Raw genomic sequence first — 71,703 nt, 5'->3', positions numbered from 1 at the left:
AGGTTTTGAAGCTCAGCGCGACGTCTCCAGCCGTCGACGTCTTGGTGTCAAACTCATTTTAGTTTCTCTGTCTTTGTCCAGTTCAATTTGATCTCAAGGAGGCTGGACCAGTAACATCCTAACGTAACCTATAGATGTCAATCTACACCATTCGCTTTAGTGTCAGCATCAGTTTCCTCTGGTGTCAGTCAGAGCTTCATCCTACAGCAAGATAATGAACCAAAACTTAAGTCCAAGCTCTACCAGAACTACCTCAGGATAAAAACAGGATGCAAAGCTTGAGAACATGGAGTGGACCAGGTTTTTTTTAAAGAAAAATATTGCTGCAATCTGACGCTCAGTATCATGTTACTTCTGCAACTCCTAGAGGACAAATAGGTGTAAATTTTACTGAAAAGTCAAAGGTTTCTATGTAATTTTTGTAGATTCATCCCATGGGTCAGATCGGATTATCTGGTGGCCCAGTTTTGGCCCGTGGGCCATACGTTTGTCACCCCTATAAAAGCTATAATAAAGTAGTATAAGCTATAGAATAAAAACTTTTCGTATCAGTCATGTGAATGGATGAAAGAAGATTGCGGTTGTGTCTGTGAATGTCCTCTGTGATGTTGCGCTATGTTTCCTGAAGGGTTTGAAGCTCAGAGACTGACTGCACCCGACTCCCGGCTACGATGAAAATGGAAAAAAAAAGAAGCAGAGGTAACTTTTAAGGATACCCTGCTGCCACTTACTGCAGTCAGACTGTAAAAATATTTATTTCTGCAGTAAAGTTGGGAATGAGTGGGTGGTGATTTACTTTTAGAGCCAGCCTGAAGCAGCTCTGTTTATTTCTGTCGTATACGTGGACGTTTTAACATGGAGCTCTGTGAGGATTGACTCATAGCCTCAAGTGGACATTTAGGGAACTGCAGGAAGCTGTTGTTTGTCTTCTTCTTTCCAGGGATTAGTAGTAGCACTGGCGTTTGGTGCATCAATGAAATATGAAACCGAGACGACGTGCTGCTGGGGAGAGCCCAGAGGAAAGCTGCTGATGTAAATCTGCTCTGAATTTCTGGAGCTGACAATCATCTACTGCAGGGGGCCTTTCTGGGCTCCTTCTGCCGCCTCTTATCTGTCCGCCCGAGGAAACCCAGGAGACAGACACGCATCACAAATGTGAGTGCTTTGTGTGTGTGCGTGTTTGTGTGTGTCTTCGGGGACAGTTTCTATGCAGCGGCACAACAAAGACGTCCTCGGATGCTGCAAAAAGAGTTTAAAAAGATGAATGATGACAGTAAAACCAAGGATACCGTCACTGTGGGCCCTTAATCATGTGCTGCCTTTTGTTTTTTGACGTAATTTAGTGCCTGATACAGAACCGTGCCCAGCCTCTGGTTTTACATACTTCTCTTATTAACTCATTGCTGATTCAGGTCTGTTTTCTTTCCAGGTGTAAATGCAAAAACCAATCAGATGTCACCAGGCCGACGGGTCAGAAGAAAAGTCCTGTTTGTTTCCTTGTGTCTTCAGAAGGGACACGGGTGCAAGTGAACACATCGTCTCCATGGTGAGACTTTTGCTCCTGGACTTCTTTAGTTCTAAAAAGTCTGGTGGAGAGTTTGGTGCTTTTATTGTCTGTCCTCAGATGAGTTTATGTCCCCAGGTCACTACTCGCAGAGGTTATTAGAAGTTCAAGAAACGGACTCTGCTCCAAAATTGAGCCACTGACAAGATTACAATTTACAGAAGTGGTTCCACCCTAATGTAGAGACAATGAATTTTCTGGGAAGTCATTTCTGCAGAATTGTCTGTGATTCAAAGCGGCTTTAATCTGTCCGTGCAAACAAAACTATTTTGGTTCTGCTGCAGTGCCTCCAACCCTCCAACAGTAAGTAGCTGGTTGTTATCGAACCTTAGTGGTGATTTGAGTTTCATGTGTGCACCACCCACAGAATAAAACTACCAAACTCCCCTCTAGTCCTTTTAGAACTGAAGAAGCTACGTGGATGAAACGAGAAACTCAAGAAGAGCAGATGTTTTGGCTTCAGCTTTGTTTTTGTTTTAATCTACTTTCATCCATCCATCGTTCTTGAAACAGTTTGATTGAAATCCATAGATTTCATTCTGCATAAACTGGATGTGACATTAAGACAAACCCCACAGTGGACTCTGAACAGCTTCTCTGATGGGAGCACATTTTTAAACTATGTGTAAAGTCAACTCTGCAGCTCCCTTGTTGCTCCATCAGCACACAAAGCCCCACATAAATGACTTGATCGTTGCCAGAGTAGAATCAGTTCCCAACAGAGAGACTCCAGATAAACTTTACTCCACAAGTAAATGAATTTGTTGGCTGTGTAAAAAAAAAAAAAAAAAAAAAAAAAAAAACAGTATCACTTTCACATCAAAAATACCAGGTTGACACAGGATTTTCAGACCTGGGTCGACAACATCATCATTACACATTTAGGTGCACTGGAACACTGTGAGGTAAACAATGGGCAGCACGATGCCGTCCTGCTCATCCTGTCATTTATCAGGAGGTAAATGCTTTCAGTTTGTTGTCGATACAAGCTGCATACAAACACAGCCACACATGCATGGCTAATTCACCTAGGCTTCCATTAATGATCATGTAACAACACATTTGATATGTTGATTGAAAAAAATAGACAAAAATCATCTCTGTCCTTCAGAGGTCGGGCTTTATAGGAGTAGACCAACACTTTGCTCTGTTTTGAGCTCAAAAACGAAGCAAAGATACATCAGCGTCATGTTGTAACTTAGCGGGTAGACGCAGGATGTCTGTTCACACTAGGGTTCACACTACATCCATAATTATTATAATGGCTCATTAAAAAATACTAATTTTAACACTTGCATATCCTAAATTACAAGTGTAACTCAAACAAAATGGATTTTTACACCTATTTTGAATTTTATACAAATACAAATTCTGGATGCTTTGCACACCTGTAGTGCAGATGCATCCAGAATTATTAGAATGGATAATTGACGAACACTTATTTTTAAACTTACATTTACAAGTAAAAAAAACACCTATTTTGACTTTTATTTTAATACTTTTCTACCTTCAACAAATACAAATACTGGATGCTTTGCACACCGGTAGTTCACACTGCAGCCGATAAAAACCCAGGTCACAGTGCCGTGTGACGCAGTTTTTCATGCAGTGTGAAAAGAGCACAGGCTTTCCTATCGGGGTACAAGATCGAGTTCAACAGATTGTCTGACCTTGCTCTCGAACACATCTCCACATTCAGACCCAAGGAGTTAAAAAAAAAAAAAACTAATTTTAATATATCTGCAGGTTGACACTTCACCAGTCTGGGCTTCATCTCCAAATCATTCAATTAGCTAGTGACGGCGGTTGGGCTCAGAGGAGAAAAGGCTCGAGGAGAGATTATTTATCTGCTGTCAGGACGGCTGTCAGGTGGCGCTGTGTACTCTGGACGTCCAGCGGAGCCTGCTGGTTTGTCGGAGACACGCTCAGGAGGGGAAAAAGGTTAATAAGGACGTCTCCTCTTTGCTGAGGAGACAGCGCCGTCACTTTGCCTGCGAGGGAGCCTCGAAACAAGTCTCTGCCACATGCAGCGCAGGAATATTTTAGAATATTAATTGCACACTTAGTATGCTGTTGTCATATTGCTTTTATTAGTATTCCATCAACTCAATGAGGCGTGAGAGGGCCAGATGCTGCGTCCTCATCTATCCTACACTTACTCTCGTCTTTTGTCGGTTATTAGTGCAGCGAGTGTCAGTCTGCTCGTCACTCCAGGGATCTGATGTCATGTATTTATTAATTGGACCAGTGCGTTTAAAAGTGGATTAATAACAGTCAGGTCTGATCTGCATTATCTAAGTGGAGGCTGCGTCTCATGTAGCGTACGAGGGGTGACGGTTTATACTTGTTAGTCTCGGTGTATCTGTGCTTGTGAAGGCCGCGTTGACCTTAAATTAATCATCAGGAGGCTCGTCCTTACATCGTCTGCACATTTGTGCAACCCAGATTCTTCTTTTTCCTTTTAAATGCAATAAATAATGGCAGGTAAATAATATGCATAAGTAATAATCCTGCAGCACTCCTCATATTTTGCATCTCAGTTCTGGGTCAGAATGAATTTCTACTTCAACCAAATCAAAACTCTGCCTTGCAGAGTTAAAAAAAATCCACCTGAACCTTTTAAAAGGTCTAACTCTAGGTATTTTTAAATTTGTCCTCCATGTGCTTGTTTGTGCGTCGACATCCCTAAGCTGAGTGACAGACAGACAGACTGACGTTCTGGAGAAAGACAAAGAGCCTCTCGTCCACAAAGTTTTGTCCACCTCAGCTCCGCAGTGATTTACCTCGTCGCGAGTCACTTTTTACGACCGCGTTGGAGGTGAGAGTCAATGAAGCACATGAGCGGAGGTCTTCAACAACATTATAACTCTCTTTTAGTGCACTCCAGAGCTGCGAGCGAGTGGCTGAGAGCCAGGCAGAAGAAGCAGCGTCTGCATTTTCTCTCGCTTTCTTATCTGATGCCTCCCCTCTGATTTCCTCTGTTAACGTTAGAAAATCTGCCTTTTCGTTAAAGCCGCGTGTGTTGCATTGTTGTACCTTCTATGATGAAGTTTGACTGCTCTGGTGACAGTGATGTCCACCACTTTTGTCCAGACTGAAATCAAGGACCCCTCAGGATAAACTTTGATGATCTATGGTTTTAAGTCATCATCAGTTCAAGGTCCCAAGTCGTCAGGTCTTTTGGTTTATGTCCAATCACCCACAGCTGAGCTGTGTGTTTAGTGCCTCCTGGAGAAAATAAATAAGTAGGGTCCATAACTTCCCAATGAACCCTCCTTTCGGTTTTATCTTTGTCTTTGGAAACGCCAATGAAGGTCAACCCTGAAAGTTCTCGATGCCCTGATACAGTCCAGCTGCACCCTCCTGCCCTACCCAGCTTTAACGTAACTGTTCTTTTTTCTTTAATCTGCAGAAGATCTTTGATCACAACTGCATTAAATGCATTAAAGACAGAGTTTGTATCTATATTGCACTCAAACAAAATCTGCTTTCATTTTCCCTGAGCAGGAATTCAGACACAGCAGGACGTAAACCTCTCCAGCAAGACATTAATGTACCACAAAATGCAATGAAGTAAGGACCTGAAACCATGTTTTAGCAAAAAAAAAGGAGCAAAAATGAGTCATTTGGCGTGTTTTTCATCAGATATGCGCCTGCTCTTCATTTATGGCATTTGCTGCATGATTTAAACAATTAAAGTGGTCTGAAGACAACACCTTTTCTTTTATCGACTACACAAGTAAAACAAAAGATGCGCATAAATTCAAAAGACAGAAACAGAAAAAGGAATCTGTTCTTCTTTTGACAAATTTACATCTCAGCGTCCTTGCAGAAAAGTCCCTCAGTTCGTTAGAGTCTGGATTGGAATCTGTGACCGGCTGCTTGTGGCGGCTGTACTTCGTCCCCTCTAGGATTGAAGAGGAGGAAAATTGAAACCGCAACCTTTAGACAAGCAGACATTTAAGGTCTTGTCAGAGGGAGATAGGAACCCTGACTCCCATCACTCTCGGTATCCTCCCTCTGCCTCGCTGCAGCATCCCCGCAAAAGGAAAAAGGAGACGTGGGGAACTGATAGCGTTTCTACAAACGATGCCTTCCTTCTCTTTTTCAGGCTCGGAAATAAATATGTGCTTATCAAAAAATAGGAAGAAATAATGACTTTCCCCAAATGTAATGTAAAGGATTGTGTTCAGTCGAGACAGGGAGGTGGTCAGGGTGGATGGTGGGCGCATAAACGGCTCACATCCTTATATGATTATATTTGGGCAACAAAGAGACATTACCCATAGATGTTACATTTAACCTCCTGAGACCCGGCATCCTCATGTGGGGACATTAAGCTTTAGGTTTGTGGTACAAAGTACAAAACCTCATCAAGTTTTACAGTTGAAACTTGTTTATTTATACTTATTAATGTTTCTAGTTTGATATGATGTGTAAATTAAATTCTACCGTTAGAAACAAGCTACGCTAATTATCAAGTACTCGTTTAAGGACGCTGGAAGTTCATTTTTTGGATTTCTGGTTCTGCTCAGCCACATTCAGGTTTTGAAATAAATGCTTTTATTATTTGTTTAACATGTTATTGTATTATACAGTGAAATAATTATTTTATTTTCTCAAAAACTACTTTCTATTCAAAGTTGATGCTTAGTTTTTAAACGTCTTGGATCCTACTGATCCCAAATACCTTAATACTAAAAGCTCAGGTCTCAGGATTCTATACTTCAACTCCCTATCAGACCTTTAGAGCTGAAGACTTGTCTTCACAATGTCTTCTAGGAACTCTACAAGCCCAGATTCCCTTGTTTCAGCTTTGTTTTTTTGGACCATGACCTGAATCGAGCCGATGGGATCAGATTTGTCCTTCACCGTTGCCACTAACTGAACCACCGTGCGTTGGCTTTTTGTCTTCATCTCTTCTGAACATTCAAGCACACAACGTACACAACTTTGGCATGATACTGGGTTGCAACAGGACGCACCATGCAAAGACAACTCATCGGCGGATGCATCAAATTAAGATGTTAATGGTTGTCGGGTAGATCGTTGCCATTTATGGCTCTGGCTCCAACGTGGAGGAACGGATCCAGTTTTCCTGCTCACAAGGTCAGTGACAGTTTGGTGCAGGCTGCCAGTTATTTTCATCACTGCCACTGTAATAAAATTAAACCATGGTGGTTGCTGTGAGTACATCCCCATTACATGAACATCATTTTTTACCTTCTTGACATCCTGTTCACTGCATGTTTCAGCTCCTCCCATGTTCACCCTCCCTGTAAATGGCAGGAGATGAATTGAAGCGTCCACGAGAAGGACGCTCGCCGCTCACCTCCAGGGAACCCGATCTGAAAGACGCCACAGGAAGGGTCAGACGTCCGTCCACATAAATATAAACTGCTGTGAGATTAATCCGTCGCAGTCACTTCGGTTACACAACGACTGCGCAAACAGTGGCTGATGAATGTCATCATTACGGAGGAAAGGCTGGAGCCACATTATGAACATTAAACCATCCTGATCTTATTGTAACTGGAAATGTCACTTTCCAGGTTCCTGTTATTTTCCAAGATGAAGCAAAGTCAACTGGACTTGTAGAGTTTCCTGAAGACGTAAGTAGCTTCCTCACTTCTAAAAAAAATACTGTCAGAACCCAGAACTGAAGAAGCTTCTCAGATAAAATGTCCATAAAAAGTCTTTTTTTTTTATGACTGAGAACCTTCAGTGAGACTCTCAACTAATGATAATGATAAAGAGACCTATGGTTTGGGTAAAGTGGGTGGAAGCATCATGTTGTGCATGTTGTTCAGGTTGGTACACACAAGAAGCCTAAAGTTGAAACTGAACTTTTGTTTCTTGAGGATGTTTCCAATGGATCCAAAACGGTGTTTTATTTTTTTCAGATACAATAACTTTGTGCTTATTTTAATAATTTCTTATTTTAACATTTTTGTCAAGAAAAAAAAGCTTAACCCATTGGCAAATTAATCTTAATACAAGAGGGTCTCTGCAGAATTTTGTTATGTTCTCATAATGACAATGAAGACTCTTGAATCTTGAAGATGATTTGACTGAATATAAGAGTATTTTGCTGTTATTGCAGTGTAGATGCCTAAGAACCGTCTCGTCTTGAAACATGTATTCTAGGGTTTATCGTGAGTCAGGTTTACGTTGGGCTTCAGAAATGACGAGTAAAAACTAGTGCAAACACCAGACGAGCCGTCGTTCCTCTGAGTCGGTCGACCAACAATTCTGCACTTATGTTCTATGCAGCGTTGAAAAAGCTTCTCCACTTCTGCAGGAACAGCGAGAAGAATCAAAGGACTCTGGGTGCACATTTTAATTTATCATCTTGAGATTATTTTGTTAAATTACGGTCAGATTTTCTTACTAGATTCACTCACAGCTCTCACAGTAAACAGACCAGGTACCAAAGCTGTATCGGAGATGTGACATAATCAGTTCCCAACAGATCAGCTCCAGTCCAGGTAACACTCAATACACCCAAGTACCGTTCAAATACCACCTGACCAAGGAAGATTCACCAAGGACACACTGGTGGTTAACTTGTGTATCTGTGTGTGGCTTTTCCTCCCTGCCTGTTGTTCCCAGAGCCCGTAAACAAAAATTCATTAATTGCACCATTGTGTGAAAGGGACTTCTCCCAACACTGGCAGCGAGTTAGAGCTGCTGAGAGTATCACCTCTGTGATTCAGCTGGGAGAAGACCTCAGTCTAAATGCACTGAGCGGGAATCTCCCTCTGTAACTAAACGGGGCCGGTCCTGTCTGTGCAAGCCCCCGTCTCCTCCAGCTCACCATTTGTGATAATTAAATTTTCAGATAGCAGATTTAGTCTCTCTGACACATCTGGGGGGGGGGGGAGCTGCGAAAAGACCATTTTCCCAGAGAGGACGTCGGAGGAGGGAGAAGCAGCAGAAACAAATGTGTTTCATCAGGGAGAAGACAGCCTGGAGAGGCTATTCAAAACAATCCCATTTGCCAGAGGATTCCATTATCACATCTGTGATGGAGGACACCAGCAGGGGAGGGAAGACCACAAAACAAATCCCTCGGAAAGCAATAAACCCATGATTTTTAAAAGTGCACACTAGCTTTTTTTCTGACATTTTTCCCAGACTTTATTTCTTTCTTAATTTGATATTTTTAAAAGCAGGTTCTAACCCCGACTTGAGGACAGAAATTATGATTAAAAAAAGCTTTCATTCACAGGCAACGAGTGAACGAGTGAACGAGTGAACCAGCTCAGCCGTCACCGGTGATGTCAGGGAAACCCCCTGCAACACGATTCGGACGCAGCGGCAGACGAGAGGCCGACTGCTTAATGATTCATGACGGAGGCGACTGACGAGTGACTTTGCTGAGCGGCGCTGGGACGGGTACCCTTGGAGCCCACAGGAAAGGAGAGCGCACGAGGGGAATGCGTTAATGTGGTATCGATCACGGTGACATTACTATCAGCTGAGAGGAACCGAAAGGTCGCATTCAGTCACACGGATTTTACCTGCACCTCTAAGAACACGTAAAAAAAAACAACAGCCAAAAGTACAAAGCACCAACCTGCAACAAAAAGCAGTAAAGCAATATAGGTTTTTTTTTATCACATGAACCAACGAGCTTCCATAGAAGTTGAACAATGCTCAGTGAGAGTCAATTAATACAAGTGCAAAAACACGTTTTCATGATTTATAGCAGCTCGTTATCTGGAGAAATTAGCTGCACCTCATACATTACATCCGATCTTTAGTGTCGCTGCAGGAAACAGAGTGTGACCGCCATCTTTCCCGAATCCCAGCTCGACCTCGTCCACCCCAGAGATCCCAGACACATCTGCACGTTTTCATAAAAATACATTTTCCGTGGATTGTTGTCTTTTAGAGATAAAGTTTCAATTCAGTTCTTTATTTCAAAGGGAACAGTGCACATTAATCAGCATTTTGACAACGTAAATGCGGCTAAGTTAGCTGGAAGGCTAAGTTACATCAGCGATCCTTTTGCCAGGTGTTTTCTGCTCAGTTTTCTGCTTTAGTCATGGCAGTCTACCTTTGTGGATTACAGTTTGTTCGATTAATCTACTATTCTTAATCAAGTCAAAGTGTGTGAGTTAAGTTTCTTCAGGTTTTGTTTTTGTGTGTCTAAAATCATGACGTTTTTCGGATTTTTTCAGAGACGCACTTATCTTTTTTCTAGTTGCCTTTTTTGTCCTGAAAGTCGTAAATGAACCAGTTTATTTGGTTTAAAGGAATTTTTCCCTCATTAGATTATATACTGATACATTATCTTCACACAGACTTCATCCAATCAAAATAAGTTTTTTAAGTTGGTCCAACAGTTTTCTCAATCAGTGCTCACATATATGGGCGCTAACCAGCCTTTCTGTTGCATTAACTTTAAAGGAGCAACATGATGGAGACTCTGAGCTGAATTCCAATGATGTGATGCTCTGTATGAGAATACAGCCTGAATACAGTCGCTTTTTGTTGTAGCTTCTTGGAACAAACTAAATTCATCCCGCAGATCGCCTACACCGGCCACTTTATTAGGTACACCTCGCTAGTCAAAGGTTGGACCCTTTTACCTTCAGAACTGCCTTAATTCTTGGTGTCATACTTTCAACATTCCTCAGAGATTTTGGTCCATATTGACCTGATAACATCACACTGTTGCTGCAGATTTGTCGGCTGCACATCTGTGATGAGAATCTCCCGTTCCACCACATCCCAAAGGTTCCTCTATCTATTGGATTGAGATCTGGTGACTGTGGAGACCATTGGAGAACAGGGAACTCATCGTCATGTTCCAGAAACCAGTTTGAGATGATATGAGCTTTGTGACATGGTGCATTATCCTGCTGGAAGTAGCCATCAGAAGATGGTCCACTGTGGTCATAAAGGGATGGACATGGTCAGCAACAATACTCAGGTAGACTGTGGCATTTAAACCATGACCCCCCCACCATTACACCACCACCAGCAGCCTGAACCGTTGATACAAGGCAGGATGGATCCATGCTTTCATGTAGTTTAAGTTCTGACCCTGACATCTGAATGTAGCAGCTGAAATCGAGACGCATCAGACCAGACAACGTTTTTCCTTCTTCTATTGTCCAGTGTTGGTGAGCCTGTGTGAATTGTAGTCTTAGTTTCCTTGTTCTTAGCTGACAGGAGTGGCCCCCGGTGTGGTCTTCTGCTGCTGTAGTCCATCTTCTTCAAGGTTGGACGTGTTGTGTGTTCAGAGATGGTATTCTGCATTCCTTGGTTGGAACCAGTGGTTATTTGAGTCACTGTTGCCTTTCTATCATCTCCAACCAGTCTGTTCATTCTCCTCTGACCTCTCACATCATTAACTGCTGCTCACTGGACATTTTCTCTTTTTTGGACCATTCTCTGTTAAACCCTAGAGATGGCTGAACAGGAAAATCCCAGTAGATCATCAGTTTCTTCTCTTTCTTCCCTTTAAAATCTCATCGTGAGACATTATGTTTTGTTAGTGACACTAGATGAGGTTAAAGCATCTCTGAGTGAAGGTATCTGCTTCAGGATGCATTCAACTTTATTCTGCTCATTTTATACTTCCCACCGTCTTTGCTTTCTGTTAAGCTCGAAGAGTCTCATCCTGTCTACTCCTGAAACAACAATCAGTCAAAAACAGAAGGAGCTATGACTCAGTTATTAAACAGAAGTGGTTTTGGCTCATTAAGCCTGCTGTGAGGAACTCCCTGTGCCAGATGTGTCGTGCCTCTGGTTCAGCTGTGGGACAGACGCATCCGAACGTTATAACTCAGCACTGACACCTCCGAGCTTTTATTGCTCGTCACAGAGAGTAATTAGCTCAGCTGTCCAGGGAAAAAAAAAAACAACGGGTGAATCCCCATTAAAGTTTAGGTTCCTGATGTTTTGTTAAAGTGTTGGGAACATTTCCTGCATCCTTAAGTCCCTCCGATGGAAACATATAACACCAAAACCCTTCTGTTCGTCAGGCTTAGATTCTTTAGGCCGATCATCAGCTAAAAACACACTCTTAACTTGTTTAGTTTTCTTTCTCATTTGAAAGCAACAAATATCTGTTTTGTTCACTTACAAAAAGCAGCTGAGCTCATGTTAGCTCCTTTGATTACTGACAGCAGGCCAGCAGAGAGCGCTAGCCTTCGCAATGAAACCAAAATAGAGTGGTTGAAATTTAGCTACGACAAGAATCTGAGAAAAAATGTATAATCCTAAATAAACAGATAAATTTAACAAATTAAATTGAGCTAAAGCTAGCTAGGCTAAATTTAACACATTTTTTCCCACTGCTTCCTGGAATTACTTAGTATTACAGCCGATAAAGATGCTATCAATCTGTGATAAAGAACTGACTTTACTCAAAAAAAAAGAATTAGCTTCTGTTAGCATAGCAGTAGCTGCTAACACAGTTAACCACAGTTTAGCTACTTTAAATTTATCGCATTGAGGTGTAAATTAACTAAGTGGAACGATATTAAATGAAGATATGAATTGCAACGAATAACACTTTGACCATTCAGCTACTTTCTGCTTTCAAAGGTTGATATTGGAAACATGTAGACTTTGCAATTTTTGGCATATTACCTGAACAAAAAGCCCAGAAAGAACAGATTTTTTGTGCATCCAAAACGCTATAAATGTTTGATTTTTCCTGTCATTCATCCAGATTTCATCCCACTTTTAAATCCTGAATAACTCACATGAAATTATCTAATATATTCCCACATTTTATATCGTCCTATCTGTATCCTGGCTCTGAAGTTGGGAGAATGCAAAGTGACTCGGTTTAAGGTTGAGTTCCTCCCATATCACAGCAAAGATCGTAAACGTTTTCATCTCATCCCTCTGGGGCTGCAGCCGCTGCAGCCGGCGTGAGGTCGAAGGTGTTTGCAGCGATACGGAGGTTCAAAGTTGAACATGGTGTCAGCCTTTAGCCAATGTCAGCTGGTCCTTGCACATAAAAAAGTAAAAAAAAAAAAAAAAGCAGTCGCCCTCAGCAGGACAGAGAAACACGTGAAATGCATCTCAGCCCGAACTGAGCAAACAGCCCAAAAAACATGCACAATTCACTTCCAAAAATGCATGTTCATCTATCTCTTTTTTCCCATTTGGAATATTAAGATCAAACGGGTGAGGCCATTTTTTAAGATTAATCTCCTGCTGAACGGGGCTGTGAGATTAATGTAATGGGGATAGCCTCTATTTGTCATATCAGATGAGGATGATGATCCAGGAAGCTAAATCCAGATTTTCTGTCACCTGTTAACATTCAGAGCTGGCGAATATAAGTCTGGATATAAACTAAACTTTGAAAAAAAGGAATAATTAATCATTTTTGTTGAGGAGCCAAAGACCTAATTTCACCAGACAAGCGTGGCGTATGTTAGGACCACTGTTCATTTATTTAATTATTCTTTTAATGACTGTACGGTTTATTCTCTGTTGAGCTTCAGAAAGAAATAAAGTGGGTCATTGTAAAAAAAATCAGGGCAACAGTCTCCTCTGCAAACGGGAACAACAACAAGAAAGAGACTGCATTTTTATATTAACTAGAGATGGCATTTCCTGTTGATAACAGGTATGTTTTGAAGGATTCTTTTTTCTAAAGTGAACATGCATACATACACTTTTTATCAGCCGTTTGCTTTTTACTTGCACGTATGACTCCAGTCATGTTTACATTTTATTTTCCAGCTCCATTTTATGCAGAAGTTGAATGAAAAAGAAAAAAGGTTGTTGCTCATCAGGCTGGAAAAGATTCCAAAAATCTCTCACATTGGCTGATGTTAATGTTGATGAATCCACTCAACAGTCATGGTGAGATGGACAAAGAACATTACTACAAGACCATTGGGACAATGTTTAGTGGACAGATGAGACCAGAGTAGAATAGTTTGGTTTAAATGTTTGGGCATCGTCATGTTTGGAGATGAACCAACACTGCATTCCAGCATCAGAACCTCATCGCTAATGTCCTGGTTTGGGCCTGTTCTGCTGCATCTGCTCATCATTGATGGACCAATGAACTGTGAATTCTACCAGTGAACTCTGAAAGAAAATGTCAGGACATGAGTCCATGAGCTGATTGTGAAGAGAAACTGGGTCATGGAGGAAGACAAGGAGCCCAAGAACACCAGTGGTTCTCCAGAAGAACCAGATGAAGGTTTAGGAACAAGTCAAAGTCTTGACCTTCATCCAATAAAAATGTTGTGAAAGGACCTGAAGCATCAGTTCATGAGATGAGAGGAAACCACCGACATCCCAGAACTGAAGTGGTTCCAGCTAAATAATGGGATCAGACTCTTCTGACTGATCAGCAGAAACGTTTAGTTTCAATGAACAGACAATGAGCAGATACTGGAAACAAGGCTTCACTGAAAGCCGAACTACGAAAACACACAATTTTATAAAATTCTGCTTTGTTTTTTGTGTGTCCGTGCATTTCTCTGGTCAAATTACAGCACGGTCAGGACACCAGTGTCCCTTTGACCTACAGTTAGAAGAGGATACTGTGGGTCTGATAGAGGGCTTCAAAATACACCGAGCCCATTTCATTTCACTGGTGGAAAATCAATATTGCTGCGTGTCCTAGTTACCTGCAGAATATCCAGCGAGGAATGAGGGAGTAGATGAAGGTTGACCTCTTCCTGACATGATTACACAGATATCCTGCAAGTGCCTCTGGAGTGCATGAGCTACAAGAGCGCTTCTAAAACGAATCTCTGCCAGGATGCAAGAATCATCTCAAAGTTTAGATGGTTTGAAATTGAGATTGGTAACAAGCTTGGTTATTGCTGCATAAATAAAGTCTCTTTTTGTGCCTCTGTAATACTTTCATCTTTGTAGTTATTCTGGATTCTTTTCAACTTGTAGAAATAATACTCATTGCAACTACTCCCGCGGAAGCATGTCCTGGTCTTCTGATGCTTAATCGCTTTTGAGATATTTCACTTTTGGATATTTCTGTCATAACTTTCAGTTTTTAAGTTTAATGTTTAAGCGAAACATAACCTAGAGATAAGTCTATTGTGAAAAGTGTTAATTTGCACTGTTCCCTTCTAGTCTGAGAGGTCTCAGAGGAACCCAGGGATGAATCCATGGTGTGATGGACAAAGACGGGTGGTGTAAGTACAAGATGTAATATTTTATTTATATATTTTGATGCTGCACAGCAAGAAGGTTCTGGGTTCTAACCTGCCGGGGCCCCATGTGAAGCTGGCTCCAAATGTGAGTTATTCCCTTTAGACTCACATTTTAAAATGTCCAACTCTACAGCAGAAACAAACCTTTAAATCCTACACCTCTGTTAAACCATTTGTGAATTAGCTGAGTTCAGGCGCTGCCAAGATGGCGACGCCAAACTGAGCTTCAAAATTGATCTCAATGCTCTAGTTTTCCTCATATGTTACAACTAATTGTTGGCTTGACATGGTTACACCCGGTTCTTAAAAGTCTAGGAGTCAGGTAACGCACCTTTTTGAGTAAATGTGGTGTTAGCAATACAGAGAAACAAAATACGTCTGCAGGCAAACAGCTTTGGCCCCGATCAGCAAATCGTGATAAGCTCTGGCTGCACAAGTCAGCACAATTTACACCTTGAAATGTACGTCCTGTTCAGTTCTCTTTAGTCAAGAGCAAATGAATCCAACGATATTTTACCTCCATGTTATGGAATTATTGAAATGCCTCAAACAGCAGACCTGCCGAGGCCATAAGACGTTCATTTAACGGGAAGTGTCACGGAAAAGGGCAGAAGGTTGTGGATAAGGATCATGGCCTGCACATCGAAGAGCGAACCCACTTTCTGCAGCTCAGCTCAGCTAAGTGCTGCCGAGGATTAGGATCTGACACCAGAGAGAAAAGCGAGAGTGACCTTGGTGGTTTTAGGGAGAGAAGATTTTTTTTTTTATTAATACGAGCGGGGACGTGAGGATGACGGGTGACGAGTGACACAAGAGAGCTTAATTCAGCCTGCAGGACGTAGGGAGGGAGGGGGAGGAAAGGATGAGGTGGAATCGAGCATTTGTCTGGCTCGGGTCATATCTGATTAAAGTATACGAGTCCGGTATGAGGGGGTAATTTTCATCAGGCCGCCAGATAAGCCCGGAGCAGCACAGGCTCAGATTCTGTGTCATTCGACAGGACTCGATCACAGTCGTCCTCCGCTCCCGTCACAATCCCCACTGATTAACACAGGAATGAAGAGGACGCTCTCTTAACATTTCTCTCTTTCCACACCTCCTTGTCCTTTTCCGTCCCTCTTGGCCTCTGTCGTGTGTCTCTTTTGTCCCTCAGAGCCTCATAGGAGTCGGGAGGAAATTCTTAAATTAAGGAAATGAATAATATATTCTGTGCTCAGTTTGTCGGATCAGTTCCAGATCTGTCAATCTAACATTTTTTTTCAACATGGCAACCGCAGGCTCCGCCTACTTCATTTCATTTTAGCTTCATTTTCAAGGTTCAGGAACCAGTTGGTGATGTCACGATAGATTTGTCCGTAGTATATATAGTCAGTTGTTTCAGCTCAATCTTTGAGTAGCTGTCATGGCCACCACTTTTTGTGCGGTCTGTGATTCCACTGCATCGAGGACTGAAGTCTCAGTTTCTGCAACCTTGTTGATTATACAGACAAAAATGATTTAAACTAATTTTCAGCCGATTTGATGAATGAAATATGAGCCAGAAGTGTTTTATCTTTCTGTGCTAAAAAAAATTGAAAAGGATGAAGTACTTGTCATGGTATTAACACTAAGGTCAAACCACTTAATGCCTGTGTTGACACTTTTTTCAGATTCATAAATCATTTAGTTAATAAAATATGATAAGGTGATTTGTGAGTCTCGTTCTGATCGTCTGATCTCATGTGTTGACAAGTGCTAACGTTTATTCTTAATCTGGGTTCATACCATTATGGATGTTTTTTTTGAATTCGTCCTTGGTCTAAGAAAGTTCACCTCTATCTCATTTATAATTGTTCACCTGCGAGCAAGTACGCTGTCCATTCCGGGACCAGCGATGTTTAAAATCTTGAAAAATGACCTCTTCAGCTGGAACCCTGAAGGCCGCGGTGACTCACAGGAGGCTGTGATTGATTTAAGGGTCGGCGAGTCCGATACGTTTCCTCCGAGCCGATCTTCAAGCTGCTGATGTGATCTTAATTGAGTCTGGTTCAGGAAAAAGAGAAGGAAGGGACCGACGCAGGCGCCAGACGTACAGGGAACATCCCGGAGATTAGGTGGAAGCACTCAGATCAAAAACACGCATGTGGTCCGATAGTTTTCTACAAGGTTGAGCGTCTGTATTGTTTTTTATGTGGTAACATGATGGAACAAGCACCAAGACTCAGTTTTAAACGCAACTGCCTTGTTACAAATATGTTGAACGGTTCAAACAGGTTCAAAAAGTAGTACAAACATCTGCAGGACTGAAAATAAAAATAAAAGTAACTTGAGGCTCCAAATACAAGTCAACGGCCCATTGACCTCCATGTTAAAACTTCACAGAGAGTTAATGTTGACTGTCTGCCTCAAACTTTACTTTAGCTCCACCTCTTCAACCATTTTTTAGTCATTCACACAGAGACAAAATGGAGGAGACACCACAATGTAATGTAGTTCTCAAGTGCAAGTCACATTATATTATATTATATTATATTATATTATATTATATTATATTATATTATATTATATTATATTAGTGTAATATTTGGTTTCCTAAGAGCAGTTCTCCCACTATTCAACCACTTCTACACTTTAAGTTGGTTGTATTCTTTTGTCAAACTGTAATTAATTCCTGAAGCTTTTTGCAGCGACAGTAAATATTTCTTCTCTGGATCTACTTTTCTCTGTTACTTTTGTTCCCTAATTCATCTTATCCGATGATATTTCTGTTGTCGAGTTAATCAGCGTCTGAGCATCTGGGCTTTGATTCTTTTCATTGTGTCTCTGGACTCTTCTGTCTTTATTTTGACTCACTATCGTAGGTGTGTTTAATGAAGCTGCTTCACGTCACCAATGACCTTTCCTCTGTTGCTGCCTTAGACCCTGTTGCTTCTCCTGATTGAACTACGAGGTGGATTATCAAGGACTGTTCCCACATTCTGAATAATGCTCAGAATGAATCATCGGGCCAATGTTTCAATTCATTTACGATTATCTGCAAACCGATAAAACTTCAGATGCGTTTATTGTTTTGTGCTAAGGGTGAATGAATATTAGAACTGACGTGCAGTTCGGGGAAATGTCAATTCACATTCACCCTTGACCTCGAAAAGATGACAGACGTTTCATTTCTGGTCACCACTTTCTTCTGACTCGGTGCAGCTAAAAAAAAAATTGCGACGATGGAGCTTTTCCATTTTAAGATGTGAATACATTTTATTCTTACATCCTTTTTCTTTAAATGCATTTTAATGGTTATAAGATTTGTATTCCCTACGATTTTTTGAGTCTAGTTTCAGACTCTCTCTATATGTTTTGTTGTATTTTATATAAATGGACCTGATTTAAATTTATCTCGTTTAACCACAAATCACATCCCGCATTTACTCCACTTTGGCTCATTTTAAATCCGATTCACTGGTTTGTTCACTACAGTCAGCGCGGTCTGAAGTTGAAGAAAGAGAAACTGGCATGAACTCACCTCTGACTGCGGCTCCTGCAGAGCGTCGCCCCATCTGGAGTCCACAGGAAAGGGGCGAACCGGCGGCTCAGCAGCCGTGCATTTCAGATCCGAGAGCAGTGGAGGAGGTCTCGTTACTCCTGCAGGTTCTCCGGACCGTCTGCACCGCACCGCATCCTGCAGGCACAGGACGAGCTGGAAATTGTACATCCTCGGATTCTTTGCTGCTCCATCCAAAAGTGACGCGTTTTTCTGTTTGTTTTTCGGTCATGAGTAGAGTGGAGACACGTTTTCTGACGCGTTTCTTCCTGTGTTGATGAGAATGTAGCATGTTGCACTGCTGTCACCGCATTGTTGTTATTATTATTATTTTTTTTAATCTCACTTTTGGGATTGAACCAAAGATTTTAAGGCGCTGAAATCCTCCTTTTTATTCGTGCGTAAAAGCCGCGTCGCCCGTCAATGAATGACGCGTTGTGCCTTGCATCAGTGAAAGAGAGCTTAACATTTCACAGGCACTGATGAGCTCCTGTCGGACAGAGTCTGTGTCATCTGGGGGAACCTGTTGGATTAAAAAAATACCATTATTTCAAGGACGCCAAGTTTGGTGCGTCTTGGGTGGATTTCTGCGCCCTCGGATTGAAAATTAAATCCTTCCTGAGGCGGCTGGTGGGTAGAAACTATGTTTTTATGCAACACGAGTAACATAAAGGACTGGAGCTACTTCCTGTCTCAGATCTTGCCTCTCATGAATAAAACTACGGGCTTGGTGAACATCGACAAAGCGGAGACCGCGACGACCACTGTGGTGACATCCCTGCAGCCGGACGGCGCCATGAGCGCGAGTAACCCGCCTCTCAACTCCAACCACACCTCGGGCACGGAGCACGTCTTCCAGTACTCTTACTCGGAGAGTGACCTGCTGTACACGGACTACCGGACGCCCGCCAGAGACCCCATCCCGCTGCCCAAGGCGGTCCTCTACCTGGTCATGGCGGCGCTGGTGGTGGTGGCGGTGGCGTACGCGATAGTTGGACACCTGGTCAAAGACGTGGTTAATGACTTTGTAGGTATGTGACCCCCTGGCGCGCGTGCCTGCGTGTGTGTCTGTCTGTGTGCGCGCGCGCGCTTGAGTGTGTGTTGATGCAGTGCAAGGAAACAAGAAGGAACCAAGGCTACGTGGTAAAAGATGTAAGAGATGCATCTTTAAGTTGCAGAACGTAAAGGTAAAAAATAAGCGAGACTGGACTTTGCCCACTTTTAATCTGAGCCAGAAAACACTCTTAAACACTTCAAACAGGCAACAATTAGAAGAAGAATCCAAACATCTTAACTAATTTAGGAGTGAGGTGTCTTGGCTTCCCCTTGAAATAGCAGCAGACAGATTGTTCATTAATTGAGTATGTGGGACAGGTGACATGGGAATACAGTGAGTAAACAGCGGGGAGCGTTTTGGAGAAGATAAATCTCAGGTGTGCAGTAGCTCCGGTGTCCATATCAGCCGATGACCTTGCGAGGGAGACGTTCTGACAAACTACACTATCAGCCAGAGTCCGTGTGAGAAATGGAAGAAGTCTGCTGCTGCTGTTTTTCTATTTTTGAAGAGCTGATGCATAATAAATGAAAGTAGGAAACAATGAGGCTATCTTTAGGCTACAGTCAGTGCTCTCACTTGACCTGGTGGTCTGCACATGAAATCTGGAGATTTTAAAGCAAAATGCAGGATGTGACTCAGTGATCGGGACAGAGGAGGAGCTGCAGCAGGGCCTGAACCACCAAGTTCAGTCAATTATTCAGTATTTTATTTGTTTTATTCATCAGATGCTGTAGTGCTCCAACATTCACAAAAGCGTTGAAAATGGGGAAATGTAAATTTAGCACAGATTTGGTTGATGCACTTTGGATTTACATGGCATTTTGGGAAATGTTTTAATTTTGGAGCATTTTAGACAATAAATGTGGTTTATGTGAGATTTAAAAGTTTTATAGCAAATATTAGTCTTTTTTTGAAACATCAAATCCCCAGATGTTGTTAAATTTTCACATTATTACCACAATATTAGGCGTGATGTTACTAAAAAGATGATAATTGAGGGATTGTGAGAATAAGTTAGTGCGACATTTTAACAAATCTGGAACCTCTACAGTTAAATTTAGCAACAAGTGCCTAAAACGTTTGGGATTAATATTATATTATTCATTTATTTTGGATTTCTGTGATTTGATTTATTGAGAAATAGCCAGAAGAATTTGGGGCGCCCAAAACAAGAGCTTTCGAGAGCTGGGCTGCAACTTGAGCTGAAGACGAGTCACAAAGAAAGATTCATTATGATGAACTGCATGAAATAAACAAAAACAGGCGTTAATAAGTGTTGAGTTCTTCATCCTCTGCCACAGAGGGATTGTCTTCAGCCATGTCTTTTATCCACACCTTCACAGGTGTGACTCCTGCCCTCTTCATTTGTCTTCATCATTTAATTAGATGCTGAGTTTCTTCTTCTTTTTTTTCCCTGCAGGTGGCGGCAGGTCGATCGTCACTGAAGGTGACGGTGGTGAAACCGGTGAACCAGGTAAAAAAAACAAACAAACAAAAAAAACACAAGCTCACATGGGTCACAGTATGCAGCACTTAGTTTGGCCACAGAGACATGCTGACCCTCCTCCTCCTCCTCCTGCTGTAAGAGCGTATCTTGTCATCCTTCTTCACTTCACCTGACCTTCCTCCCTTCACACGAAAGCTCACACGTACACACAAACACACACATGGGTGACGCTGCGTTCGGTTCCCTCCTGGTCGTGTCGCTGAGGTGTAAATGTGGAGGATCCTTCTTCCTTCTCACCAGAGGAAAGGTTAAAAAAGACTCCGTCAAGTCTCCCAGTCCCAGAGATGTTTCTGTCCGCCGACATCTAAAAGCAACAGAACCTGTTGTTGTTGCAGCACTTAAGATGTGCACGCTAGTAGATATAGAGTGGGTATATTTTACAAAAGGCTTCTAAACATCCATCACAGTTTATGGACTGGTTTCCTGCTTCTGCCCTGACTATCACCTAATTTATACTGAAAAGATTTATAATAAAAAAAAAAGGACAGTCTCAATTATAATCTACATTCAGTTAAAAAAAAAACGATTCTCCAACGGAGAAACACAAAATTCTAAAACAAACATTTTGCATCTGTGAATTTCGTCTAATCAGCATCAAACCGTGATCTAATATCTGTCCAATTAAGGAAGTTAAGGAATTTTTTTAAACCCTGGATCCAGAAGGACTCATACTAAGGTGCTTTCATCAAAAGTAAAGTTGTTTATTTTCCATCACTGGCGCAGCTAGTGGGCCATGTTTTCTATGGTACATTTGATTTCAACGAGTGGGTAGGAGATCATTTAGTGCAGTGGTTCACGTACAAAAATGCGTGCAGCCATCTAGTGGTTACTAATGGTATTGCATCTGCAGTCAAATCAATTTCTTTGTGCAACTTGACGATGTTTAATTAACTGTTAATTTACCCTCTGAATGAGTCACCTTAGAGCTATCACCTATCACTGCAACATTTTACATCCTGAGAGGAGACATCATGCACCAAATTAAATATAATAATAAAAATATTATATAATAAATAAAAACAATTTACAGTAAACCTGCTCAAACAAGCTGCAGAAATCTCACGACTCAGCAGATTAAGCCTTATTGATGACAGTGCATGTAAAAAGTGAACCACTCTTCCCCAACTTTAACATGGCTCCATTTTAGTGATTAACGCACCCACTACAGTTGTTAATTAGCGCTGCTCCTTTGTATTTAAACCCACAGCACTCACCCTTTAATTGCACCAGACAGACATTAACCAACTTGTTTTATGAGGTACTTGATTTCCTCAAGCCTTAAATTAAGTTTCACTGTAAAACTAAAGGCCAGACTTGACTCGGTGCTGCCCAGAATTGTTATTAACTCCTTAGTCAGCTCAACATTTTACTCCATGAGGTTGTATGGAAGTGCAAACAGAAATTGAGACACCTAAACTGCACAAATTTACCCTTGAAACTCTATATTTTTCTGCAAATTTGAAAATAAAAACTGGTTTCAGATTAATCTTAAACTGTCAGTTAATTTTCTCACTTTAGTCACTTTAGTTTAAATTTGCTGCAGAGACTTGAATGCACCGTTTAAGAGGGGGCTCTCTGGGCTGAGGAATCCCGTCCTGCCTTCCGTCTGCTCTTCACCCTCTCCACCATCATCCTCAATCTCCTCATCTGACACAACGATGATTGATGTGTCCCAGTTCAAAAAGCTCCACCGCACATGACGGGAGCCGCCGTTCGCTGGACGTCTCCCCCCAGAAACAATTTTATGGTGCTTTGCCTCTAATGGAATTACAGAGGCCGAACCCATCATCGCTCTCCATCAGACAGACCAGGTTGTGCGTCCTTGTTCTCTGGCATGTTCTGGAGACTCGGCTTGTTTGTTTTTTTTGCCCCGAGCGTGAACATTTCAGAGCGTATCTGGTCCCTGAAGGCCCGCTGATAAAACCGGAGTCAGTTACTTTACTTTAAGGTTTAAAGAGGAAATCGAAATCCAGAAAGTAGAGAGAATATAGATCAAATATAAAGAGAAACTCATCGTATCTCTGGGTTTTGGGAGGATTTCATGGTGTTAGACCAAAAAAGGATGAAAGCAGAGAAGAATAAGTTCTGAGGTCTGGTCACAGCACGGGAAAAAAAGTAATAAAAAGTAATAAAGAGATGTTGTTGCTCATCAGGACAGAAAAGGTTTCAAAACCAAGTCACAAATAATCCACAGACGACTGTTCCCCTCCACAGGAGTGGTCCACCAACAAACATCACTCCATCATAGTGGGAGAGCAACCAGAGGAACCCAGGGGAACTTCTAAGCAGCTAATGTTGGCTGATGTTAACTGGTATTACACCAAATGTAAAAAGTTTTAAAGGAGGAAAAAATGGTAATTTTTACTGTTTGTTTTGTTGCAGAGAATGTAAAGTGCATAGGTGTGTCCAGCCCAGTTTTAGGGGGTTGCTCAAAAAAAAAGAAATCAGCACAATAGTACAAAGTATGTAGTTTAAACATAGAGGGTTGTAGAGTCTGTTCAGTCTGAAAGGTGCCGAGTATAAAGTGACGTCTTTATTAACTTAGACTTTGAACCACAACGGAAATTAATTGGTGAAAGTAGCTTAATTGTTAGAAAAAGATGAGCTGTTACACGGCTGGATAGAATAGAGAACCCGAACCCTTTAAGTTTGCTTTGCACTTATTGTTCCTTGTCTTCTCATTTAAATGCAGCTTCTTTTCTTAACTTGTTAAATCTAATGATAGCTCTGACCTTAGATTCGTCCCTGGTAAAGTATTATGCACCGAGAATAAACAGGCTTTAAAGCCAGAAACTAAAAGAGATTTAAAAGGTTTGTCAGCAACAATGTTAAAACAAAAAACTAGTTATTAATGGAGTTCTAGCTGCAGCTGTTAATTGCTCCCTGTCTCTCCTCAGACTGGACCTTTGGGTCGCGTCGAGCCCCCGACCGCAACAAGACCGAGATCAACTGCATCACCAGCAGCATGAACGAGATGACGGAGCTGAGCGAGAGGCCCCGGCTCCTGGAGATGAGCTACATCTCCCTGAACCACACCAGCTGCCTGGGACCCAGCCGGGCGGAGGAGGTCGTGGTCACCGTGGACGAGACGCTGCTGCAGCGACCCCCGGACACTCACTCTGGGACCTAACTGCGACCGCCCCCCCTCCTCCACCTTCCCTGAGAGAAACGAAGCAGCGAAACGAGCTCGCTTTTATTGGTAAACGTGGATTTCAAAGTCTGTTTTGAAGCGGATTGAAGCTTTATCCACTGGTTCCCTCCCCCTGCAGGGGGCGCTGTGACAGTTATTGGCGCAGGAGGGGCTCAGATGCTGATGTTTTGTGTCTGCTGAGATGACTGGAAAACGTCCTGACCGAGCTGACCCCGTCTCCAAGTGATCCCCGAAGCTTTTAATGTGAAAATATGACATCCAGTTCGCTGTAAACGGTATTTAATCACCTTCAATATAAAACTCACACTGGTCAGTGCTTATTGTAATATTGCTGGTAGCAGAGTTCATGAGAATATTTGCAGTTAAGTGTCCTCCAGGCTTAGACATGCTAGTTTTTTTTCTGTAAATTTGTGTAAAGCACCTTAAATGGCACCTCCTGCTAATATTTTTGTGTAATAATCCTGTAATTACTGAAGAAGGAAAAAAATAGTTCCACATTTTTAGCATATGTGATGAAGTGCACCTTTAAGAGCTGTGATTACACCTGAAGGCAAAAAAGAAAAAATGAAATGGTGAAAGCCATCATCAGTGTTCACGTTTCCCTCTTCTGAAGCAAAAAAAAAAACAAAAAAACAAAATCAGCGTTTATTTATTCCCCTTTTTAATGTGTGACCCGTCACGTGAAAGGCTTTTGTCAAAGTGTTTACCTTTTTATTACCTCACCGTTAAGGGCTACGCTCTGTTGCTGCTGCTGAGTCACTCAGAGATAATGGGACTTTTTCTTTTTTCCCTGTGCATTTGGGACAATATGTGGAACTGAAGGGGAAACTGGAGAGGAAGACGTTTTTGTCTCACACTTACAGAGAGCAGACGAGTCCCAGTGCACCCATTTTAAGGGCAACACCGTGAAATGGTGTTTTACTCTGCAGCAGTGATTGATTTAAGTGTAAAGGTTAAAAAAATCTGCTCTTTTTTCTTTTTTTTTTCAAGTCATTGAATAAATACTCATGGACAAAATGGTGCTTTTTAATCACTTATTGTTTTCTCCTCCAGGAAATGTGCACATTTTTTTGCTATTTAATAGAAACGTAGCCGGTCCGTTACATTCTTTCTGGATTTCATTATGGGTTTCAAACGAGGCAGAGAAAAAGAGTCCTGCAGCCACTCGAAGCAACAAAGTAATTAAAGTATTCTCCACAAAACGTCTGCATCGCTGTTAATTGTCCTGCATCAGTTCAGAGTGTTTCAGGGAGAGAGTTCACTCACTTTTACAGTTATTAATTAAAGTGCTGCTCTTTTTTGTAGAAAAAATATCAATTATAATGGACAAACTTGAACTTGATTAGAATCACTGGCTGCATATTTCTATTCATTTACAGGTGCAGTACTGCGTGTACTGTACTGTATGTATGACTGTACTAATCTAATTGCACTGGTGTCTAGCTGAAAGTTGTGTGTCCTTTAAACACAGGGCATAAATGTCTGTCCAGATTTATTTCATTGAAAGATATTAACTCACCAGAGACATATAAATATATCAAACACTTAAAACTTGGAGGACTAGAATCAGTTAACCTCTTTTCATTCCCAAAGTAAACTGAATGTTGTTCATGAACAGCTCATTCATGGTCTTGGTCTCTTTTGAAAGCCAAAGTTTTTATCACAAAAGTCAGAATCACTCTAAGTGGTTTTGTTTTGGAGGAATCAAAGTTGGCACACAGTTAAAAATAGCAAGTTCCTGGGTTCATCTGAATCCTATAATGACTTCTATCAGTGAAACCAGAACAAAATGACATATTGCATCATGCAAATCGTGTACAGAGCTCTGATTGGTTCAAAAAGCTTCTGCTGTCCCATAAACCACACAGAGGAATGTTAAAGGGTTAATGTATATCCGTCCTCTGCATCGGATTCATTTCAGAACCACTGTTTCATTACAGGATAAAAATAACTGAATGTGCAGCAGAGGATGTACCTAATTTGACAGCTCACACATCACGACCGTCGCCGGCCTAAATCTTTCATCCCCCTGAAGCACGTGAAGCTCGGTCTGAGGGATTTCTGCCCTCCTGTATTCTTAAGGACAAACTCCAGGTTTCTGTGCGTGATGCCGAGTAGAGACGTTGTCTGTCTGAGCCCTCCGACGTCAAAGAAGAAGAAGAAGTGCGTGACACGGAGCTAATGAAAGGGCAGCGAGGACGGCCGAGCCCCTCCGCCTGCACAGGTAACCATCTGCTGCAGAAAGTGCCCGGCGTGACCTGCTGTCACCTCTGCAGCGTCGTCCCGAGAGCTGTCACCTTGCCTCAGTGGTCCTGCAATTCATCGAACGCTTCCAGCCTCCACAGACACACACTGAGTTATCATTCATTCATTCAGTTTGTTCTCAAGCAGCTGCTCTGAAGCGACATGTGTCTTAAAAGAGGAGCAGAGTTGGTATTTCACGTCTTTTGTAGTGAACACAAAAATCGTACTGTGCTTCAGCCTTCAGAGTCTCTGAATCATAAACATTTCAATCTTGAGAGACTTTGTTATGAGTCAATCATGAAGATTTTATAACATACACAAAAGAGACACAAAAGAGACATTACAAAAGACTGAATTACAGACGTAAAGACTGCAGGGTCGCAGCAGCAGAAGATGAAGGTACACTGACTTTGCAGATAATTGGTCATGTAACAACAACAACAACAACAACAACAAAAAGATTTTCAATATATGTTTGTCCAACATGGAGCTGTGTGCTTCATTTTAATACTGTTATATCACTATTGTCCAAATAGGCACCATTTGAACGCGTTACTTTTTCTGTCCATGCTGCAGTTTAGTAACATCTAGCGCATTAATTGTGAAAAACAAAGTTTTTTTTATAAAAACACAGAAAATGAAAGGGACCAAACTGCCCCCAAGTGACCAAAGAGTAGAATGCAGAAATATCCAGATTCAAAAGACAAGTTTCACCCAATATAAGTGGTGCATTGCATCGATATAATTACATGAACAGACCTAACAGACTTTTAAAGATTTATAGTCTTCATGAAATGAAATAGATTTAATAATTATCACTAGTATGTACAGATATTTCCTTGTTATTACTTGTTATAGGAATATACATATATACACGCACTATATATGTGTGTGTGTATTTATTAATGTTTATAATAATAATAATAATAATAATAATAATAATAATATGATTTAATGAGTTAAATGAATGTAAAATGAATTTTAAAAAAAAATTAAAAATGAAAATTTAATTGAGTCCGGTAAAATGAGAATGACTGCAATTAAATAAATAAATAAATAAATAAAAATAAAAAAAAAAAAACATGCAAAATTGAAACAAATTAATTGGGTTCACTCAAGTAGTAAAATGTCATTTGCGGCGCGCATAATAATAGTAACGACGTAAATCACGTCTTTATTAATTATATTTAAATATACTTTAAATAAAATTAAATAAAAAAATTAACATTTATGAATATTCATGAGAGAGGCGGAGCTTCTCCGAGAGCCACAGCCCTGGCGTTACCATAGAAACGCGTTACCCCCGCTAAGCAGGGGGACGCCGTGAGAGTTTGGGCTCAGCCGATTGGTCAGCTCTGGCTGCCCGTTCGGTCCAAATCTGCCCTCTGATTCGTTACTTCTGCTGTCACTCACAAGTACTGCAACGTGATTGGCTAGCGTCTCCGTTCGCTCCCGCCTCTGAGAGTAAGCTCTTGCAGCTGCAGCGCACACAATTCAGTAAAAAAAAAAAAAAAACACACACACAACCCAGAGAGCAGGAGGAGGTGGTATCTATCACGGAGTCGTCTTCAAGAGTGGGAAAAGTTAATCTAGTGTTTCTCTCGGAGTTTTGTGTTTTCCTAAAGTTGACGAACAAGTTTTTTTTAGGGGGGGAAATGTAGGCACTTTTTTGGCCGCCGGGGTCGTCGCTTCACGATGGAGGAACCTGCGACGAGGCAAGTGGTTAGCTTAAAGTGAACGATTTCACGGTTTCACTTGTGTGTTTCAGGGTCCACGACGGAGTGTGACAGGTGTGTTTAAGGCTTGTGAGTGGGAATAAAGTTGGTTTTTAACCTCCACAGAGAGTTTGAGATGTCCCTGTCGGACGGAGCCTCGGACGACGAGGATATGCCGCTAACGTTGCCCGCAGGCGGCAGCGAAGCTGGAAGCATCCGAAAGGTGAGACACAGCAGCTCTTATCTACTGTAAACATGAGGGAAAAGTTAAAGAAACTCACCACAGACACTTTAACTTAACCCCCAAAACACTGCAAGTCTACGCTCTATATTTTTTTTTGTTACATTATATTTTTACTTTATACTTTTACTGTTTTTTATTGTGTTATTACTTTTTTTATGCCATTGGCTGCAGGTGCAAAAAACACATTTCACTGTGCATTGTGATTGTGACATTAGTAGTTATGACATATTACTGAGTGGACTATGTGGAGTTAAAAATGAAAACAAGGGAATAGTGTGATGATTTAACATTTAGGAAATGTGCATACAAGCCTCCTCTGCGTCAGTCGTAAAAAGATGTGTTGTGTATTTTCACAAAAAGCTCAACCTTTACTTAAAATAACCCAACAAAAAGGTCGTGGATTCTTCCCAGGCTTCATGTTTTTTATATTATCTTTCTCCTTGCCTGGTGTATTTGGACTGAACATCCAAACATTGATAGTGGGATTCGAAATATCACAACAATGTTTTTGACGAAGACTTGAATAAGCGAGTCATTTTCTTTGACAATCTCTCGATAATTCGACTTAAGATGCCCGCAAACATGTTGTGGACTCGTTGGTAAACGTGACGTACTCCTCGTTTGTAGGAAAAAGTCTGCTATTGTTGAATTTTGTACTTTGATTTAATGTGAGCATCATAAATTCTACTTAATCCACCGGCTTTAAGTTAAGATTGCATCACATTATTTATATTAATCGTCTCTCTGCCTGGTGTTAATAGATGTTTTTGCCTGTGTTTGGTCGTATCGGCCTCAAATTGGAGGTGAATTATTGAAACATTACGACAGGGGCAGTAAAACTCATTTTAGTTCAAGGGCCACATGCAACACAATTTGATTTTAGCACAGCATAATAACCGCAGTGTTGAGTTTGTGTCCAGTTATCTGACTAAAACAGTGCACAAATTACAAACAAAAGCTATTTACATCTCATTAGTTCGACATAGATGCTACTGCTAATTATGATACATGTAAACATTTTGTGGACTCTTCGATTAGCATAACATACTTCTCTCTAGTCTTTAAAGCTCTTCTATTGTTGAATTTTGTAGCAGAAATGACGTCACATTATTTGTAGTATTTGTCATATCATTTGTCACACATGAGACAATGTTTATTTATCTCACGTGTGGGAAATTACCTTGCCACAGTAGAATTACGTAAGAAATATATATATATATATAAAAAAAACAATAAAAGACCATATCAATTTGAAAGAATGTGCAAAATATGCAAGAATATAACCGCAGTCACTATTTACAGTGTGGGATGGGAATTAAAGAAATGCTAAAAATAAAGTGGAATATCATTCCATCAGTCAGTGCAAAACAAAGACAGGCAGTGCAAAAAAAAGCACATTATTGTGCAAAAGAATCTGTGAAAAGGACAAAACAGGAGAGATTTGCACAAAAAACCAAATGCACAAGAAAACGCAAGCAAAACGCAAGACAAAACACAGAAGAGGTGAACAGAGTTTTGCTCATGGAGTTTAAATATAAAAGCAGCATTGTGACGCAGGGCTGAGTGTCTCAGTGTGTGCATTCAAAATTAGCTTAGTTATGAAAGAGATTTTCAGAGAACTTGGGCTTCAGAGATACTGTATGTGGCATTTCTGCAATATTTTATTTCCACTTGGCACCTCTTTCTTGTGGCTTCGCTTCCGTGCTGCTCTTCTCTGTCGTCATCCTTATTTAAATCCAATGAGCTTCCAGGCCTCTGCACGCAGAGTTGGCACTTTGGTCATGTTTTGGATCTCCCTCACACGTGGACTAATCTCTGTGCGATGGGATTCCTGACGGGAGAGGATAGATAGATAGATAGATAGTCAGCTTGCTTGTTGTTCCACTTTTTACAAGTTTGGGTTGAAGGATATATATTGTGTATCTTCACAAAATGCTGACTTCGTGTTGTGGACTCCACCCACAGATGTTCTTGATAAAAACTTAAACTTCCCACCAGTCGTTTCAGAGCTGAAGAAGCTACTTGGAGGAAATGTCTTTAAGAGAATGTACCAGTTGCCTTTGTTTTAGCTTTGTTTCTTGGATAGACTCTGTCCTGGATGACTTCACAAATATGTTTCTTTAGCGTGAAGTGATAAATAAAAGTTCTTTCACCCACTTTTGTTTTTGGATTGCAGCAGAAATCTCAGAGGTGAGTATCTTAACCTCCTGAGACACTGCATCCTCAGCTTGTTCTGCTTCGTTTAAACCTTTATCCTCATAGCTAAGTATTAGTTGGTGTAAAAACATGATAACAGGCCTTTTAGACGATTCATTCTGCAGCCGATCACATAAGAAAAGTGGAAAAGCTACAAAACATCATCAAACTTCACAGAAACATGGTTATTTATACTTATTATTAACTTTTCTAGTTTAATGACATGCACATTCAATCAATAAGAAGCTATATCTAATTATATAGCTAATTAGCAAGTACTCGATTGAGGACGTTGGGTCTTCGTTATTGCAGTTCTGCTTTTGTACAGCAATGTTCAAAATATATATATCATTTATATATAGTATTACATTATTGGTGACTGTATTATAATATTGAGTAAAATAATTCTAATTTCTAAGACCCTGTGTCCTCACATGGGGACGTTGAGCTTTATTGTGGCAGCTTATCCTGTTTCATTTAAACTTTTATCCTCACAACTAGACACTAGTTGATGTAAAACATGATACCGGTCATTTCAGTGGATTCATTCTGCTGCCGATCACGTAATAAAAGAGCAAAAATGTACAAAATCTCATCAAATTTTACAGTTGAAACTTGTTTATTTATTTATTAACTTTTCTAGTTTAATATGACGTGCAAACGTAACAAATTCCATGAATAGTAACGAGCTATAACTTAAATGAGCTGTAACTGATTAGCAAAAAATTTATTATATGCACAGCCATGTTCAGCTTTATATCTTGGTGACTTTATTATAATATTCAGTGAAATAATCCCTGTGTTCACACATGAGGACGTTTTTTTTCCCCAAAAAAACTACTTCCTGTCAAAGACGATGCTTAGTTTTTATAGTTCTTAGGTCCTACTAATCCCATATAAAGAGAAATTAAAAAATTACCAAACTAAAGCTCAGGCCAGATATTAAAACAGCAGCACATAAAGCACAGCATAGTCATTTTCTAATTCAGGTCGACAGTGATTTTAATTGTCTTACTCATTGCACCTTTGCACCAGCGTTTGTACTCTGGCCTTATGCATGGACCTATTCGTTCACCTGTGGGTATATTACTGGTTCGAATGGAGATCTGGTTTGATTATGGGCCCGGTTCCTGAATGAACTCAGTTTGCTGGATAGATGTTCAGAGGTTTTACCTGCACAGATGCCGCGGTGCCTCCATCCATCTCCTGATTGTAGAGCAGAGGTGGGAGCTCGGCCTGAAGCCTAATCCACACAGGCACTCTGGGGATTACTCGACGTTGGCTTTGCCAAATAAACACCTTAACTGGGTGAGAGGGAACGAGGAAGATAAAGGCAGAAAGAGTGTGAGAAAAAACAATATGAGAAATGTACATAAAGTAAAACTGGGTGGCTGGGAGGTGATGGAAGGAGCTACAGGGATAAGGAAGGGGAGTATTCAGCATGTTTACAGTACAACCCCTGCATCTGTCATGAAAGTGTTCGTCTGTTTACCTTTAAGTGTTGAAACCGTGATGCGTTATAGCTGATTCTTGTGAGCAGATGTTTAACAGTCCGCTGTGGGGAGGCGTTGTTGGCAAACTGCCGACTGAAGAGGGACTTAAGAGGCTGTTAAATCTTCACAGAGATACACGGCTCTGACATATTAGCAAATCTTGTTAAGCATATTATTCTCTTTTACCGAGTTAAAACCCCACAGTGCTCTTCAGTTTCGGTACATCTTCACCGTTCTTATACTGAAATGATTTCAAATCATCCATGTAACGTAGTCAGAGACTCCAACTGTTTACATGGATGCTAAATAAGATGATCTGATCAGATATGTGCGTTTACATGCATGAAGCTTTTTGAAGCTTTATTGAAAACAGTACATTTTTTTCAGTAGAAGACAGTTTCCAAGATGGAGTCACATCAATTACAGCTTCGTCCAGTTTTGTTTCTATCCCCCACTTGTCACGTCATCTTATCTTTACCCCACGTGGAGCAAACTATGCTCAGAAAGAATGTATTTATTCCAATAATAGATGATATAATACAATATTCCTCCCTCTTCTGATAGTTACATGAGACATATTTTATTCTGATTATTAGTGGAATACAAGTCTCCATGGAAATGCAACATTTGACATCTTAGGAAATCCTTGCAGGTAGCTCTTTGTACAGGTAGCATCCTTTAGGTTACGACTGGTTAAAATCAACACCCTCTTATACGACACAGTTGTGGTGGAAAGATAAACGTTTTTCTGCTGTAAAATCACCCTGAATCGGTTCCTTTGCTTCTTTTATTCCCTCGTTGTCCCAGCAGGGCTGTGATCCTTTCGCCCTGACCCAGCGCAGTAAACTGCAGCATCGACGAGCTCGCATCAACCAGCAGATCAACAAGGAGATGCGAATGAGGGCCGGAGCGGAGAACCTGTTCAGGTGAGCCGCTGGGATGAGCAATCGAACCGCTGCTCTGGAAGTTTATCTCGCTTTAGTTTTTTCCCTGTTTTCTTGGTTGAAACACGTTGAAATAAGCTGCGTCCTCACATCAGTGACCTAGAGTCAAGACGTTATCACTTAATTTAATCAAGAGCAGTGAAATCAGTTTGGAAATACATTAGATTATGCATCATTACAGAATTAGATCAACACCAAACTCTTTGTAACTTAGTTGGTCGCTAGTGGAAGTCGCAGGCTCTGATTGCACGGGTATTTTTTTGGTATATTTCCCTCCACGAATATTTCCAAGTTAATCAAGCACAACATAAAACTATTGCTCTTCTTCACGTCACTTGCTGTGTTTCCATTCCCTCTAGAAATGCAATAAAAAAACTGCTAAAAGAAACACCTACTTTTCAAAAACAAAAAAATCTCAAATACCTAAAGCTAAAACTCTTACGCTCTCATGAGGTGGTTTTTCAGACGTATCGACGAATGCTGGAAACACTTTTTTTTGACATTTCCCAATCACCAAAGATGGCGGTTGTGGTTGTGGAGCATGCGCACACGCATCATCCCGTTAACTGTCCGATTAAGCCCATACATGCGGGAGAAAACCGAGTTCCAATCACATCACCTGAGTGTCTTAATCAGATAAGGAGAACTGTGATTTTAGTCAGAGTAACGTGTTTACGTGCACTTCTTAAGTTCTCCAGTTATAGTCCGATTAGGGCAATAATTTGTTTTTTTCACGTGCATGTAAACGTACTGATTCATAAAGCTAAAATTGGGGACAGCTTTAGCCGGGGGACAGGTCCTCCAACACTCGGGACTGTCCCCAGAAATCGGGGACGTCTGGTCACCCTAAAAAAAAAACCAAACAACTGACACCGTTTCTTCGTGTTCCTCATGGTCTTCTTGTTCTACTGGTTCATTTTTTGGACCTTTCCATCTTCACCAGCCTCACAGTGACGCAGTCGCACCATGTGTGTTTAGAAACGCTAAATTATTGTACTTTATTGATGCTCCAAGCTTTCTATCAACATGGTGAATATCGTGAATGTTTTTGGTTTAGTGCCAAAGTCCTGGACTGTATTTTCTTGAGGTAAATGTTCCTGGGAAAGACACTTTAAGATGTAGAGAGAAGTTCTTTTCAGGTCTCATCTGCGTCGGTTGCTCTTTGTTGACTCGTTGGCCCTTGTTGTCACGTTCGCGGTTCAGTCCAGTGATGGGAAAAGGTCGGAGGTCACTCTCCTCCCAAAGACTCGCACGCCAGCACCACCCAGTTTTTACGGCTCTGTTTGTGTTCACCGTGCGTGAACATGCGTGTTTATTTGCCTGTCTGCGTTTAACCGTGTTTTGTCCGTGCTGCACACTTCAAACATCCCAGAGTTTGATTTTTGTGGAGAAATTTAGGGGAATTAAGAAAAAGAAATGGTGGCAGCACATCAAAGTTTTCTCTCTGAGAACATTAGCGTCATCTTTATCCAGCTTCCCTCCCTCTCTCATTCCCTCTCTGCTCAACTAATCCTCAGCCTGTGCATGTTCATTACCCTCTCAGAGGTAAATTAATACAGAGCCCAGGACTATACATTTAATATATGTGCATACATTTTGCTCTCCTCCTTTGTCGTGGCAGTTTTGAGTTTACAGCCTGAATAGTCCAGTGTGCACAACCCTCTGACACAACACAGTTGCAGGGAGCTGGCTGCCGCTAACCTTATTCATAAAGATTCAATTTGGGAGTGAAAGAAGGAGTAAGAGGAGGAGGAGGAGGAGGAGGAGGAGGCTCTTAATTAAAGCAAGGAGCTACTTTCTGCCTCCTAAGTGGTGCCATGTCAGAATCTAATAAGATCAACGCAGAAAGAATGCACTTTTATCGTAGGACTTGTTTGGCTGCAGCTGATTAGATTTCACAGAGATTGTTCTTCAGGGATGGAGCGATGACACTGCTGCTAAATAGTTTAGTCTGTTTTATTCCATAAAGAAATCCAAAGTGACATCTTCAGATCATTGTTTTTGCCAAAATCCAAGACTCATGTAAACCAATCAACTAAAACATGCGATTGCTTTTTGATTTGATAGTAAATCTAACATCTTTGTGTTTTTGGACATTTGCAACAGGTGAGTGTTTTCTTTTGGCTCATTCTCCTCATTTTCCCTACGTTTTATCGTAAAAAGGTGATGACTCAGTTAAGGGGAAGTAAAACAAGCGCTCCTGCCTTTTCTATCGGGGGGCCGCTCAAAGACAAAAGAGGACCCCCACACAGCCCAGCGGCCTGTAATCAGCCGGCTTTGTGTCCGCCTCCGTCCTGTTCCCATGCGACGGATCACCGGCGAACTCATCCCCCCCTCCCCTCTATTTATTTGTCTGGCACTGTCCTCCCCCTTTTCCGGTCAACTGGAAATACTCACAAAACATCCAGCTTTTCTTTTTTTCCACTTCACTCACTGTGAAACTGTTGTGGAACAGAAAAGGATGGCGGTGTGGGTGGGGCGGTTGATTTTACAGCTGAATGAGGGGTTGTAACACATCGGGGGCTGTGGCTCATCGGCTGCAGATAATTTAAGTTATTAAGGGGTGTGATGATGAAAATGCTCGTCTGATGCTAAATAATACGTCTAAAGAAAGACCCGTTTTCCCTTTAAAAGCTGCAGTATGTGGTGCGTGCAAGTGGGTGTGTGTGAAGGGGATATTTGGCAGCTCATTTAAAGCTGACTAATCAGATTGGCCTGGGCCTGATCCTAGATATATTCGTGTGTGTGAGAGGGGGGGAGGGATGGGGGGGAGGAGGGGGGGGAGTGACAGATGAAGAGAGAGGTTATGGTCCAACTGGACAGATTAAGATTATTATTTAAGAGGAGCTGGAAAGTGTGAGCTTCAGTTGCATGTTTGACTTTGGTCAAGAATCACATGATAAAATATAAAAACCTGGAATATTTCCAAAGTTCAAAGGGACGTCTCCAGGTCTCATGTCTGGTTTGCTTATGTCCAAAAATCCAAAGGTATTAAGTTAAGAATTACATGAAACCAGGAACAGTTAAGTGCATTAGATGAATTCTTTAACAGTTTGAGATTTCCTCTTGCAATATTTTTACTCCTCGAGGTTCAACACTTTCAGCATCCAAACCTGCAATATCTGACAGTCATTACCTGTGCAGTTCAGTATTTTTTCTATATATGCCAATACTTTTTTACTGCTCCTGTTTATGCTGTTACAAACTGCAGTTTCTCCATTGTGGGACAAATAAAGGCTTTCTGATTCTAAGTTATCATAAATTGATGACTTATTAATTTAGAAGATCTCCTGCCTGTTCTAATGCAACAGAAGCTCAGTGACTAATAATATTCATATTAAAATAAATTTCATGTTGACACATACAATAACTGATGAATTTTTAATTTACAACTGCTTTAAATACTATTTGTTTAGAAAAAGATTCCATCCAAAAACCCACAACACTTTTGTTTGGTTTTGTTTTCTACAGTGAAAGTCTTGTGTTCTCATCTTTAACCCTCCTCTTATATTATAATATATAAAGGGACAAATTTAAGGTCAATCACTGAGATATAAAGTACATAAACACATAAACTTGGGAAAATGTTTTAATTGGAATCATTTTTATGAGGTTTAAATTGTTAGGTGTCATATTGACCCCAAAGAAAAAAGTGCTAGTTTTCTTCCCTCCTAGCTAATAGTAGCTCTTCCTAGCTTCCTGTCCTTATAATAAATAACTTGGAAGGTTTTATATTTTTCCCTCGATAGAGGGAAAAGTCTTCCAGGATGACGCCCTCGTGTCTTGAAAGTCACTCAAACTGTCGTAATTATTATAATAAAAACGTCTGTCAAGCATCAAAGATGCTACATTTCTGGTCTTTTAATAAAATACTATGTGTGGTCAGATGTTGAATCTAATTCCAGGTGTTACCTCCTTTGTTGCAGGTCGACCAGTCTGCATCTTTAGAGGTGAAGGCTCTTTTGACCATTTGGTCTAAGACATTTAAAAGGTTCACTTCCATCCATGCAGGTGAAAAACTGACATCGTGTGTAGCGTTGGCGCAGCAATAGAGCTAAGGGGGCTAAGCTAATTAAAAACTCACTGGCACCAAATGAAGCACCGAAATCAGTCTGGTTACTACAGTTAGAGTCACTGGGCCATTATCAGTACCTAATAAAAAGGCAACTTTTTGCATCATTTTATCCCACACATCAAACAGGAGTAGCCTTTGTTTGTACAACATTCATTTCGTAAGTAAAGTTCATTTAACTTTTAAAGGTCAACCCACTTTTGCAAGTTAAGTCCAGGAGGCTTCTCTGCTACTGTATTTTTTTTATCAGCGTAGACACGCCTCCGTGTTGTCTCAACGTTGAGCCACGGTTGCTCAGTCATTAGGGGAATTTCTTCTACCTCTTTTCCCGCTAAGTTTATATCATCAGTCGCCATGGCAACCCAGTGACTCCTCAGGTTTCCAGGAACGTTGTGTTGTTAATGCAGGCGGCAGCGTGGGCTGGCTTTACTCAGCGCTGAGATCCTCCTCCCCCGTGTGTTTGGAGGAGGAACATAGAGTCTTAGACTGAATGAACAGCAGATGATGGAGGAGAGGGTGCAGGAGAGGGCTGCATAAATTAAAGACATGCTCTTTCTTTGTGAAGGCAGCTCTCAGTGAATCACTCACTTCCATCCACCTGCACTCAGTTTTTTTTTTGCTCTGTTGTTTAATTTGATGCTGTATTACAAAGCAGCTTAGCAGCCAGTTAAATACTGTTTCAGACAGCAACAGCGCAGACAGGGATCTTCTTCTGCGTGGCTGAATTATGTCGCTAATTAAATAGCAGAAATGTCCTGTCAGATTCAAATTGCATTGCTCATAATTAACAAGAAGCCGGAATGAAAAAGGAGATGCACACCTTAGACTTGGCTTCGTTTTTGTTTAGTTTTTAACGGAGATTCCTTTTGCTTTTTTTGAATTGCCTTATATTACACAAATTTTTAGCAGTTTTAATTCCCAGTCCGCTCTGTTTATACAGAGTGATGTTATTTTTTATATATTCTTTCAAAGTTGTTATTGTTTCTTGTATATATTCTTGTCTAATTCTGCGCTAATGTGACAAGGAAGTTACCATAACATTGGATAAGTAAACAGTGTCTTATGTCTCTCTTTTGTCTTAAGTTGAACATTTAGTGAAATGGAAAACATAAAACCCTGAAGCATTTTTCTCGTTACCCATTTCTTTGTAGGTTACGCTCAGTCTCTGGTGAACGTTTTTCTGCTCACATACAGACGTAGTTCACTCTAAGTTGGTGTAACTTTTACTTGGGTACCGTCCACTTTGTGTCAGAATGTCATTTACATCGTTGGTGTCCATTAATCTCTTCCTCCTGCGTGTAGTCTGTACCTTTAATGGTTATTACATGTTTTATCAACATCACCGTTGATTAAACCACGTAATTTAACCGTCTGAATGGCGTTAATTTCCCAGAGCCTGAGGAGAATCTGACCAATTATCAAGTCATTCAGTTTGGACTGATGTAAAAAAAAAAGAAGTTGCCAATTCCCTCATTTAAGACCAATGATTAGCAATTATAAAATGTTAATATTTAACTATTGCCTGTGGAAGGTATGTATTTTTATTGCACTTTCAGCCTGAAGCCGTTAACAGATGATTATGAATACTGTATAATAACCAAAGGAAGTGAATGTTAACCCTCATACCTGATTTTAAAATTGTTACGTTGTTACCAATTAGGGACAAAAGTGTCCTCTTCAAAAATAGTATATGTTAATATTTTTTTCTACTTTTTTTAGGTAAATCTTTTAATCCACTTCAGTACTAATCACAAATACCAAAAGTTTGATTATTTTCTGACTTTTGACTCTTTATATGCCAAAAAACAACACACACAACAAAAAAAAAGGAATATTTTCAATAATCTAAATGCTAAATTGATTTTTCTAGTGTGGGATTATTAGAGCCTTGGACATGTCAGTGATCAGTAGCAACACTGATGTTAGTGGATTTTTATTTTTTTTTTAGTGCCCAATTCAAACAATTACTCCAATTAAAACCCATTGAAATACATCGAAACAAGCTGCGTTTTGGCTTTTTTCACATTCAGACTCATTCTCTCTGTCTTTCAGGAAAAACCCTCAATTACACACACACACATGCATGCAAACACACACTCACACACACACAGGTCAATGCAGAGATCACTATGAACCCACTCAGATCACTATGACCTAATGACATCATCTCTTTACCACAACAAACTTGGGATTTTAAAAATAAAATTTGCTACAAAATACACACATTTGCCAAATATGAAAGCAAAAAGAATAACTACCACTAAGTGATCAAAAAAAAAAATGGAAAAGGACGATTTTCAGGCTATGAGGGTTAATTATGGCGCAGACAGTTTAGGACAGACACTCATTTTATTTCGTTTGTGTTGCAGAGCTACGACCAACAACAAGGTGAAGGAGACGGTCGCCATGGAGCTCAGCTTCGTCAACTCCAACCTGCAGCTGCTCAAAGAAGAGCTGGAGGAGCTGAACAGCAACATGGAGGCCTACCAGACGGACAGGTAGATGCCTCTCACACACACACACACACACACACACACACACACATTCATTATCACATTCCAGGCCACACTCATTAGTCTAATGAGAATTATAATTAGTGAAAACAAGGATCTGTTGTATGTTTGCGTCCCCATTGTGCTCTGGGTGTACGTCCCCCTGCACTTCTATCTTTGTGAGGACCAGTTCATGTGTAATGATTATTCTTTTTATTAAATTAGAATTTGCTTTCTTTGAAGTAGCTTTGTATCTGTATCTGTATGTGATATAGGCAAAACATATTTTAGACTCCTAAAACTATCAATTCAAATGTACGTTATAATTAGAATAATGTAGGGCTGCAGCTGACATGACTCATGACTTTTAGGTTAATATGACTGTAAATGGTGACTTTCTGCAGGATAATACAGCTGCATTAACAATTAGAATCAGGACAAGTCGCTGAAGTTAAATCGTACTCGGTGTTGACGAATTAATATAGAATTAATACAGAATATAGACATGAAACATGTTTCCTAATTACACTAAATCAATCTGAACCTTTGTTGAATGTTATTATTTGGTAAAACTTTAAACTTTAAAAAGTTGGTTTCATTCATAAATCATATACATATATGTATATCATGTTCAAATATGTCATCATTATGTTTGAAAATATGGGTGGAAAAAAATAAATAAAAGAAAAATTAAAAGTCATGTTTTGGGTCGATTTATCCATTTTTTTCTGTACAGTACAAGTGCAATAAATTGGAAATGGATCATTTGAATTAATATTATTTTTATAACTCAGTTTGTCCAATGACTTATCACCATCATCTGATGTACATATACAGCTTGTATCTTAAGCTGCATTTAAGAATTGTTTCTCATTGAACTATAAAGACTATTGCAACATATTTCAGTATCATAATATCACAATAATGTATCGTATCATGACTCAGGTATCGTGATACGTGTCGTATCGTGGAGTCCTTGCAAATTACTATTAGGAAAAGTTATTTTCTGTTTTCATAGTTGCAGAATGTTGCAGAACTTAAAGTTGCTGGTTTACTGATCAGATTTTTGTGTCTCTTATTGCTTGTTACTCTGGTGTGTTAACATGTTAGCTTAGCATGAGATTAATGGGTTAAAAAAAAACTAAATAACAGAGAAGTAAAAAGCAGAGAGCAGCTCCTGTGTTCTGAAAGGTAAAATATCCTCTGAAGTCTGGAGGAGTTTAAGAGACACAGAATGTAACGACTTTAGTGAAATATTAGAAACATTATGTACATTTAAACAGATATTGACCTGTTTTTGATGGCTAGATTATATTTTAATTACATTTACTGAAAGATAAGTAGCTCATACAACTACAGAAATATTACAATCAGGTTTCAAGCTCGTTGTAAACAGCTATAAATTATGTAAATGAGCTATGAACTCGTAGTCCGTCACATCACAGCCAGGAGGTTTTGTTTCCTGTGTGGCCCCCGGTCATGGCAGAGATAAACCCCCCTGCTTAGTGTCCAGGTTTGTGGTGGTTGTGAATGGGAGACTGTGTGTGTGTGGGGGGGGGTTAATACCTGGATTTATCTTTGCTTATTAGCAGGATGAAGCCCTGAGCGGAGTTCCTGCTGGGTTTAAGACTAGCAGATGGCAGCGCTGGCTTGATCACAGTTAAAACTTCACGTGTATCAGAGCGTTTACTCATGTGAACCATTACACACACACACACGCACGGATGCATAAATACACAATTTATTTGTCTGTTCACAGTGAGACCGTCAACGTTCCCATGATCCCACTCGGCTTAAAAGAAACCAAAGAGGTGGATTTCACAGTAACTATCCAGGTGATCATCATCCTTCATATTTATATTATTTTCTGTGTTGGCCAGCAGCTATTTTATTTATTTTATTTTATTATTACCATTATTTTGCTTTATATTAATTTAAGTTCTTTGTAAATTGTAAATTCTCCGGGTAAAGGGGCAGATTATATAAGATTATATTGTTTTAAAATATGACATAAAAATAAAACAAACAAAAAAGTTCCCTTTTCTTTAAGAGAAAAAGTAGGTCAGAGCAAAGATTAAAATATTATAGTAGTGGAACTCTATAAGTTTATTTCACAAGTATTTTTTTATTTTTTTTTGCATTGATGCTAAATTTAAAAGACAAGACAAAGACAAACACTGAGTTAACACATGCCTCATTTGCATTTCATTTATTTTATTTATTTTGATCGTTATTTCCACTTTACAGCAAAACATCTCAATCATTGACCAATAAAAGGATTTAGAAGCCCGAGGTTTATAGTATCTGTTTATTCTATATAATCAATCCAGAATATCTGCAGAAAAATACAAATATAGAAAAAAACAGAGAAAATCAGGTGCTACAACATCTGAGTTATGTCGCTTCAAACTCTATTTCCTTTCCTTATAATCTTCAATTATCTTAAATTTCAGGGCTTATTTAGATAATTAATATAGAACAATGTAAAACAACATTAACTTCAGTTTATCACATAGTTCATTCCATAATTTCACAGCAAAAACTGAAACACATCTGTATGTTACATTTGTTCTTGCTTGAACATATTTCAAAAATAAAATAAAGAGTAAATTATGTCTTCCCTCTCTTAATTTGAAAAAAAAGTTTGAACACAATCAGGGATGCTTTTATTTTCTCGCTCAAAAAAAAAAATTCTAATATTTATAATTGAACTATATCTAAGAATTTTAATGTTCCACATACAATGAATAATGTGTTATTATTATTATTATCGTTCATACGAGGTGAATACAAAACACACACAAAAAAGTAGTAATAAAATAAAATAGATTTACATAATATTAGTGCAGACAGGACTTCAATTTAAATTCAGAGATTTACAGAAATTTAAAGGATTTAAAAGATTTATTACTGTAGTAGGTTGTAAATAACTCTCTTTATTTATTACTCCTTTTTTGTACTTTAATTATTGGATATAAATTTGATTTATAAACAGTTCCCTCTTCCTCTGCACAGTACGTCATGTCAGGCATTATCATGTTATTAAATGCTTTGGTTTATAGAGAATATCAATTAATCTAGATATTTTTAGTTTCATGTATTCTATATGTAGTTTCCAACGATGTTTGTGATCTATTATAAAAACTTTCAAATATATAGATGATAAATGTAGATGTTGAAACTGTGTCAGAACGTTGTTATTCACAGCTCAGTTCAGCCTCCAAAATGAAAACACTCTTAAATCAACAGCTTTTTTAGTTGTTTTTAAACAAGTGCTTAAAAAATACCTGAAGCTTCATGAAACAAAGTTTTTGTGCAGGACTGTTACATTAGAATGCACACTGTTTTTCTATGTCACAAACATTCAGAAGTCAAACTAAAGAGACCTGATTGATCAGTGTAGTGTGTTTTCTGCAGGATTTTCTCGTCACTTAATGAATTCTCTGCAGTTTATGTAATAAGAGCAGATGAACACATGTGAACCAGCGTCTGTCTCCTGTCACAGGACTTCATCTGTGAGCACTACGGCGAGGACAGCGCTCTCTACGAGCAGGAGATCAAGGAGCTTATGGAACTCAGACAGGTTAATAAATAATACAGATTCCTACAAAACAATATAAAAGGCAGAGTTTACCTCCTGCAGCAGGTCTGTGACTGTTAGATGAGTTGTTATTTCTTTGTGTCTCCGGGTCAGGCCATGCGCACACCCAGTCGTAACCAGGCCGGTCTGGAGCTGCTCATGGAGTATTACAACCAGCTCTACTACCTGGACCAGCGCTTCTTCCCTGCTCACAGGAATCTGGGTGTTCACTTCCACTGGTAGGACCAAAGCACTGCGTCATTTATTCAGTATTAGGAGTATTTTTTGACAGTGTAGTGACAGAGTCCTATACTCAGCCACTACTGGCTGATAATGGGCGTATTATTTGCACGTGTAGTGGACAAACAAATCCAGTCTTTCCATTTTTCCACCTTAAGAATGTGCTTTATTTCCTGCCGCACATTGATTAATTAAATAATAAGTTACTTCCATTAAATTTGCCGAAAATAACATGAATTGCGACCGTCAGCTTCCAGTGCAAACACCGCCTGGCTGCCCTCCTGTGGCTCAGATGAGTATTGCGCCTAAACATAAATTATAGCTCTTACAGTTCAATGAAATTTAATAAACAAATTGACAGTGTTGTCAATGTTTCTTGAACTTTTTTTGACTTTGAGAAAGACATCTATGCTCTACTTAGTACGAGACTGGATTATTACTCCCAGTCTTCTCTTTGCCGCCTTCAACTATTATTCAAAATACCGTTTTTTAACTAATACTAAGAGAAGAAGCACATCTCTCCAATGCTTTATTCCCTCCATTGACTTCCAGTCCATTTCAGAATTGATTTTAAACTTTCAATGTCTGTTTTTAAAGCTCTTAACTTATTTATCTGAGATGCTAACCAGGGCTTTGACTTCTTCTAACCGACTCTAGTTGGAAATGCTCAGGTCAAAGGTTAAACATGAACCTGGAATAAACTCCCCACTGACACAACACATCTCAGCATTGACCTGGGCCTCTTCAAATCTATATAAAAAAAGAAAAGTAACTATTTAGATATCTATTTATCCTTTTATTTATCTTACTTTTAGTCCTGTACTTGTTTTGCCGTGTGTTTTTATCTCTTGTGAAGCACTTTGGTTCCTTTGGTTCACCTGCAGCTCGTTGTAAATGTTTATATGAATAAAGTACATGACATTAGATATCTGGTGAAAACTGGCAATATTCAAAAATATTACTAAACTACAATGTGTTTAGTGTTATTAAACTAGACATGTAGCCTTTTATGTAACTAAAGCTAATTAATATGTTAATGAGTCAACGAATGGAAAAGAAAAATAAGCTGAAGTAGCTTGTCTTACAGGTCAAAAGTTTCCATTTCATTTCTCTGTTTCATGAATAAATTTCACATTATTCTGAATATGAATATTAATTATGTTAGTCTGAAAATATTTTACTCTACTACCTTTTCTAGTTTGGTTTAATGATTTATTGTCGATAATGTGTAACCTTTTTACTTGGTAACCATTGTATTTTGTGACTAATGGTAGGTTTTATAACAAGGGTAAAGCAGTAATTTGGTCAATCTGACAGATTATTTAAAAATAAAACAAAAGAGTAGCCACACCAGACATGAACATAAACATGAAGGCAACATACATCCTCAAATTCAGGCCCACTCACGCTTTGCAGCTTTTTTAGGTTCATGAACAAAACTAGTGCAGTTTGGATAATACAGTAAAAGTATAGACCATTAGAAGATATGTTTATTTATTTATTTGTTTGCTTTGTGCCTCAGGTACGACTCCCTCACAGGCGTCCCGTCATGTCAGCGTGCGTTAGCCTTCGAGAAGGGAAGCGTGTTGTTCAACATCGCTGCTCTGTACACGCAGATCGGAGCGCGACAGGACCGCTCTGCCGCCGCCGGCATAGACAGAGCGGTAGACGCCTTTCAGAGAGCTGCAGGTACTGGAACACAACACAGACAAATCACCGGAGCACCACAAACCCTTCTTTCACCACCTCCACCACCTCCACCGCTGCTTTTACATGCCTCCATCAGGCAAACATTACAAGGCTCCACTGGCCCAGAAAAACACCGTTAAAACATCGTTTATCCTCTGCAATAAACACTGAACAAACAGAAGTAGACTCATGCTGCTGTAAACAGCCTCCTCCTTTTTGTTGAAGACAGTCTGATTAAATGTATGTTTCTGTCTGTTTTATAATGTTGTTCTTTAAATGTTTTTATGAGCCTGTCAAAGATGAATTTCTGTCACTCGTGACAGACAATAAAGTTTATCTTATCCAATCTATAGACTCATAATATGTCTGGAGATCAATATGAAACTTAACAAAGGAGGGAGGAGATTTATTTATTTATTTATTTATTTATTAGCACATAAGTAAAAAGAAAACTGAACAGATCAACATCATAACAAAGCAAACGGTACATTAAGAAGAGAAACAAAATACCAAGTTTGAGATAAGAATGTGCAGGAGGATCATATTCAGCATAAACAATTAGATATTTCCAGATATTAAATTTTTATGCTAATAGCGGAGGGTTTATGGTTTTGGTCTAAAATCATTAGGAATGTCCTGATCATTCCAATCATTTTAAAAATGCCTGGAATGGCCCCGATAATTTATAATTTCTTTCTCTGTGTGTTTTTTTTTTTTTTAGGTGCGTTTAATTACCTTAAGGAGAACTTCTCCAACGCTCCGAGCCTGGACATGAGCGGCCCGTCGCTCTGCATGCTGGTCCGCCTCATGATCGCCCAGGTGCAGGAGTGTGTGTTTGAGCGCGTCACGCTCACCACGCAGGACGCCACACACTTCACCTCCCAGCTGCGCCTGGCGCAGGAGGCTGCACGGGTGAGTCGACGGCGTCTCTGGTTTCGCCTAGAAGCCGTCGCTGTCGTGGTAACCGCCTCTGTGCCGCGTCCCGTAGGTGTCCGATGTTTATCTGCTGGTGCAGCAGAGCATGACGCAGCCTCTGATGAAGGACTACGTTCCCTTCTCGTGGGCGTCCATGGTTCAGGTCAAGTCTGAACACTTCCGCGCTCTCTCGCATTACTACGCTGCTGTTGCACTCTGTGACCACATGTGTGAGTAAAACACTAAATCCTATAATGCAGAGATCTTTGATGTTTTTCAGGTTAAGGACCCCAAACTGATGGAGAGATTAAGTGTGGAGCCTCTACCCTCTATATGTGTTCTATATTAACCTAGTGCTATTTATATTCAGTATTCAGCTATCTCTTATCCGTTTACAAAACTACGTTGGATTCATGTTAATGTGTATTTCAAGAAATTTAAATTTGTGTGGGAAATAAAAAAATATAAAAAGAATGTCTAATTAACCAAAGACTTCACGACTCCATTGCAGTTCATCCGCGGACCCCTAGGGGTTCCACTGAGGTACTGCAGGTTGATTCTAGATGTAGAGTCGACTACAGTGAACCCTCGTTTATCGCGGGGGTTACGTTCCGAAAAGAACCCGCGATAGGTGAAATCCGTGAAGTAGTCAGCTTTATTTTTTTTACAATTATTATACAATACAATACTGTACTATAGAAGGAAACCAAAGATCAAAACCTGTTTTCAGGCCCAAGCATTTGTTTAAGTAATAAAAATATAAACGTTTTCTTACAAATAACTATGATAGTTTTTTAGAAATACTGTAATAAGTAATCATTTTAATAATCAATACGAGGTTGGACACATTGTGACTCACGCGTATTTCGCAGTTCCGCTGACTGTTCATCCAGAAGTTTAAATTTTTCTGCCGTTTGGGCGCGTTCGCAGGTGCCTTTGTCGGTGCAGAACGTTTCGTCAACATTGTGGGTTTCATCATGGAGAAAAATTGCAAACGTCAAACGTAAATTTGGCAAGTTGTACAGAGACGAGGCACGGAGACTGTTGACATTGGTCTACAGTCCCTTAGCCAATCAGGATGCAGAACACAATGCACTGTAAAAAAAAAAAATAAATAAAAGTTGAAAGTCAGTTGAAAGAAAATTAAGTCTTAAAATTAACTTTCTCTTTTTCGTTTTTAAAGAATAAAACAAAGGTTCTGTTTTTTTTTCTTTTTTTGAATTAAAAAAGTAAAATCGAATAACAGTAGCTTTTACTCAATGTTTTAAAAGCAAAGCAAAAAATGTGAGGACCAGGATTCAACCATTAACCTTATACATCTTCCTTTTATGTGTTGCCCCGTAGTGTCTGCTGAGGAGGAGGAGGAGGAGGAGGAGGGGGGTGATAATGAAGAGGAAGCAGAGAAAACCTTCCTTCAGTTCTACGTCAACGTCCCTGCAGGGGACGTCCCTCTCAGCCAGGTTCTACAAGATCCTGAGAAAAGACGGAAGCTGGGTGAGTTCATTTTAACGAGTGAAGCTGCTGTGAAACCCTCTGAATGCTTTAACACGTCCTGCCCTCTTTACCTTCAGGTAAAGCTCACCTGCGGCGCGCAGTGATCAGACATGAGGAGGCCATGCGTGTCCACAGTCTGTGTAAGATCCTGAGGAAGATGGACATCCTGCAGGACGTGCTGTCCCTCACACACAAACGCTCCCTGGACAAATACTCAGAGCTGGACCGAGAGGACGACTTCGATGAGACGGCAGAAGCTCCAGAGATACAGTGTAAGCGACATCTGAGCCACGATATCAAACACATTTAACCTCCTGTTAACCCTCAGACAACCTCAGGGACATTTTTATCCATGTGGACAAAAACGTCCTCTTCATTTGGCTGTATTAGTGTATATGGCATAAGTTTTGAAATTTAAAAAAATAATAATTCTTTTAAAGCAACAGAACAGTTATTACAAATTAAACCCTAATATTCCAGAATGAGTGACTTTATTGTGTCATGGCTGAGAGACTGTAAATGTATTTATAATAGAAGTCAATGGGACATTTTTGTTGCTAAGGTCACAAGAGGGAAGTAAATTTTAAATCTGATGCTTAAATCCAACATTAGATTTATGGAAAATAGCTAATTTTTCATGTTTTTTTTTTTTGTAAGAAACAACAGTGACTTCAAGTAATGAAACTGGCATTTAAAGGGTTAAAATTCCTCAAAAGTATTGGATTTTTGGTATATTTTTGTAAAGTGCTGAAGTGGTTTAAGAGATTTATCAGAAAAAATATTAATCAGTTAAGTTTTTATAGCAGTTTTTGGACTAAGGTTACAAGAGGGTGTTAAATTAAACAGATGCCTGAGGGTTAAATGACAGAGTAATTGACTTTTTATTTATTTGCATGCACATAAAACTACATAGTTATACTCCAGATAATAAAAGGAAAATAGATGTGACTGCAGAGGTCAGGAAGCCAACAGGTTAATAAAGACAAAGTCATCAAACAAGGGAAAGCTGAGCTAATCTAATTTACAGAAACCTTGACTTTTCAGTCAGTCCAATCCAAAAAATAAACTTCTTCCCTTTACAATAATGGAAAGTCCCACATATTCTTCCTTTAAAGGAAACTCAGACCTTTTATTTATTGATTGTGGATCCAAATTAGCAGCTCTGCTATAATCCTGCATATTTACACCAGTATTCTCCCATGTTATTGTTCATCAATGTGCAATCTCCTCCGAAATAAACTGATCTTATCTCATCTAGGAAAAAATAAATAAACGTAAAGAATTAAATGTTTTTTTCTTCTTCTTCTTCTGTTCAGCTCACACCAACCAGAAACCAGACATCACCCCACCCAACTTCTCCACAGTCCAAGTCACAGACATCTTCCAAAGACTGGTGAGACCCGCGGGGAAGATTAAATCAAAAATCAAACTGTGATTGGTCGGTTTAAAGTTGACGCCCCGTCTGTGCCGCTGCAGGGGCCTCTGTCGGTGTTTTGTGCGAGGGCCCGATGGGGCCCGGTGCGTGTGATCTGTCTGCAGAGGCGGGAAGGAGGACTGGGCCTCACCCTCAGAGGAGACTCCCCCGTCCTGGTGGCCGGGGTGGTGCCCGGAGGATGTGCAGAGGTGAGACAAACTCTGCATTTGACATAATTACAGATGGGAAAAGCAAAAAAATTAAGACAAAAAAAAAAACTTCCATGGATAAATGTGAGCAGCAGAAATACAGAACTAGATGAAATTAATTTAACATCTATTTTCCCCAATTTCCCCATGGCCGTAACCATGGAGACTCACGCCCTCTGCTGGAGGACATGTATGGACGATGCTTTGAAATGTGATCGACTCTTTGTTAATTTGTCTCGTGTGCGTCAGGAGGCAGGACTCAGGGAAGGAGACTACATCGTGGCCGTGGACGGGCAGGACTGTAAGTGGGCCAAACACGGGGAGGTGGTCCACATGTTGAAGAGCTGCAGCGACCGCGGGGTCGAGATCAGCGTGGTCACGTTGCACTCGCACGACACTCAGGTGAGTGGGTGAACGCTTGAGACGTTAGCGGCTGCCGCTTGTCTGGATGTCGGATGTGTTCTGACCTGAGCGTGGTGACAGGTGGAGAGGAGGGCCATCATGCTGTCCCACGTCGGCGACAAAGAAAACGCTCGGCAGCGCCTGCTGGGCGGGGCTAAGGGCCAGAGCTCCGCCTCCTTGTTGAACTGGAACAGGAAGAAGAAGAGGGAAGGCGGCGGCGGCGTCACAAAGAGACTGGGGAGCACTTTCAGTTTGTCGTTCGGGAGCATCCGAGACACCGAGGCCATGTACTGAGACGAGACTGAGGAGGAACCTCTCAGGGAGTCACGGCGGTGGAGCACGAGGTACGACCACGACGTACGACCACGAGCAGCTCTGCTGGAGGTGGGTGATAACGCAAAGCTGTGACAGAAAACAAGCTAGTGGCTAGTTCCTGCTTTCATGTGAAAGCACACATGCAGTGGCAGGTGGAACAACCTCGTTACGTGATGTTTATCCTGCTAGAATGAAGCAGAAGGAGCCGACGGTTGATGCCATGACTACACGTATAGACTGTAAACAAAGATGGCTGACATGTTCCCGCTTCCTCTCATGGTACAAAAGTGAAGCCAAACATCCACAGGGAAAAAAGTTCAGAAGTCTTGTTACTAGAGTCTGTGCAGTAGTGAGAAGGTGATGAAGACTTAACGGCAACTTCCTGGTTTGAGCGATTTTGCTAAAGTGGGACTGCAGTTCCTCAAAATGTCCACTAGAGGCTCACTCCAAAACTGAGTCGATCTCCATTAATTAATTAATGTTAAAATGTCCAACTTTACAGCAGATACAAAACCAGTTTGGGGAAATTTCTCTTTTTTTTTTTTATAGTCGTGGCTACTTTGGCTTCACTTTTAGGGAATTTATCACAACATCCATCTTTACCATGAACTGCAACCAAGTACAAGAAAATAAAAGCACAAAAAAATGACAATATAACAGACAAACTGAAGCATGAACTCTGTTAGAAGCTGAGGAGCTGAACACATCCTAGATTATTTGTTAAATAATATCTGCAGTTTCCTTCCTGTCTCTGTGAAAACACCTTAAAGTCTTAAACCGTGACGTCCTGGTTCTTTGGGAGTGAAACACAAAGTCAGCCATGGTGAATATTTAAGATGACAAGTGGCAAGAATTCTGACTTCCTGCAACAAGTGACTTCAAAACAAACCAGTGATTAATGAATTAGTTAAACTTGGCGTTAAGGACACAGATGTGGGGAAAAGCCCCGGAGGCTGCAGCTTTTAACTCTCAAGAGAATTTAAATGTGGAAACTTGACAGAAAAAAAAATATTTCTGTGCTTTTTATAAACTGTTTTTTCTTGTTGTGATAATTTGAATTTAGTTAAATCAAAAACAGGAATCCACCTTTACTGACAAAGGTTTTCAGACATTCACCTCCATCCCAGAACCATGTGGAACATCAGCGTGAAGGATGTTAAAAGCTATCGTCTCATTTTAATCAGCAGTTACACATTTGTGTTTAGTTTCATGGATTAAAAGCACTTGAAGTTAGTTTCGGTTTCTCTAATGCACTGTGACAAATCGTCCGTTAGTTTTTGACGTTGCAATAATAATGAACATGAAACCTTGAGAGCTGGTGTGTGTGTCTGTGTGTGTGTTGGAATAATAGAATATGATTATTCTGTAATATCCTCCAGCCTCTGTACTGAACGTCGCCCTCAGCCAATGTTACATGTTTCCTTTCCGTTCTTTATAATAGGGTTCAAAACTGTGGTTATTTGATTCACACTTTTCAGTTTGAATAATTTTTTTTTGTAAGATTTTGATACGTCTAGAACCGTAGCTTAAAATGTGTGTTTGTGCCGTACTAATTCACAATAATAATTTAGTGTCCAGTATTTATGAAAAGATTACAAAATAAAAGCATGGAGCCGTGCGTCCTCCTCGACTGAACGTCTCAGTGTGTGAGCCAGTAAATATTTGACTGTTTGTATCCGACCGTCCCTGATGACTGCATTTAGGGACCTGCACTGTTTTCCTTCATGTGTAAATAAAATAAAATGATGAACTGTCATTTTAACTGTTTATTTACTGTAATTTACCTCCACTCTTTATGCCTCTGATACATAAACACAACATAAGCACCAGATTTTAAATATTATTTAATGCTAGTTTTTGTTCATCAGTGTGAGTTTATCTGAGGTTTTTTCAAAAAGATTGTTGTCTTTAATTAATTTAAACTTTTTTTTTTTATTTACTTCAGACTCTAAACCCAAACTTGCCAGACCAGAATCTGTCTTTGTAGCTTAAAAAAAAACTGGAATGATTTGTTAAATCTTAACAGTAAATCCACTAAAATTAAAGGATGTGGTTTCAAAGATGATTTATTAAACATATTTATGGGTTGGGGGGGGGGGGGGGGGGCGTTAGCTACAGCGCTAACAAAGTCTTTCTGGAGATTTACAGAACTGAACATGACGAATATTATTTCCCTCCAAATAATGAGACGAGGAAAAGTCATGAGAGTTGATGAGAAGCTTCTTTCTCCTAAAACCGCGTAGAAGCAGCTGAGTCCACGTGGAAAGCGGAATAAATGTCTTTTTTTTTTTCTTAAAAGTTCCTGGAAACGTTCGGCCCGTCCTACGAACCCCCGGAGGCTCCGGCCGAGCTCAGGCCGCTCTGCTCCAGCTCCGCTATCACCGACATGTGTCTGAAGTCGGCGGGCTGGTGGTTAAACGTCTCCACCAATCGGAACGTCTCCTGCCTCTGCGTGCCGTAGAACAGCTGCACCTGATTGGCCAAACACTGAGCCTGGTGGACGGTCTGAGGACAGGAAGAGGAAAAGGAGATTTATTAACTATTTAGTGTGAACGATGCCTCTTCAGAGTCGTCTTTTTAAACGGACTCACGATGAACTTGGGGTCCATCTCCGCCGTCATGAGCACGATGCCCTTCTCCTCCTTCAGGTCTGGGTAGTGGTAGAGGATCAGCTGACTGGGGGCGTTCTCACCCAGCGTCTGGACAAACAGGACAGAGAAACTTCATATATCAATAACCCATCATTTATATTAAGCAGCCACAATTAAAGCACTTTTTTATCTGTTCTGAATGAACCTGAAAGGGATATTTTGTGGTTTACCTGGACGTTGATGAGGGAGGTGAAGTGGAGCTCGTGTCCGGACCACTGACCCACGAAGAACTCATAACCCTCCTTCTGAGGCAAAGCGTAAAGAAACTGAGGATGAAGGAAACACAGAGAGAAAGTTAAAAAAAAACAACACATTTTTACTCAGAAAACCACCACACACTGACAATCCTAAGGAATTTTACCATCGGACACGACTTCGATCTGTTCAGAATCATCCCATAGATCTGTGCCTGAGAATATAAAGACACGAAAGGTTATCAGATCATTTCCCAGAGACAATATGAACACTTTAGTATTTTATTCACTAAAAACCTAAACTTTAACAAACGTAGATTAATTGTGTGCTCACCGGGATGACGGCGCTGATCGTGTCTTTACTCGCATAATATTTCATCCACAGCTGAGAAAAGAGCATGAAAACGAAGCAGAGGTCAAGACACGTTCACATAAAACAGGAAGTGATGTGAGGAAAGATTAAAGAGTCGGGTTAAAAACCACCTCCTCCACATCCAGACTCACCTCTGCTACCTCCTCCCCCGTCTTCTCCTTGATCATCTCCAGGTTCAGGATGGAGCCCAACGTCTGAAGAGCAACACATTAGTCTGTTACGCACTTTATTTTCCATCACCAGCAGCAGCAGCTTAAATGATGACGACAAAATAAATATGAACAAAATAAAACCAGTTTAACCCAATGGACGGGTTTGGATTTGGTAGAATATAGCAGAGCCATATATCAGAGAGAGTCTGTCCAACCAGGGAATGGACCGTCTGATCTATCCCTCCACAGAGAATAAAGTTGGATTAAAAGTTAAAATATGCCTTGCTAAAAAAAATCTCCCTTTCTGCCTCATCCTCTGACAGATTTTCTCTGCGTCTTTTTCAACAGTGACCAAAGCAACTAACACATCCAATAACACAGGAAGTGATGTAAAATAAAGATGGTGGAGAATACGCCTGAAAACGGCTCATAAAAGCATTTAAAAGCAGATTTTTATCATGTTATATTTCAGCATTATGTTTTAAAATATGTGGACATATACTGCTGCTCTGTTTCTGAGCATCTTTCCAACGTGATCCAGAAATGTGCAAAGTTGAACTAAGATTGTTAATATTTCCTCAACGTGTCTGTAAACTGCTCACCTTGTTCTTTGTGAAACCTCCTGATGCTTCATCGCCAGCGGCCATCTTGTCCCTTTTCTCCAACTGCAAAGAATCAGAAGAACAAAAATAATTATACTGAAAGAATAAAGGGAAAAACATGTTTTTTTCTGATGTCACATTATGGCAATAAAAATAATAATAATAATAATAAATTATTCAAATAATTTCGGGTCTCATACTCCACCTCCTGCTCCATGAGTCGGATGAACTCTGCCTGCTTGGAGTCTGCAAGGACGTCCTTCTTATTTTCATGTCTCTTCTCCAGTCGGGTCTTGAACTCCTGGGGTTTAGCGCTGAAAAAGGAATCAGACAAAGTTAATCTACAAGTTTTTAAAAAAAATCTTTTTTGACATCTTCATGCTGCATTGATGTTAAATGTGGGAATAAATTTAGCCAACAAGAAAATCTCTGTTCCCTTCTCAAAGGACTACTTGCACATTAATATATATTTCAATTTTTTTCTGACAACAAAAAAAAACAACTTATTTTTTATATTTAGCAGCTCCTATCACATCTACACTCACTTTAACTTTATTAATTACGCTGCAGAAATTAATATATTATTTAAGATATTTGATTTATGAATTAATAACACACTACCTTAAAATGAATTAACAAAATTTGTGACAGAAGCTGCTTTTTTCCTGTTTTCCAACAGATCATTCATTTCATTTGAATCTGAAAATGAATTGGAAATTCTTACTAAATAAGATTCTACAAGGTTTAAATATCAGCCGAATTCATCACAAGTTAGTCAAAACTTAGAATAAATCTTAAAAGATAATCTAGCGTGTGTGTTAACTTGTCAAACATGAAACGATTTTTAAAATTAGACGCTCTGTAAAGGGGTTTCGGGGGGGTGTCATGGAGGACCGCTAACCTGCGCAGCTTCTGGATCTTGTCCTGGTATTTGCCGTAGAACGGGTTTTCCTCCAGTTCCGGTTCCTTCCGAACCGAGAAGGCTCGGAACTGTGCCGGGACCATGCCGGGGATCAGCGTCCTGATGCCGGTGGCCCTGACCGCTAACATGCCCCGGTACAGACATGACATTTGGACCAAAGCCGCCGCCATCTTCCCATCGCTCCCGTCCCACATCTATAATGTTCCGGCGGAGAGCTGACTCTTATACATTGGTTCCGCTCAACTACAACTTAAGACAAATTCAATAAAATATCGGAATTATTTTAATATGTTTAAGTTTTTAACGGCATATAATAAATATATATTTTTCACCATAAAACGTAATAACGTTTTATGGTGCTGAAATAAAACAAAAAGCTAAAAAAAAAAAATAAATGAATATATAAATATTAAATAATAATACTTAAAAATGAGAAAGAGCATAATATTAAGGCTATTATTTTGTCCACATGTGGTTCTTAATTATTTTGAATAACTCCAAGTGATAAATAAATAAATAAATAAATAAATAGTAGGTTGAAAAGACATACAGTCTATTTCTACTGTTTTAGGCAATAATATCTTGTAACAACAGAAGGAGTTTGAGAAAAAAGTGTAAATTATAAGTCTTTTTAACCTCCAATAATAATAATTAACAAAAAAAACGTATAATGTAACAAACAACGGTTAAATCTCACTCATTAGTTTGGATGTTGTTCTGACACACTATGACCTGTGGAGGTCGCTATAGACCTTCGTTTAGCAGATTCGTCTCTGTTTTTGAGGGGGGTCAATAAATATCATTGCAACTACTACACATAATATTTAGATAGATAGATAGATAGATAGATAGATAGATAGATAGATAGATAGATAGATAGATAGATAGATAGATAGATAGATAGAAAGTATTCCCCGTTGTCTCTCACATTTTCCTGTTGGCTTCATAAACTTTGTGTGTTTTTAAATAACTCATGTGGGAGTTTTATCTCAGTGTTTAACGGATCCATTTGTTCAGGCAGCAGGATGCAGACCTACAGTAGTTTTGTGTGAGCATTGTGAGGTCCCCTCATATCTATCCACCAAAAGGCACTGCTGGGATTCGAACCCAGGATCTCCTGTTTACTAGACAGGCGCTTTAACCAACTAAGCCACAGCGCCTGCGTGAACGCGAATGAACCACGTTGTACGGAACGGGCAGATTTGCCCAACATTGACATCGTGGGGGCAACTTTTTTGAAACATAACAGCAAAATAACCTATAGATAACGACAACTCCACATTTTTTCCATTTGTTTTAGTGCAAAGAAGAACAAGTAAATTAGACGAATGTTTAAAAAAGAGTGGATAAATTAGGAATAGTATTTACGTTGCGGGCCACTTTAAGCCCGTATACCATATGTTTGACACCTGTGTTTTAAAACTGATAAAAACATGACTGCAGATCAAATACACTGGAGGATGATTGAGGTTTAATTTCCATTACATGTTCTTTCTTTCTTTAATCCAACCATCCAGTCGGATTAACAGCGATGATGTCATGAGTGGGCGTGTCTTATTATAAGTGGGAAAAACAATTAAATTCAAATATTTTATTTACAGTTCCTTCAGTATCTTCTGTGTCTGTACAGTATTAGACTGGAATTAATATTTAATATATTATTAAGTGTAAAAGAAAAAAGCACACACTCCAACAAAGTATTTTTTTAAAACTGTGCATAACTTTAATATTTACAGATATTTATTCTCATCTGCATCATATATATGCAAAACGTCTGTCGTACTTATTTAATGATTACTTTTTTTTCTCCTCTAAACTGTCTGCAGCTGCAACACTGCAAAATTATATATATATATAAAAGGACTGTTTTTTTTTTTTTTTATCTCATTTTATCTTAAAACTCAGTTGTCATGGTGACGTAAAGATGGCCGCCACATCCACTGTCCTACAACAGAACCAGGACCAGTTCCGGTGAACAGATGTTCAAACAGCTGCATTTTAAAATTTAATCAGAATCACAAAAGACTTGACTACAAGGAATATAAAGGTTGCAAGGAATTTGCCTTGTTTGTTGCATAAAAGATATAAAATAAGGTAAAATAATAAAAAAAAACACTAAAATATACAAATAAATATATTCACTGTACTGATGATGACATGAAAATGATTTATTAATCAAATCTCAGAGGCCCTAAAATGAGTAAAACGGCAATTTTCTCTAAATTATAGATTCTCAGTTAAACATTAATGTGTGAATGTTATAAGAATGAACTGAGATTTATGTCCTCGTCTTGTCTGTGACCTTAAAGACACGTCTCCATCCTCTGACCGCATCTTTAATCTACTCTGCTTCCTCCTCCTCGTACTGACCTGCTGCCTTCCTCCTCCTCCTCCTCCTCCTCCTCTTCTTTCTCTCGCTCTCTTTGTTATGGGGAGGGGGGGGGGGGGTCCTGGCTGCGTGGAGGATGTATATTTTATGTGCGGCTCTGGAGGCTTTTACCATTAATTATAGAGAAACACTAAGCTCTCCATTTGCCGGACAGATGTTATTTTTTACTTAAGGAGAGAAAGGGGACTGTTCCATAATTCAGAGGTAATCCCGCTCACCAGAGAACAAATAAATAAATGAATAAATAAATAAAAGCAAAAGCCAAAACCACAAACATTTGCTGCAACGCTCCGGCGCTCAGACATGTAACGCACACACGCAGCACACGACTCCCTGCGCGCTGTTCAGCCCTTTAAGTGCCTTCCATGTAATAAATATGGAACAGCTACTCTGTCTTTTCATTTCTTATTCAATGTCCTCAAGTATTTCACAAAATCACACACACACACACACACACACACACACACACACACACACATAATGCAGCTTCACAACAATGCACAAAATCAAAGCCGGTAGATTTTTTGGGGAAAAAGTGTCAGAAATGTGAATATTCAACCTGTTAAAGAAGAGATTATTGATAAGATTCAGTCTGATCACAGGAAATGGACTAAAAGTTCATAAAAATGATGATGATTTACTGCTATGAGCTACATTTTCTTTTTCTATGTGAGGATTAGCTGCTGATGTCTTTGTTATATCACTGGAAATTAACTATTTAATGCTAACGTTTATTTAGAAAATTAAATTTTAAGCTTCAATAAAAGCAGAATTAATTATTTTGTTTTCTCAGACAAACAGTGAGGAGGTGGTTTTAAAATATATGAATAAAAATATGAAATTAAGGTTTGTTTTATTAAATTCTGCAAAAAAACAGACAGAGTTTGGTTGCAGACTAAGCAAATGTTTTCAGAGTCAGATAGAGGCGAGTTTGTGCAGAGTCCAGAGCCCACGTACAGTATTTTTATATTTGCACGAGGCGATTGAGCAAATACGTCAATTTGGAAATTTGCAATTTGGGGTAAATGAGCAAAATGAGAAAGTGTCTGTTTGTTTTGGGATTTTGCTCAGAAGAAATATGAAGGAAGAAGCAGATACAGGATGTGATATTTTGAATTTAAAGAGACTCGAGAACAGTTTGGAGGGGAAATTAAAACACGAGCAGGTTTTAATATATAAATTTAATAATTTACTAATTTACTCTCAGATATTTTGGATATTCTTTGTGTAGTTTTACACAGTTTATCCTCCTTAATGTGCAGCTCCAGGTCTAATTTGAGCGCGTGTGCAGATTTAATTGTGCCTGTTTAAGCTCCTGCTGGTCAGTGATCTCTTCCTGTTTGTGCTACTGTCAGTGATTCAGAAAACTCAGAGAAACTGGAAATGAGAGAAAAGAGAGATAAGAGTGAAACTGAACTCCACCGATAAAGATCATGTGTTTTAACAGCAACTATCCTTAAAAAAAAAAAAAAAAAAGGGGGACACAGTGGAACCGTCTGCTGCCTCATTTTATGCAACTCTCTCAGAATTTAATCCTTTAATTTAAATAAAAATTAAATTAATATGTATCTTTTTAAATACAGCTCTGTTTCATTGAGCAACGTGAAGCTGCAGCGTGAACTTCCTTTACCAGATCTGTGAGAGGTTCGAGTGTCAAATAAACCAGTGAACAAAATATTAAAATGGCATCAAATTTGAACTGAGAAGTCATGTTTTTTAAGCCAAAATATATAAATGACTGAACAATCAATAGGTTATTAAAGATGAAATAATTGTGACAGAACAGTGTCGCCTCGCTGTAGATTTTCTGTCTGTTAACGTTTATCCTGCTTTTTATTTTTCACTTAAAACGACTGAAATCTTTCTTTGTTGTTGTTGTTGTTCCCTCTGCAAGTTGTGAAGACTTTTTTTATGCAACTCACATTTTATTTTTCATCTATTTCTCACATTCTTTTTGTATTTGTCTCCTTGCATCAGTCACTTTATGGGAACAACAGCAACAAAACAAGATCCTTGAAGGATTAATAAAGTTTTCTGATTCTGATTGAGACAGAAAACCATGAAACTCAACGCACAACAATTCTGAGCTCATACACACAAGATACTGCAGGTTCAACTTCGTACATCATTCATTTATTTTCTACAGTAACAGCACGTAACATTCTTCTGGGTCGTACAGAGTAAATGATGAAATATTCTTCTGACTTCATTCATAAAAGTCATTATAGGATTCAACCAACACATTTTTAACCGTGTGACAACTCTGATTAGTCTAGAACAAAAACACTTAGAGCGATTCTGACTTTTGTGATAAAAAACGTCAGAGTCTTGTCTTTAAACAGAGACAAAGACCATGAATGAGCTCCAACATGTTCATGAACAGGATTCAGTTACTTTGGTCCTAAATAGGAGTTTTTATAGTTGGTCAGAGCTTCATCCTACAGCCAGATAATGACCAGAAGCTTTAGTCTAAGCTAAACCAGAACTACCTCAGGATAAAAACTAGATGCAAAGCTTAAAAACACTGAGTGGACCACGGCCCAGTCTCTAGACTTTAACCACATGGAGCTGGTTTGTGATGAACTGGACAGAAGAGTGAAAGCAAAGACACACATTTCTGGGAAGAACTCTCTGAAAAATGTTTGATTTCCATTTTAGAAAGAAAGAATGTGAAGATTGTTACTGTGATGAGTCTGAAGTTTAGAATAGATTTTATGTTATATATTGATTCCTTGTTTTTTTAATATCATTTGTTCAGTTGTTTATTAGGTTTATGCTTTAATTTCAGAGTAAAATGAGACATTAAACTGCTACATTTGAATAAAAAGGAAAGATATATTGGAGTGTAAAACGTTTGACTGGTCGTGACTGTAGAAAAAAAAAGTATTTATAAGAGAGGAGACATGGAGATGAGTAGAGGACTGGACGTGGTTCATATTTTACTTGTGTGCTGAAAAGATATATAAGAGTATTATCTGTTACAGTGTCCTTATGTGTCCTTGTTTAATAGTCTTAAATTCAGATATATTTGTATTTTCCATTATTTCTTGATGACTGTTTATTTTCCTCATTTACATATTCAAATTAAACTTCTCATTCAAATGTCAAAATCAAATGTTTCTGCCTTGAACATGATGCACCAGACGCCTGCAGTGTTTCTGTTCAGTGGAAAGATGAAGCCATGAAGAAAACGAGTGGATTTATTTCAGTCTCTTGTATAAAAGTGCTTCTTTACCTGGTGACCGATACGTTGAAAGGATCTGCCCTCTCCACCTTTGTCTCCAGACAGGGAGGTAGGTGTCACATTTTTCATGTATGTATTTTTGTTCGAATTCTACACGTTTCTGTGTCATCTTACAAATATTGTAATATCTCCTTATATGTGTCTTATTCTCATGGGACCAGGAGCGAGCAGCTGAGTTACAGCTCAGTTTATCTGGTTGTTGCCAAAAACAAATTTAGATCATCTCTGAGAGCTGTGGCTGAGTCACAGCATCTCCGTCCAGTACGCACGGCTCTGATTTAAAATCATTTAGAGGTTAAATAAATAAATAAATGCGCTGAGTTGTTCTTACAGTTATTCCACGTGCAGCCGTGTCTCAGTCTCAGTCTTCATGTGATCGGGTTTGATTTCAAGCTTTGGGGTTTTCGGGGTCTTGGGACCGTTCACTTACTTCTCCCTCCGGCGAGTGGAAATCGCACCCCTGGGTCTGTGGATGACCTTTACCCACACCTCCTGCACACACTCACAGTCAAACACACACACGGTTAAGCACAGTGGATGGAAAAAAAAAAAAAAAAAAAAAAGGGTCTTGGACTTGGCAAAGGAATCCTATCGTTTTAGAGAGGGGATCCCATTAAAAGTGCATGAGTGTGTCTGTCTAGGAATCAAGACACCGGCTCTGCTGCTCACCCACAGCTCTCTGTCTGTGTGTGTGTGTGTGTGTGTGTGTTCACGTGTGTGTGTGTGTGTGTTATTTATTCATGTACACTGTTATTAGTGCATCTTGTGTCAGGCATCACTCTCCTCTCAGGGCGCAGAGACGCTGAACGTGAAGCTGAATATCTGGTGGTTTTCTCTCCAGATGTGGAGTCGCGGGTCTTCATGGGATCATTAACCCGACCTCTGACCCCCCCACCTCCCTAACCCACCCATCCACCCACCGGCCCATGCAAACACACTCTCACCGCGCGGCTTTCCACCTCGGAAAATAAATCACAGGCGCAGTCTCGCAGGAGCAGAGACTCAAACACTTGATTTTTCACGGTGAATTTTTACGGCCTCTGATTAATCGTCTCTGCAGGAGCTGGCGGCTTTTTTCTGGCCCAGACCTGAAATGTGACATTTTACATTTACATTAAAAGAAGCCGAGGCACGAGGGAGGATGGTTCAGGATGAGAGAGAGAGAAGAAGAAGAAGACCATAATATATATTTATATATATATTTAAATGAGGTAACATATTGTCAGGTTAGTGTTTTATTTACCAGTTTTGCACCAAAAGTGAGATTAAATATTAAATGTTGCACCAGCTGATGAATAAATGCAAGAAAATTAGATTAAATAAAATAACAATAAAAGTGAGAAACGTGCAAATATAAAACACATATTTATATAATCTTTGTCAAAAGTGTAATTACTGTTAAAAGATTACAAACACAGACAGACTAAAAAAAAATTGATTTAAAGTCTAGAAACTGCTATATTTCTTTTAAGAAGCATAAACACATTAAAGAAGTTTAATTTATCATCAGATTTCATGTTTCAAACTCTTCCATCTGTTTTTAAACTCAAAAACCAGATAAATAATCTAAACGTATCCAGACAATAAAATGAAATGATGATGTAACAGAGTAAAGGAGCGGGTTTGTCGGGCTCACCTCGTCTCTCTGGTCTCTACAGCTGCGGCGTGATGTTCAGATGATGACCGAGCTCAGAGCACTGCGGCAGGACGACGATGAGGAGGAGGAGGAGGATGAGGAGGATGATGGTCCTGGTCCTGATGTTGCTGCAGCTCCGCCTCCGACCAGCAGGCGGAGCTGCTCGCACACAAAGCGGCTGCGATCTCCGTCTCTCCTCTCATTCTTTCTTTTCCTCTTCATCTCTTTTTAAATCTCTTTTTTCCTCTCCACTCTTCTTCCTCTTCATCCTCGTCTGTTTACTTTCTTTCCATCTTTTCCATCACATCTAGTTTTCTTCTCTTCTGTCTTTATCTTTATTCTCTTCCCATTCTTTCTTCTTCTTTTTCCAGGTCGCTACTCATTTATTTTCTTCTTTTCTCCTCTCCTATCACCTCCTTTCCTGTCGTTTCATTGTTTGTTCTTCTTCTATGGTTTTCTCCTTCTTCTTAAAATCACTCCTTTACGTTTTCTACTTCCTTTCCTCTGTTTACTCATTTTTCTCATTACGTATTTTCTTTCCTTTCCTCTCATTTCATTCCCTCTCTCCTCTTCTCTCACACTTTTTAGTAACTTTTTCCACTTTCTCTCACCTTGTCTATTCCTCCTCTCGTTCTCCTCCCTCCTTCTTAAAAATCATTTCTTTTCATCTTCTGACCTTTTTCCTCTTTTTACTTTCCATCTTTTTATTTTATCTCTTTTCCTTCTTTTTTGTCATCCATCTTTTTAATAGTTTCTTTCCATTTGTATCATCTGTTTTAACATCTTGTTCTTATTCTTCCCTTTTCCTCCCTTCTTTCTTCTCTTTCATCCTCTTAGAAATTCTCTCCATCTCCTTCTCTAACTCCTCTTTGTGTTTTTCCTCCTCCTCTTCGTCCTTGGAGCTCGGCCAGGATGGACGGACTAATAGATGGAGGGATGGAGGGGGGGTCTTACTGAGCGCGCTCAGTGCCGCTGACAGCTGTCACTTTGACTGGTGCTAATGCAGAGAGGCTAACCTGAAATTAGCTGGGACAGACCTGGAGCCTCCTCCTCCTCCTCCTCTTCCTCCTCCTCCTCCTCCTCCTCCTCTTCCTCCTCCTCCTCCTCCTCCTCCTCCTCCTCCTCCCCAGTAGAGTGTGTGGTGAGGGCGGAGGTGCTGCGGCGGGTTGGTAGAGATAAGGAGGAGGATATAAAGGAGGTCAGTGGTGTCACGGTGTGGTTAACACTGACAGCGGAGCTCTGAAAACGATCCAACGCTGAGGCTGAGAGGAAGGAGGGAGGAGGAGGAGGAGGAGGAGGAGGAGGAGGAAACTTTAAGGAAACCTCTCTATCGAACAGCCAGATGTTGTGGCCTTTTAATCACAACATTTTAGTCAAATTACATGAAAATGTATAAAAGTGACGCTGTTGTAAAATTACGGAAGAGTTTAGAACAAGTAAAAACTAAACCAACTCAAACATGACGTTAGAGAAAGAAAAGAAGAAGAAGAAGGGGAAATGTATGTTTTCGTTGTGTATTTGACAAATGTAAAGTTAACAGCTTCTAACTCCTCTGTAAATGTTAGTCTGCTAATGAAGATGATGCTAATAAACTCTCATGTACGGAAGCCCTGAGCGGCCACATTTAGTTTTTTTCCATTTCTGTTTATCTCAGGAAAACAAAGTTGTGTTTTCTCATGATCTCGATGTATTTAATTGGACAGAGTTCTGTCCTGCTGACTGATGGACGCCTTTAACGCTATGACGTAGTATAATAACATCCTAATGTAACAGGTGAGTCCTTTGTTTGGTGCCTTAATATTTGCTAGATAACAGTTAAGTTTTTGGAGATAACGAGATCTCAATAAAACTGAGGAAATTAACTCGTTATTGCAGGAAAACAGAGGAAGTAATAGGTATGAACACATGGGGCTCATGATTACTAAGACCCACTTTGGGGTCTCGACCCACATGTTGAAGTTCAGTGGAGAGGAGGAAAAGGAGGTGACAGCTGTGCATCTAAAAGAACTCATTATACGAGCCGGTGTCAGACTTTGTCTTTTTCCTGCAGAATCTACGTGAATGTCAGATGAATGTTCACTTTAACAGCGTGTGTGTGTGTGTGTGTGTGTGTGTGTGTGTGTGTGTGTGTGTGTGCGTGTGTGTGTGTGCGTGTGTGTGTGTGTGTGTGTCTGTGTGCGTGTGCTGATTCAGCTCGTTATCTGATGGAGCCGTAGACAGAATGAGTTTAAATCTCCCCGGTCGCCGCGAGCTCTCACAGCGCTTCATCTACTGTTTCCCGTCCTGCACGCTGCACACACCAGACTTCATGGAAACACACTCATTGTTAAGCATCGTCTCTTCTTGTGTAAGTGCTTCCAGACTGTGTTCAGGTGGAAAAATTCTGCAGGAAGAAATGAAAACATCGATGAAATCTATGCACACGAGATGTGACATTTCATTCTTCTGTTTTTTGTTTTTTTTTGCAACTGAACCATAAAACATAATGGTTTAAAAACCATCAGTTTAAAACGTATTTTTATTTCTTTTATTTGTCAGAACTACACAGATTTGGGTGGAAATGGCCGATGGATATATATATACGTACACACACACACATATATATATATATATATATATATATAACAAAAACAGTTTGGGAAAGAAGCTGGTTAATAAAATGTGTTTTACAAAACTACACAAACTCAGATAAGTATGAACAGGTTCACTCTTACATTTAAAGATACAAACAAACCTGGAAAATATTCAACCTGATTTATGTGAAACACTAACTCTTCTTGGACAAATTTCATATTCTTTAACTAATAAAAACGTAAAAACTGCCTGATTAATAAAGTCTTTTACTAAAACTAGAAGCCAAACTGAACCCAGATTAAACATCTGACACACACACACACACACACACACACACACACACACACACACACACACACACACACACACACACACACACACACACACACACACACACACACGGTGGAGGCTTCATGGGGCTCTCATTTAGGGATTATCCTAAAATAAAAATGAAACTTTCAAACGGCCCCTGTGGGAAACTTGAGTTCAGGGTCTGGTGTAATGATGAGGATAATCTGTGTGTAACAGCTGGATTACAGCTGAGTCTAAGAACTAATTCATTAATCAGCTAACGTCTGTTCAAGGCGCAGAGACACAGAGTCTGAGTCTGAGTCTGAGGGAAGGGTTTTTTTTTTGTAGGAATCCACGAGGAGGCGAGAGGAAATAATAAGGATGAATAAAAAGAGCTGCAGTTAAGAAAGGAAATCCAAACAGAGGTAAAAGTCTTGCTTAAATAACTAAAAGAAGCAAAAGCACAAGGAACATTATCACATTAGAAACATTAGGACACTTCTTCTTCTTCATGATTCCTAATAAATGAGTTATAGTATCGATATCATGGTCAGTATCGGTATTAAATTGATTTCCTCCATCTCTTACAGTGATTCTGACTTTTGTGATAGAAACTTCAGAGTCTTGTCTTTCAAAAGAGACTTTAACGTCACTTTACTTTGACTTTGTCCTAAACAGGCTGGAATGATAAGAGGTTAAAACAGTGAACAACTCCTGAATCACAGCGCGTTGAGGTTGAGGTCAGTGATAGTTAAAGAGTTTATTGCTTAATATGTATTGAAAAAAAATCAAGTATTTATAAGAGAGGAGACATGAGAAGGTGAGTGATGAGCTTACGACCGGACATGGTTGATATTTTACTGGTCTGTGATGGGAAGACAACTTTGATTAGTCCAGAACAAACACTTAGAGTGATAGAAACTTCAGAGTCTTGTCTTTCAGTAGAGACTAAAATCATGAACGAGCTCCAACATGTTCATGGACAGTACTCAGATTACTTTGGTTATGTCCTCAATAGGCTGCAATGATGAGAGTTTAACCAGCAGATACCATCTCTCCTCTCCTGCTGTTATTCACTCCTACCTGGATGAAAAATCCTCCAACCTGTTTATGTCCTATACTCTTAAACTATCATGTAACATCGTCATCGTATCCTACACGTTTGATTTAGTCAGGCTGGAGGTTTCAGGTCCTGTAAATAAACCTGAAGCAGTGAAGTATTTAAAGAGTATTTCTACATGTGGTCAGAATAAAGCACAGAACGTCCTGCAGCATCAAAGCGAGTTCAAGGATCAGCATGGAGGGGGTTTTATTGGTAAACCTGCAGCTCCCCTCTCCCTCCCCCGTCTCCCCCGTCTCCCCCCTCCTCCTCCTCCTCCTCTGTTGTGGCCACAGGTCCGGTGTGAAATGCACGCAAACATTTAAATATTTCAGTCAGTACTCTCACTCGCCAACAAACCGACCGGCCGACACACACACACACAGAAAGAGAAAGAGGAGAAAGAGGAGGAGGATGTGGGGGGGGGCTGGGGGGGCGGCGGCGACAGCTTCATAAATAGTCCATGAGGAACGAGCCGTCAAAGGCCCACAATGATTTATTGATTTCTTTATTTGTCACATAAAAAGGGGAAAGTTGCTCCTCGTGTCTCTGTCTTCTCCTTCCACTCATCTCTGCTCCGAAAAAAAAAAAAAAGACGATAAAGCATCTGTTGACAGGTTGAACAAGAGGCAGAACCCCCCCCCGACACACACACACACACACACACACACACACACACACACACACACACACACACACACACGCCCCCCCATCCTGACCCTGTCGACTGAGAAGGACGTTAACTTCTCTGAGCAATTAGCTTCTACGTCTAGTTTCTATTTATATAAACATATATGCATCATTTGTTCTTTCCTTTTATTTCTATTCTTTCCTTTAGTTTTTCCCTTCGTGTGCTTTCACTCTCTCTCTTCTTTCTCTCCTCTCCCGTCTATTCTATATTTTATTTCGTTAAATGTAATTTACATTTTTTATTTCCCCCTCCTCCCTCCATTGATCCTTTCATTCTCTTCCATTCTCTCTCTCTCTCTCTTTTTTTTCCTCAGATGTCATTAATCTCGTCCTCTGTCACATTCTTCCCCGCGTTCTCTCCGTTCTTTAAATGTTATACGAGTCCCTGCAGAGCGGCGTTTGGTCCCACGGTGGTGGAGGGGGACGGGGACGGGGACGGGGACGGGGACGGGGACATCCTCCAGTTACCCCCCCCGCTCACGTTCAGAGAGTCCTCTCAGGTAAACCTGACTTCCTTCCTTCCTTCCTTTTCCTCACCCTTCCCTCTCTCTCCACCTGTCTTGTCCTCCCCCCCTTGCCCCACAGGTTGTGTCCGTCCATCCCCTCCCTCTCTGTGCGTCCCCCCCCCTCTGTCCCCTGCCTCCGGAGGCTCTCCTCTCCGAGCGCTGGCAGCCTGTCGATGAGAAGCATCGGTCGGCGGCCGGTGCAGTCGATGACCCTGACAGCGTGCAGTTATCGTTCTAATTAAGATGCCACACTTGAGTTAAACCGCGGCATTAGGATTTGATGGGGAATTGATCAGGGTGTCAGAGGCGGGAGTGAGACAGAGAGGGAGGGGGGGGCGAACGGAGAGTATAAGAAAAAAATGTAGACGAAGAAGAAGAGAAGACATGGACGCCCTTTGTCCTGTGATGTTTAGTAGGGAACCTCCAGCTGATACGACTCTGAATGAAAGGATGAATCTGGTCCGAGGTCGTTTTCACACTTGACCAAAAGGACTCAGTTTAGAGGCTTTGTTTTTTTGTTTTGTTGTTCATGTATCATTTGGTTCGGTTCTACAAGATGCACCGTGTATTCCATCTCTTCCTGCATTTGCCACACATCACGTCCACGTCTCCAAATCCTCACCAGAGACGTATATTAGAGAGAGTCTGATTGGTTCTGAGCTGGTCACGTGTTTCATGGCGCCATGTTGGATCCATCTAACCAATATTCACCCATAGATAAGTGGCAATAACAGAGAATAAAGTTTGTATTAAAAGTTAAAATATGCCACAGTGCTCAGCCTACGGCTCCAGCACAGGATCAGGAAAACACGGAGGAAACTCCACCATTTCCCCAGTGAACAAAAACAGAGAAAGTTATGGAGCAGAAGATTAAAAGGACGAACTGGACGTCAGCTGGTTTCTCTCTATTATGTGATGAGGTAAATGTCAATGTCTCTGTTTGACGTTTGTTAAGATTTTATATAGAAGAATAAAGTCAACACCCAACACCACTTTACAAATGAATTAAGTTTGAAGTTAGCCTAGCCTTATGCTAGCCTTATGCTAGCCTTATGCTAGCTAGTTATCTAGACTAAAGGCTTAGAAAAATAGCAGCTAGCGTCATATATACTGTGAAACCCATGTGTTCATGTAATTTATGTCCATGTAGATAAACACATTTAACTGACATGTAGCTTTACCTCAGTTACTGCTAAGTTATTATGGCTAGCATGCTAATGCTATAATGATAATACTAAAGAACAGTGAGACTAGTTTAATAGAATTTCTAATTTTTCTGAGTAATTTGAACCTTTTAACGGTGATGGATGAACACGGAGACTGAGGAGAAGGTAAACACAGCTCCATGACTGATGAGGTGATTGGGCTACAAAGCATTTTACAGCTCATTTAAGATATTTAAAGGAAGTAGACGCTGGGATATTTAAGTGAGGGCCTTTTACATACTGACAGACGTTGGTAATAACATTTATAGGAACGTTAATGGTGGAAATAAGACATCTGTAATTATACGTAAAGGTAAGTTTATTTTAATTGAACTAAATAGCACCTTTACAAATACAAGGATAATTCTTATTTCTACTTCTACTTCTTCTTCTTCTTCTTCTTCTTCTGCGATATTTCGCCACAGGCTGGATTTACTATGATTAACTACAACCACATCTCAGATTAACCTTCCACATCACGTCCTGATATTCCAAATTATGGTTTTTGCTGGGGTCATAATAACCGGTAATAGTGTGTTAAAATATTAAGAGGAGTTAGTGTTAATGTGTAGTAATTAATATTTCTCTGGTCCTTCACGGTGAAGGAGCGTCCTGCATGTTTGTGGAGTTCGAGGAGCAGCAGGGGCGAAGGTTAAGATAATCCTTGATTCTACTTGATCACCAAGTCAATATCCTGAGTGTGTTTATGTGTGTGTGTGTGTGTGTGTGTGTGTGTGTGTCCTCTGCACATTAGCCTGAAAGCTTAGACAGCTTCTTATTGCTTCTGTCTCTCGGGGGGTTTCACCTGAACTTTTTAAAACGACGCCACTTCCGCTTCACGCAGAGCCCCGAGAGCGGCGGCGTTCGTCCCAATTGTTTGCAAACACTTGAAGCGACCCCCCCCCCCCACCGCCCCCCCGAAGTAAACACAGCACACACTTACTGCACCGCTGGTCTGCTGCACATTAGCGACGGCGAGCCCACGATTACCTGCAGTGGAACAGCTGTGCGCCGTCCACGTTCTGCAGATAAATATGAATGAGCCGCAGATAGGCTTCATGCATTAACGTGGATGCGGCCATGCATATTCACTCAGCTCACTGCACACATTCACATGCATCTTAGGCACATTCTCACACAGGACCCTACAAACGGCTCGGCACGCACCTCACAGCGGACTCCACGCCGGGGCCGAGGGTCGAATTAGAGGTCGGCTCAGGAGTTCTGTTTATCATGTTAGAGAGAGAGAGAGGCGGCTTCAATTATATGTGCAACACATTTCAAACACGTGCAAAAAAAGAACTCAGAGTTAAAATAATTGAGACAAAATAAACCAGAAATAGACGATTAATCTGCAACAATCACTAAAGAAAGAAAAGTAGAAGAAGCGTTCATGTTTTCTACATAAAACCATAAATATTACAGTAGTAGAGTTAAAATTCACTTTAGAATAAATACACGTCATTACCTCTCAAGTGCTTAGACACAAAGTTTGGATCTGTCCGCACGGGAATTCAAAATTACAGAGGTCAGTAGGATAAGTTTATGTATATAAATATAACATACATCCAGCTTCATTGTCAAACAGGAAACACATTAAATGAAGTCAAATTAAATTATTTAAGTTACTAAAGACAACATGGCCGACTACATACCTGCAAAGTTTGAGCATCTCCTTCCAAATATTCCAGAAGAGACATGAGACAGTTCTGGATTTTATGTACACAACAAGTATGTGCAGCAAGAATAAAGAAGTAAAGTGTTGCTTTACTAATGATTTCTAATCTATTTGTTTTTGTGTGAAAACTATGGAGGAGCAATTCTGCCACAGTAAATAAATAAATAAATAGCATTTATGACATATACTTGGGTGTTTAGTTATTTGTTTTATCATTTATTACATATATTTAGCTATTTATTTAATTATTCCTGCCATATATCTGTAGGTATTTATTTCTTTATTTATGTTTTATTGTGGCAGAAGTGATCCTCCATAGAAAACCAGTAAAACCAAAGAAAAAACAACATATTGGCCAACTGGTCTGGAGGATTATTATTATTATTATTATTATTATTATTATTATTATTATTGTTATCAGTGTTTTCCCTTCGTCCTTGGTCGTGTTCTCCTGCCTCCTTGTTTGAGCATCACTCTGAGTGTGTTCACTTGTGTTTGTGTCAGGTCGTCTCATCTTCTTCTTCTTCTTTTTATTTAGAGCAGCTGTTAGCAGCTGGCAGGACTCTGAGTCCGGCCGCGTGTCAGGTGTCATTCACACTTCCTGTCAGGGTTGACGAGGAACTCGTCCCTCAGGTGCGTCACCGTGTGTCCTCTTCGTCCACTCAGACAGCAGACGTATGGGGACAGACATCAGGTAAACGTCACAACGCCGCCCGGTCCAGATGTGAAACGACAGCTCACCAGCGTCTTTCATCACTTCCTCTCCAGCTGCTGCTTCTAAGTTTTCAGTTTAAACTGATTTTCATGTTTATTATTATTATTATTATTACTAACATCACAGCTCTCTGCTCAGTTCTATTTATTTATTGCAAATATGTTTGTTGGAGAATCATCTGGGAGGACTCTGAAGCTAAATAAACTTTCTTCTTCTGGGATATTTTGACGCTTTGATGCCACAGGGTAAAATGATAAACTAGGGCCGCACTTCAAATTCTCTCTTTTTTTTAATTGTGCGGTTAAAGAAGAAAATGTCTATGAACTCTTTGGTTAGTTATCTAACGTTATTAGAAGTAGAAATCATTTATTTGCTCATCAGTTCCCTCAGACTCATGGGGACAGATGTGAATCTTTCACCTCCTCCACCTCCACCCAGTGTTGTCAATGGGAAATGAAGAAATGTCTGACTTTTAACTGATCATACTTTGACCCAAACTATCGTACGTACTAAAAATAAAGCTCTTCTATGTGAGTGGAACTGCAGTGACCTAAGGTAAAAACACTGAGGCCATTTAAATGAAGCAGCTGCTTTATAAGTTCTTCCTACGAGTCCAAACTCAGTTAATTTTGTAATGCATTAGTTTCTGGTGATGTGTGGCTTCATGTATCAGCGCTAACCACCGAGCCGCTGTGCTGCCATCACACATTATGTTACAACTATTTACAACCATTTACAAAACTATCAGGTGTGACAATCAGTAATAATATCTAACAGTCTCAGATATCTGGCTCCTTTCTCTTTGGCTGCAGTCACTGAATAAAGCCTCACTCCCACAACGTTTCCCTTTTCCTTAGCAACAAATGACACATCATTTCATGATAAAAAAAAAAGTGTGGTGTAAATTAGTTATAATAAGTCTAGTTTTACGTGGCCTATCAACACAATTTAAAACTAGTCTATAGGTTTAAGTCAGCACTTTCTGCAAAAGTTGAAACGGAGATTCAGTGAAGCTACGTCGTCTTAAAATGGTCATGTGATTTGGATGCACCAATGTGTCCGTCGATTCCAGAGTGTTAATCTAACAAGCATGTCTTTAGAAGGTGGGAGGAAACCGGAGAAGACACCTAAAAGTATCGGTATCACTATTGGGATATTAGAC

General features: G+C 40.0%; 3 protein-coding genes and 1 non-coding gene across 6 annotated transcripts; 2 read left to right on the top strand and 2 right to left on the bottom strand.

The window, feature by feature from the left end:
- The first annotated feature begins 18,289 nt into the window (after positions 1-18,289).
- Positions 18,290-25,065, top strand: LOC125009604. Its single transcript, XM_047587681.1, has 3 exons — positions 18,290-19,278; positions 20,725-20,778; positions 23,709-25,065. Exons 1-3 carry the CDS (start codon positions 18,891-18,893, stop codon positions 23,939-23,941), a joined length of 675 nt encoding a protein of 224 aa, XP_047443637.1. The 5' UTR covers positions 18,290-18,890; the 3' UTR covers positions 23,942-25,065.
- A 2,488-nt stretch (positions 25,066-27,553) lies between these two features.
- On the top strand, positions 27,554-51,376 carry rhpn1 (rhophilin, Rho GTPase binding protein 1). Of its 3 annotated transcripts, none has more exons than XM_047587866.1 (16): positions 27,554-27,921; positions 28,048-28,144; positions 32,662-32,780; positions 39,240-39,368; positions 41,122-41,197; positions 42,868-42,945; positions 43,057-43,181; positions 44,705-44,871; positions 45,593-45,783; positions 45,860-46,016; positions 47,131-47,280; positions 47,358-47,552; positions 48,597-48,673; positions 48,757-48,903; positions 49,156-49,305; positions 49,387-51,376. In XM_047587866.1, exons 1-16 carry the CDS (start codon positions 27,902-27,904, stop codon positions 49,597-49,599), a joined length of 2,091 nt encoding a protein of 696 aa, XP_047443822.1. In that variant the 5' UTR covers positions 27,554-27,901; the 3' UTR covers positions 49,600-51,376. The 3 variants fall into 3 exon arrangements, with proteins under 3 accessions (XP_047443822.1, XP_047443820.1, XP_047443821.1); XM_047587864.1 differs by having other exon boundaries at positions 27,558-27,921; positions 49,153-49,305; XM_047587865.1 differs by having other exon boundaries at positions 27,560-27,921; positions 32,665-32,780; positions 49,153-49,305.
- On the bottom strand, positions 51,374-54,713 carry atpaf1 (ATP synthase mitochondrial F1 complex assembly factor 1). Its single transcript, XM_047587867.1, has 9 exons — positions 54,494-54,713; positions 53,798-53,906; positions 53,593-53,655; positions 52,970-53,032; positions 52,800-52,850; positions 52,633-52,680; positions 52,442-52,537; positions 52,212-52,319; positions 51,374-52,125 (listed from the first exon to the last, which is right to left on the bottom strand). Exons 1-9 carry the CDS (start codon positions 54,706-54,708, stop codon positions 51,943-51,945), a joined length of 936 nt encoding a protein of 311 aa, XP_047443823.1. The 5' UTR covers positions 54,709-54,713; the 3' UTR covers positions 51,374-51,942.
- An 887-nt stretch (positions 54,714-55,600) lies between these two features.
- Positions 55,601-55,674, bottom strand: trnat-agu. Its single transcript has one exon. It is a non-coding gene; the product is annotated as a tRNA-Thr (tRNA).
- Between the last annotated feature and the right edge of the window lie 16,029 nt (positions 55,675-71,703).

This window comes from Mugil cephalus, chromosome 6, assembly GCF_022458985.1.
Source record: "Mugil cephalus isolate CIBA_MC_2020 chromosome 6, CIBA_Mcephalus_1.1, whole genome shotgun sequence".
Classification (NCBI taxonomy): Eukaryota; Metazoa; Chordata; class Actinopteri; order Mugiliformes; family Mugilidae; genus Mugil; species Mugil cephalus.
The sequence above is the reverse complement of the archived record's forward strand: the minus strand, read 5'-3'. Positions and strand labels throughout refer to the sequence as shown.

Coding starts and splice junctions, on each gene's coding strand:
- atpaf1 (XM_047587867.1), bottom strand. CDS start 54,708: ATGTGGGACGGGAGCGATGGGAAGATGGCGGCGGCTTTGGTCCAAATG. Junction 53,907..54,493: donor AAGATCCAGAAGCTGCGCAG/GTTAGCGGTCCT, acceptor TTCCTTTTTCAG/CGCTAAACCCCAGGAGTTCA. Junction 53,656..53,797: donor TCCGACTCATGGAGCAGGAG/GTGGAGTATGAG, acceptor GATTCTTTGCAG/TTGGAGAAAAGGGACAAGAT.
- rhpn1 (XM_047587864.1), top strand. CDS start 27,902: ATGGAGGAACCTGCGACGAG. Junction 32,781..39,239: donor GGAGCGGAGAACCTGTTCAG/GTGAGCCGCTGG, acceptor TTTGTGTTGCAG/AGCTACGACCAACAACAAGG. Junction 42,946..43,056: donor AGCTTATGGAACTCAGACAG/GTTAATAAATAA, acceptor TCTCCGGGTCAG/GCCATGCGCACACCCAGTCG.
- LOC125009604 (XM_047587681.1), top strand. CDS start 18,891: ATGTTTTTATGCAACACGAGTAACATAAAGGACTGGAGCTACTTCCTG. Junction 19,279..20,724: donor CGTGGTTAATGACTTTGTAG/GTATGTGACCCC, acceptor TTTTCCCTGCAG/GTGGCGGCAGGTCGATCGTC. Junction 20,779..23,708: donor TGGTGAAACCGGTGAACCAG/GTAAAAAAAACA, acceptor GTCTCTCCTCAG/ACTGGACCTTTGGGTCGCGT.